Source organism: Pinus tabuliformis, chromosome 9 (genome assembly GCF_031772625.1).
Source record: "Pinus tabuliformis cultivar Carrire ecotype Pingquan chromosome 9, CPIR1, whole genome shotgun sequence".
Classification (NCBI taxonomy): domain Eukaryota; kingdom Viridiplantae; phylum Streptophyta; class Pinopsida; order Pinales; family Pinaceae; genus Pinus; species Pinus tabuliformis.
The window spans coordinates 1,905,469,286-1,905,541,374 of record NC_142307.1 but is presented as its reverse complement, the minus strand read 5'-3'; the positions used below and the strand labels follow the sequence as shown (position 1 = coordinate 1,905,541,374).

Genomic DNA, 72,089 nt, shown 5'->3' with positions numbered 1-72,089 from the left:
ATCCCACTCTCCTTTTTAAGGCAAGTGCTTGGGTAGATGATCCTCCATAATAATTTAGAGGTGCTACAAATTTGACAGAGCCTCTTGGGCGAGGGTTTCTACTAAATGTACCATTCTCTTTGTTGTCCATCTTAACTAGAAGGGGGTGCTTTTAGGGACAAATGGATGGTCCAACAGGAAAGTAGAGGAGTGTAGGATATCGTCAAAGTGGCATGCATATATTTTGATGGAAAATACAATCCCATGCAACCTTTGATGGCGTGACTTGACTGACATTTGGGAGATGTTGCAACTTTTTAAATAAGATTTGACTAACAATTCCAAGAAACATGGAGATTCTCTTAAGATAACCATCCGTTTGAATCTTTATCTCATAAATCTCTCCATGCATACAAAATCATCATTGTCATCTCTTTTCTTGCAAAAGAAAGAAGTAAACCAACTTGTCCTATCTACAATGATAACTTCCCAAACGATCTTACAGTGGAATCCCACTTGCTTTGGGCAACACCAATGTCCCAGTGCAATTGTTTGGAAACTAATTGCAAAGTTTACTAGGTCCTTTTGATAACACCTTTCCTCGATAGTAAATTGGTCTTCTTTCCTCTCAACACTAAATCACACTCCAACAATATAGTGTACAACCAAATCTAAAGGTATATGACCTACGAATAAAGAAAATATGGCTACAACGATGGTATGGCATGTATGGACTTATGTTATCTTGTTGGTCCCTTCATAAATCTACTCTATTTTTCCTTCAATGCATTGTTGCCTCTTCTAATTCTCTTTCATTCTTCTCATTTGAAATTGACTTTTCCTATATTTTCATCTTTATTCTTTCAAAAAAAAATCGCAAAGGGGTTTGTTTCAGGGAACTTAATCTCAAAAACATAAGCCTTTCTCAATTTTATTCTAATGGCTTCATGGTTAAAATGTATTACAATGATTCAAAGTTGCTCACGGCTTTCTCCATAGGTCGATAATATGAACCTCAAACATAGATGTTTGGAATCTATCACATGGAAATCAGTCACAAACACTGCTCGCATCAAATAGGATTTCACACGCACTGAGAAAACACATGATATCATGTGTCCATTAAAAATGTTGTTGTCTCTATACATAGAATTAGAATCAATGATAAGGGTATGCCTATTTAAACCAAATCAAATGAATAAATCATCCATGGATAGAAGAACATGGGTCTTTGATTGCTGCTTTGATCCATTGGGTTTTACTTTCAACATCTAGCCTTTCACGAGCTCTAGCAAAGGAATAATTATAATTTCATGTCAAAAATATGTATCAATCAACTTGCAGTTGGATAGAAGTCCACTAAAACTTCAAGAAGCTACTCTTGAAAACATCCATGACAATAGTAAACTCCATTTTTGGACAAAAAATTTTCTCTATAATTTTTTGTTGCAACATCGTGTCTATAGTTTTGTCTGGTACACATAAAAAAAAGGAAGCATGTGATTTGCTTGTTGGAAGGAGTGCATAGGGCCTTCAAATGAATTCACTGCACTGTAAATAGAGGATGCTAGTGTGGAGATATAACATGTCCACCAATCTATGACATCCCCATTGAGGGACCCATGGAATTGCTCTAAATGGTTGTTGATTTGAATTAAGATCCCCATGACCAATATTGTAGTGTCGCAACACCGAGATGAGAATCTTGGCTTACAACAACAAGAAGGGGATGTTGAGAAACCAACATAGAGTAGAACATGGCTAGGTTCCATGAAGGAGTTTTGGCATGGAGGAAGTTTACTTCGACGTTGAAGTCATGGCTAAGGAAGTCAACAAAGTCACGACGTGAATTAGTTGGGGCAATCTGTGTAGTCAGGACCTAGATTAGTCAGGGGAGTCACAGAGGAGAAAATTGGGAACCAACATGACACCCTAGAGACCTGACTTGGAGTGGGATCCACATAGTCGATCCCCTCGATGCACTAGACCCCTGAAGAGATACCAACCTCTAATCTCGTCCAACTAGCTGACCTGATAGATAGTTGCATGAATATGCTTATTTCTTAATGTTTTTAGCATTTTTTAGAAATATAAATAAAGGACCGATTATGGAAAGCAAGGATGGCTATGAAAAGTTAATTTCCTAGAAGATTCATAAACAAACTAGGGTTGAATTCTAAAATATCCATTAAGTGTAGGATTGGTGGGAGTTACATCCATATATGTAATCTAGTTGTCAAATTTGAATGGAAATTGTTGTGCGGATGGAACTTGACAACCAATGCAACTCATCCCAATACACAATGATATTACCACTATGGATCATCACTACAACTCTCGTCAAAATCTCAGTTGCTACGACAAATGAGAATAATAATCATTGCAATGGCATGGGTGGAGCTCTAGTCGTGGCAGAAAGGGAAAGAATTCCAATGTACAGTGTTATATCATGAATTTCACTAGAAGAATGATGAACTTTGAACTGGTCTAATTCATGAATGATTTGAATGTATAAATGAATCTGAATCATTACTCATTTACATTAATGGTGATTCTCTCTTTCTCCATATATTAGTGTATATATAAGATTTTATATATGTACCCTTCACATACTCCTGTCCCATGTTTTGAAAAGTGAGATACCCATACCTACATCTGCACCCATGTACCTGTATCTTGGCATCTTAGTTATATTTGTACGTGATATAGTGTGTGAGGTAGGTTCAAAAGCTTAGTCATAGTATTGTATATTTAGTGTCAATCCTATGATCCACAATTGGGATACTAAAATTCTGATATTGTGAAGATGTTATTTTTCAATAATATATAACATGAATATTTTTTATGAGGAACTTGTTTTTCTCTTGTAGGAAGCCTCCTAGATGAAAATTTTGGAAAATTGAAATACATTGTTTATGGATATTAAATTTACATCTTATGTATATTTATTGATCTTAGAGAAACATACTAAGAAATTAATGATGCATTATATTTATTGAATTTTTAAGTACATGTTCTTGATGTGCCTCTCTTGAGCAGATTTTCATTGATGTCCTTTCATAATTAGGAGTTCTAGGTTCAAAATGAGGAGTTTGTGGAAATGTATGAACACAAATTCTATGATGTTGGATATGAGATCCATAAACTTGGATGCATCAATAATAGTGGGGGTGTGACTTAATTTTTTCTATGACCTTCACAATTTATATATCATACTCTATAATCACTTTATAAGAAAATTAAAGTTGTTTCACATAATTCTCATTCGATTGACAACCTTATGAACAAAGAACATGAAATAACCATTTTTTAATGTTTTTTAATTTGGATTTTAGTTATTGTAACATTTTATTTTTTTAATTAAAATATATTGCATGTTTTCTTTTGTTTATGTTATTTATCTATTCTATATTTTTAAAATATTTTTAAGGAGACGATATGATCCTCTTTCACACAACCATATACTACAAACAACCACTTGTTATTGATAGTCTATTACAAACAATCACCTATTATTAGTCTAGCTTTGTTGATAGTTTATTACAAGCAACCACATGTTATTGGAACATAAGAGGCCACAACTCACTATCCAAAAAAGACACTCTACTTTCCTTTTACAACATGTACACTTTTTATTCTCTTCGGTGTTTCCTTCCCTCACTGTAGGTTTTCAAAACCAGAAGGAGGGCCTTTCGAACTACTGATGTTTTGTTGTTGGGTTTGCTTGTCCTTCAACTCTGTTTTCATTGCTGGACCATCATATCCTTCCCCATATATTTCAAATATTATTGTATATATATTAGAAGGGTCAAAAAACCCCAAAACACTATTGGCGTGCCTTTGCACTTTTGGTGCAAATGCTAGTTTACTTTTTGTGTCCATTTATTATAAATTTAGATTATATTATTTTATTTTATAATTTTTTAAATTAGACTTGGTATCAAACTTATGATAAAATTGAAAGTATATATATATAGAGAGAGAGGGGGGTTATACTGGGTGTAAAACTTATTAAAAAGTTTAAATGTATGTTTTATAAAGTAAAGGGTATATAGTTTACTTTATAATTTTCGCAAGTTGGACTTGATGTCAAACTTTCCATGAAATTTAAAAGTATATGTTTTACTTTAGTTTTTAAGGTTGTACTTGATGTAAAACTTATTATAAAGTATAAGTGTATGTTTTATATAGTAAAGATTTAATTTAATAGATTATTTAGTTTTTTTAATTTATTGTGGAATATATATATATATATATATAAAAGTTGTGTCAAACTTATTATGAAGTTTAAGTGAATGTTTTATTTAGTAAACAATTTAGTATAATATATTATATATTTTTTCTTAATTTTATATAAAAATTATTAATTTTTTCGTATTTTTAAATTAAGTCTTTTTTTTTTCTTCATATTTTACATCAAGTGAGGATTATTGGAAAATTGAATTTGTAGTATTTTTTTCCAATGATAATAACTTAAATTGATAAATATAATAATATAAAAACAATAAATATAATAATATAAATGTTATTTTAATGAAAATTTGTGTAATAATTTTTTAAGGATTTTAAAAAGTTTTTAGAGATGTAAACTTTAAAAAACATATTTAAATATAGAATCATATTATATAATATAAGAAATACTAACTAATGAAAGGCACTATTGCTCGCTCTTTTTTATTTTGGTCAATATTAATAGGTTGTGATTCTTGATTGCCCAAATCTATATCTTTAAGAATTTGATGCATTGATTTTTCTTATTTTTCTTCTTGGCATTATTTAAGGCAAAATTCATTGATGTTATAAAGCTAGAAGCCACAAAAATTTGGAACCCTTCTAAAGATTACAAACCATATTCCTCAGCATTAAGCATTCAACTTTTAGACCTAAATTTGCATTTTTTTGTTACACGAAGGTGTCCATTATCACTACTTTTTGAGAAATGCATTGACATTCAATTTTATGAAACTTTTTTTGTTAGTGAGAATATGAATGTTTTACTACCACTTATGAAGTCTTAATGCATTTGCAAAACCCCATGCATTCCTAAACCTCTCTATAATCCATATCACAAATCTCCCATAATTCCCCAAACATAGTAAACACAACAAACATTCAAAAGGTTACTCGTAAGAGGTGATTAGCAATATGATAAGTGGGAAGGTGCATGGTTGTTATCCCACCGAGTTATGAAACGAGGGCATGTGCCATTACACCCTCCATCGTTAATAGTGGGTGAAGGTTTTTTTGTACACAACATAATGGATTTTATTACACATAGTTCTCGCACCACTTCGTTTTCATGTACCGTGCAGGGGAGAATTATGGAGTTGGATCCCACATGAGGTTATGATGCAAGGTAATCCACTACAAATCAATTCTATTAATGATGATTTGTCTCTAGATTTTAGAGCCTCTTAGATGTATGATCCCAAAGAGTCCCTATTAACTCACTTACACTTGTTGTTAGCAAGGGGTAACATGTTATAAAGTGCGGGGTGGTTCTAGAGCTTGATATCGGGCTAAGTCATCTGCTTGGCAGTATAGTTACCACACTCCACCTAGCATTTAACACGAAATTTGGGAGATGGAGCAAGAGGTGGTGGGGGAGCATGGTTTTCTATCGCACTCGAAAGTTGTGACAGTTGTCGCTTCTTAGATCTGAAAACTAAGTAATTCGAGGGGCTGAGAGAACCAATATCTACATATGGTTGATTAATACTGGCAAATGAAATCCTTGCTGGCTAAGTGTTATTAGAGCACCACGATGCTAAAGACAATATCTTATTACAACTAGACGAGTTGCAACTTTATGTGAAGGAACCAGACATGCATCTATAAAGAATTGAAGCTCATTTATGCCCTCCATAAAGCTCGGGACACTCTGAGGTGGAGTCATCTGACTCAACATAATTCTCATGCAATTTTCTTGGTTTAGCTACCTTTTAATTTTTCCCATGGTTGTAACTATAAGCATGTTGGATGGTTAAAACTTGTTATTTTTAAACCCAACCGTATTATTAATATTTTTGGATTTATGAAGTAAGAATTTTGAAAAATAAGAACTTAATGCACTGTCATTGATCTAGTTTACCAAGTGGTAGACCAGGCCATGCATAGATTGCCTAGACTTATAACTTTTTGGAAGAATGAATATAATTTTATTTTACAAAAAAACAAAAAAAACAAAAAAAACAAAAAACAAACACTCAAAAGGGAGCCATAGAAGAAACAAATATAAAAGGACAAACTAGACCTTTCCAAACATGAGAAAAAAAACAAGGTCATAATTGTCTCTCTTTGTTAGCTTAAGGAACCCTTTATGAAAAGTCATACTTCCCTAAAAAGCTCCTTCAACACCCAAACTTGAAAATTCAAATCATCCCTTAGAAGAAGTTTAACTTAAACAAAAGGATGAGGAATCCAAATCCCTGGCTACTAGAGTTGTGAACTAGGTGTAAAAACCCAAGCTATCAGACACAAAGATCCATTCTAGAGTCTATAAATAAAGCACCAAACCAAGATTGGAACTATAAAGATCTGCTTCAAAATAACCTCACAAACACTAGAGAACCTCAAGAAAGCTCTAATGAGAAGGCTTACCAAAATATCCAACAAAGTTGTAAATGAAAACCACCAAAGTTTCATCAGTGGTCACTTTAGTGCTTCCCCATGAGCCATAATTCCACCTTCCTTCTACATTAAGACTCCCAAAGATTCAAATTGTCGATGTCGCATTAAGGGTGGCATGTGTGGGGATCCATGTACATTGAATCTTGCCTCTTGCTAAATAGAATATGATTACTTTGTTGAGTTGACATATGTGTCTTAGAGAACGTGGAACACAACTACATGCATATGTTGACATTAATCATGAATCTAGAAAATGGTTTAGGAAAAATATTCCCATTTTCCTTAATGTTCCTTTGTTTAATCTAAAGGCCATCTTGGTAAGAGTGTGGCATATCCATTTAGTATCCTTAAAACATGAAAACCTTAATATCCTTAGACTTGAAAATTTATTTTTTTATTATAAATATAAGATAAATCAACTTACTCTTAGATAAAAGTTTTTTGTTATTATTAATTAAATTGATGATTATAGATAAATCCAAAGTAATTTTTTTCCTATGTTAACTACATTTATAAGTAATAATTAAAAAAAATCATATTATGAAATAATTCTTTTTAAACTCCATTCATGAATGTCACTGGAAGAATGATGAACTTTGAACTGATCTAATTCTGAATGATTTGAAGGTATAAATGAATGTGAATCATTACTCATTTACATTAATGGTGATTCTCTCTTTCTCCATATATTAGTATATATAAGATTTTATATATGTACCTTTCACATACTCCTGTCCCATGTTTTGAAAAGTGAGATACCCATACCTACACCTGCACCCATGTACCTGTATCTTGGCATCTTAGGTATCTTTGTATCTTTGTACATTATACAATGTGTGAGGTAGGTTCAAAAACTCATTCATAGTATTGTATATTGTGTAAATTCTGTGATCCACAATTGGGATACTAAAATTTTGATAATGGGAAGATGTTATTTTTCAACAATATATAACATGAATATTTTTTATGAGGAACTTGTTTTTCTCTTGTTGGAAGCCTCCTTGATGAAAATTTTGGAAAATTCAAATACATTGTTTATGTATATTAAATTTACATCTTATGTAGATTTATTGATCTTAAATAAACATACTAAGAAATTAATCATGCATTATATTTATTGAATTTTTAAGTACATGTTCTTGATGTGCCTCTCTTGAGCTGATTTTCATTGATATCCGTTCATAATTAGGAGTTCTAGGTTCATAATGAGGGGTGTGTGGAAATGTATGAACACAAATTCTATGATGTTGGATATGAGATCCATAAACTTGGATGCATCAATAATAGTGGGGATGGTAACTTATTTTTTTCTATGACTTTCACAATTTATATATTATACTCTATAATCACTTTATAAGAACTCTGAATTTGTTTCACATAATTCTCGTTCGATTGACAACCTTATGAATAAAGAACATGAAATAACCGTTTTTAATGTTTTATAATTTGGATTTTAGTTGCTGTAACATTTTACTTTGTTATAGTAAAATATGTTGCATGTTTTCATTTGTTTATGTTATTTATCTATTCTATATTTTAAAATATTTTTAAGGAGACGATATGATCCTCTTTCACACAACCATATACTACAAACAACCACTTGTTATCGATAGTCTATTACAAACAGTCACCTATTATTAGTCTAGCTTTGTTGATAATTTATTACAAGCAAGCACATGTTATTGGAACATAACATGGCACAACTCACTATCCAAAAAAGACACTCTACTTTTCTTTTACAACATATGCACTTTCTATTCTCTTCGGTGTTTCCTTCCCTCATTGCAGGTTTCAAACCGGAGGGGGGGGGGGGGGTCGGGGGCGCTCTCGAACCACTGATATTTTTGTTGTTGGGCTTGCTTGTCCTTCAACTCCATTTTCATTGATGAACCATCATATCCTTCCCCCTATATTTCAAATATTATTGTATATATATTTGAAAGGTCAAAAAAACCCCAAAACACTATCTGCTTGCCCTTGCAGTTTTGGTGCAAATGCTAGTTTACTCTTTGTGTCTATTTTTATTATAAATTTAGATTATATTATCTTATTTTATAATTTCTTAAATTAGACTTGGTGTCAAACTTATGATAAAAAATTTGAAGTGTATATATATAAAGGTTATACACGTTGTAAAACTTATTAAGAAGTTTAAAGGTATGTTTTATAAAGTAAAGGGTATATAATTTACTTCATTTTTTAAGGTTGTATTGATGTAAAAACTCATTATAAAATAATTGTATGTTTTACATAATAAATATTTAATTTAATATATTATTTAGTTTTTTTAATTTATTATATATATAATATATATATATATTTATTTATTTATTTATTAGTTGTGTAAAACTTATTATGAAGTTTAAGCGAATGTTTTATTTAGAGTTTATTTAGTAAACGATTTAGTATGATATACTATATATTTTTTTCTTAATTTTATATAAGAATTATTATTCGTTTCCCATTTTTAAGTTAAGTCAAATTAAATATATATATATATATATATATATTATATATATATTTCATATTTTACATCAAGTGAGGATTATTGGAAAATTGAATTTGTAGTATTTTTTTCCAATGATAATAACTTAAATTGATAAATATAATAATATAAAATTAATAAATATAATAATATAATTTTTTTTATAATATAAAATTAATAAATATAATAATATCATTTTTTTTTAATGAAAACAAATATAATTATTAAGTAATTTGTGTAATAATTTTTTTTAAGGATTTTAAAAAGTCTTTATAGATGTAAACTTTAAAATACATATTTAAATATAGAATCATATTATATAATATAAGAAATACTAACTAATGAATTATTTTGGTCAATATTAATAGCTGTGATTCTTAATTACCCAAATCTATATTTTCAAGAATTAGATGCATTGGTTTTTTTTTTTTTTTTTTTTCTTTAGCATTGTCTAAGGCAAAATTTATTGACGTTATAAAGCTAGAAGCTGCAAAAATTGGGAACTCTTCTAAAGATTTCAAACCATATTCCTCAACATTAAGCATTCAACTTCTAGACCTAAATTTGCATTTTTTGTTACATGAAGGTGTCCATTGTCACTACTTTTTGATAAATGCATTGACACTCAAGTTTATGAGACTTTTTTGTTAGTGAGAATATGAACGTTTTGTTACCACTTATGAAGTCTTCATGCATTTGCAAAACCCTATGCATTCCTAAATATCTCTATAATCCATATCACAAATCTCCCATAATTCCCCAAACATAGTATACACAACAAACATTCAAAAGGTTCCTCGTAAGGGGTGATTAACAATATGACATGTGGGAAGGTGCATGGTCATTATCTCATCGAGTTATGACAAGAGGGCATGTGCCATTACACCCTCCATCGTTAATAGTGGATGAAGGTCTTTTTGTACACAACATAATGGATTTTATTACACACAGTTCTCGCACCACTTCGTTTTCCTGTACCATGCAGGGGAGAATTATGGAGTTGGATCCCACATGAGGTTATGGTGCAAGGAAATCCATTACAAATCAGTTCTATTAATGATTATTTGTCTTCGGATTTTAGAGCCTCCTAGATGTATGATCCCAAAGAGTCCCTATCAACTCACTTACACTTGTTTTCAGCAAGGGGTAACATGCTATAAAGTGCAGGGTGCTTCTAGAGCTTGATATCGGACTAAGTCATCTGCTTGACAGTATAGTTACCACACTCCACCTGGCATCCAACACAAAATTTGGGAGATGGAGCAAGAGGTGGTGGGGGAGCATGGTTTTGTATCAGACTCGAAATTTGTGATAGTTGTCGCTTCTTAGATCCCAAAAATAGGTAATTCGAGGGGCCGAGAGAACCAATATCTACATATGGTTGATTAATACTGGCAAATGAAATGCTTGCTGACTAAGGTGTTATTAGAGCACCACAATGTTAAAGACAATATCTTATTACAACTAGACGAGTTGCAACTTTATGTGAAGGAAACAAACAAGCATCTAGAAAGAATTGAAGCTCATTTATGCCCTCCCCAAAGCCCAGGACACTTTGAGGTAGAGCCATCTGACTCATCATAATTCTCATGCAATTTTTTAGTTTAGCTACCTTTTATTTTTTCCCATGGTTTTAAGTATAAGAATGTTAGATGGTTTAAACTTGTTTTTTTTGTAAGCTTGGTAGGACTACATCTTCATCATGTCCAACTTCTCAACCTTGATCGGGGGGATAGCACAAGATTTGAACCCAAGACTTCTGGTTCGATGAGACTTCATTTCCATGACCATTGCCAATTAAGCTACCCCAAGCGAACAAAACGTGTTATTTTTAGACCCAGTTGTACTATTAACTTTTTTTGGATTTATGAAGTAAGACTTTTGAAAAACAAGAGCTTAGTGCACTGTCATTGGTCTAGTTTCCCAAGTGGAAGACCAGGCCATGCATAGACTGCCTAGACATAACTTTTTTGAAGAATGAATATAATTTTATTTTACAAAAAAAGGAAAAAAAAACGAACACTCAAAAGGGAGCCATAGAAGAAACAAATATAAAAGGACGAATTAGACCTTTCCAAACATGAGAAAAACCAAGTCATAATGGTCTCTCTCTATTAGATTAAGGACCCCTTTATGAAAAGTCATACTTCCCTAAAAAGCTCCTTCAATACCCAATCTTGAAAATTCAAAGCATCCCTTAGATGAAGTTTAACTTAAATAAAAAGGATGATAAATCCAAATCCCTGGCTACTAGAGTTGTGAACTAGGTGTAAAAACCCAAGCTATCAAACACAAAGATCCATTCTAGAGCCTATAAATAAAGCACCAAACCAAGATTGGAACTATAAAGATCTTCTTCAAAATAACCTCACAAACACTAGAGAACCCCAAGAAAGCTCTAATGAGAAGGCTTGCCAAAATATCCAACAAAGTTGCAAACAAAAACCACCAAAGTTTCATGAGTGGTCACTTCAGCGTTTCCCATGAACTATAATTCCACCTTCCTCCTACATTAAGACTCCCAAAGATTCAAATCGTTGATGTCACATTAAGGGTGGCATATGTGGGGATGCCATGTACATTAAATCTTGCCTCTTGCTAAATAAAATATTTATTGATAAATATGATTACTCTGTTGAATTGACATATGTATCTTAGAGAATGTAGAACATAGTTACATGCCTATGTTGACATTAATCATGAATCTAGAAAATAATTTAGGAAAATATCTGTAAGGTGGAGATATATGGTACATGTGAAGGTATGCTTGTAATGTTTTTCGTTCAAATTATTAAAGTGTAAACTATGTTATAGTAGAAGCATACACAACACATAGCCAACCCTTTGTGACGTTTATGCAAAGTCTGGAACGATGCTATCATAGTAATTTATACGTGAATATCAAAAAAGTTATCATCGGAACTCACTAGAACCATGGCTTGGCTCTCACAACAGCTGAAAGGAACTAATGGCAACCAAATCTAGGGCAGATAAAGTGTATTGGTCATGGCAACCAAATCTACGGCAGATAAAGTGTGTGGGGCATAGGTATAGGAAGAATTTGCTCTCAAATCCCACTGCTTATTGGTTATTTTTGCAAATTATTGGCTATTTTAAATTAAACTTGGTGTCAAACTTATGATAAAAAAAAATTGAAGTATATATATAAATATAGGTTATTCTCGGTTTAAAACTTATTAAGAAGTTTAAAGGTATGTTTTATAAAGTAAAAGGTATATAGTTTAGTTTTTTAAGGTTGTACTTGATGTCAAACTTATTATAAAGTATAAGTGTATGTTTTATATAGTAAAGATTTAATTTAATAGATTATTTAGTTTTCTTAATTTATTATGGAATTTATTTTTATATATATATATAGTTGTGTCAAATTTATGATAAAAAAATTGAAGTATATATATAGGTTATTTTCGGTGTAAAACTTATTAAGAAGTTTAAAGATATGTTTTATAAAGTAAAAGGTATATAGTTTACTTTAGTTTTTTAAGGTTGTACTCGATGTCAAACTTATTATAAAGTATAAGTGTATGTTTTATATAGTAAAGATTTAATTTAATAGATTATTTAGTTTTCTTAATTTATTATGAAATTTAATTAATATATATATATATAGTTGTGTCAAACTTGTTATGAAATTCAAGTGAATGTTTTATTTTAGATTTTATTTAGTAAACGATTTAGTATGATATATTATATATTTTTTCTTAATTTTATATAAGAATTATTATTCTTTTCTTATCTTTAAGTTAAGTTAAAATTAAATATTACTTTTTTCATATTTTACATCAAGTGAGGATTATTCCAAAATTGAATTTGTAGTATTTTTTTCCAATAATAATAACTTAAATTGATAAATATAATAATATAAAATTAATAAATATAATAATATAATTTTTTTTATGAAAACAAATATAATTATTAAATAATTTGTGTAATAATTTTTTTAAGGATTTTAAAAAGTCTTTATAGATGTAAACTTTAAAAAACATATTTAAATATAGAATTATATTATATAATATAAGAAATACTAACTAATGAATTATTTAGGTCAATAGTAATAGGTTGTGATTTTTAATTTCCAAATTTATATTTTCAAGAATTAGATGCATTGGTTTTTTATGATTTTTCTTCCTTGGCATTGTTTAAGGCAAAATTTATTGACATTATAAAGCTAGAAGTTGCAAAAATTTGGAACCTTTCTAAAGATTACAAACCATATTCCTCAACATTAAGCATTCAACTTCTAGATCTAAATTTGCATTTTTTGTTACATGAAGGTGTCCATTATCACTACTTTTTAAGAAATGCATTGACATTCAATTTCATAAAGCTTTTATATTAGTGAGAATATGAATGTTTTTCTACCACTTATGAAGTCTTCATGCATTTTCAAAATCCCATGCATTCCTAAATCTCTCTATAATCCATATCACAAATCTCCTATAAATCCCCAAACATATACACAACAAACATTCAAAAGGTTCCTCGTAAGGGGTGATTAACAATATGACAGGTGGGAAGGTGCATGGTCCTTATCCCACCGAGTTATGATAGGAGGGCATGTGCCATTACACCCTCCATCGTTTTCTTGTACTGTGCAAGGCATAATTATGGAGTTTGATCCCACATGAGGTTATGGTGCAAGGAAATCCACTACAAATCAGTTCTATAATGATGATTTGTCTCTGGATTTTAGAGCCTCCTAGATGTATGATCCAAAAGAGTCCCTATCAACTCACTTACACTTGTTGTCAGCAAGGGGTAACATGCTATAAAGTGCAGGGTGTTTCTAGAACATGATATCAGACTAAGTCATCTGCTTGACAGTATAGTTACCACATTCCACCTAGCAACCAACACGAAATTTGGGAGATGGAGCAAGAGGTGGTGGGGGAGCATCGTTTTCTATTAGACTCGAAAGTCGTGATAGTTGTCGCTTCTTAGGTCACAAAAATAGGTAATTCGAGGGGCCGAGAGAACCAATATCTACATATGGTTAATTAACACTAGAAAATGAAATGCTTTCTGACTAAGGTGTTATTAGAGCACCACGATGTTAAAGACAATATCTTATTACAACTAGACGAGTTGCAACTTTAGGTGAAGGAATCAAACAAGCATCTAGAAACAATTGGAGCTCATTTATGCCCTCCCCAAAGCCCAGGACACTTTGAGGTGGAGCCATTTGACTCAACATAATTCTCATGCAATTTTCTTAGTTTAGCTACCTTTTACTTTTTCCCATGGTTGTAAGTATAAGCATGTTAGATGGTTAAAACTTGTTTTTTTTTTGTAAGCTTGGTAGGACTACATCTTCATCATGTCCAACTTCTCAACCCTGATCAGGGGGATAGCACAAGATTTGAACCCAAGACTTTTGGTTTAGTGAGGCTTCATTTCCACGACCATTGCCAATTGAGCTACCCCAAGTGGACAAAACTTGTTATTTTTAGACCCAACTGTACAATTAATTTTGTTTAGATTTATGAAGTAAGACTTTTGAAAAACAAGAACTTAGTGCGTTGTCATTGGTCTAGTTTCCCAAGTGGCAGATCGGGCCATGCATAGACTGCCTAGACATAACTTTTTGGAAGAATGAATATAGTTTTATTTTACAAAAAAAGGGAAAAAAACAAACACTCAAAAGGAAGTCATAGAAGAAACAAATATAAAAGGACGAACTAGACCTTTCCAAACATGAGAAAAAAACAAGGTCATAATGGTCTCTCTTTGTTAGATTAAGGACCCCTTTATGAAAAGTCATACTTCCCTAAAAAGCTCCTTCAATACCCAAACTTGAAAATTCAAAGCATCCCTTAGAAGAAGTTTAACTTAAATAAAAAGGATGAGGAATCCAAATCCCTGGCTACGAGAGTTGTGAATTAGGTGTAAAAACCCAAGCTATCAGACACAAAGATCCATTCTAGAGCCATTAATGAGAAGGGTTACCAAAAGATCCATTAATGAGAAGGCTTAGCAAAATATCCAAAAAAGTTGTAAACAAAAACCACCAAAGTTTAATCAGTGGTCACTTCAGTGCTTCCCCATGAGCTATAATTCCGCCTTCCTCCTACATTAAGACTCCCAAAGATTCAAATCACCGATGTCGCATTAAGGGTGGCATGTGTGGGGATGCCGTGTACATTGAATCTCACCTCTTGCTAAATAGAACATGATTACTTTGTTGAGTTGACATATGTGCCTTAGAGAACATGGAACATGGCTATATGCATATGTTGACATTAATCATGAATCTGGTTTAGGAAAAATATTCCCCTTTTCCTAAATGTTCCTTTGTTTAATCTAAAGGCCATCTTGGTAAGAGTGTAGCTTACCCATTTAGTATCCTTAAAACATGGATAAACTTAATATCCTTAGACTTACAATTTTAGTTTTTTATTATAAATATAAGAGAACTCTGAAGTTGTTTCACATAATTCTCGTTCGATTGACAACCTTATGAACAAAGAACATGAAATAACTGTTTTTTAATGTTTTTTAATTTGGATTTTAGTTGTTGTAACATTTTACTTTGTTATAGTAAAATATATTGCATGTTTTCATTTTTTTTATGTTATTTATATATTTTACATTTTAAAAATATTTTTAAGGAGACGATATGATCCTCTTTCACACAACCATATACTACAAACAACCACTTGTTATTGATGGTCTATTACAAACAATCACCTATTATTAGTCTATTACAAGCAACCGCATGTTATTGGAACATAACATGCCACAACTCACTATCCGAAAAATACACTCTACTTTACTTTTACAACATATACACTTTCTATTCTCTTCGGTGTTTCCTTCCCTCACTGCAGGTTTTCAAAACCGGGGTGGGCACTCTCAAACCACTGATGTTTTTGTTGTTGGGCTTGCTTCAACTCAATATTCATTATCGAACCATCATATCCTTCCCCTTATATTTCAAATATTATTGTATATATATTTGAAGGGTCAAAAAAAATCCAAAACACTATCTGCATGCCTTTGCACTTTGGGTGCAAATGCTAATTTACTTTTTGTGTCTATTTTTATTATAAATTTAGATTAGATTATTTTATTTTATAATTTTTTAAATTAAACTTGGTGTCAAACTTATGATAATTTTCTTTGTTATATATATATATATATATAGGTTATACTCGGTGTAAAACTTATTAAGAATTTTAAAGATATGTTTTATAAAGAAAAGGGTATATAGTTTACTTTTAGTTTTTTAAGGTTGTTCTTGATGTCAAACTTATTATAAAGTATAAGTGTATGTTTTATATAGTAAAGATTTAATTTAATAGATTATTTAGTTTTCTTAATTTATTATGGAATTATATATATATATATATAGTTGTGTCAAACTTATTATGAAGTTTAAGTGAATGTTTTATTTAGATTTTATTTAGTAAACAATTTAGTATGATATATTATACATTTTTCTTAATTTTATATAAGAATTATTATTATTTTCATATCTTTAAGTTAAAATTAAATATTATTTTTTTCATATTTTACATCCAGTGAGGATTATTCCAAAATTGGATTTGTAGTATTTTTTTCCAATAATAATAACTTAAATTGATAAATATAATAATATAAAATTAAAAAATATAATAATATAAAATGTTTTTTTTAATGAAAACAAATATAATTATTAAGTAATTTGTGTAATATTTTTTTAAAGATTTTAAAAAGTCTTTATAGATGTAATCTTTAAAAAACATATTTAAATATAGAATCATATTATATAATATAAGAAATACTAACTAATGAATTATTTTGGTCAACATTAATAGGTTGTGATTTTTAATTACCCAAATTTATATTTTCAAGAATTAGATGCATTGGTTTTTTATGATTTTTCTTCCTTGGCATTGTTTAAGGCAAAATTTATTGACGTTATAAAGCTAGAAGCTGCAAAAGTTTGGAACCTTTCTAAAGATTACAAACCATATTCCTCAACATTAAGTATTCAACTTCTAGACCTAAATTTGCATTTTTTGTTACATGAAGGTGTCCATTATCACTACTTTTTGAGAAATGCATTGACACTCGAGTTTATGAAACTTTTTTGTTAGTGAGAATATGAACGTTTTTCTACCAGTTATGAAGTCTTCATGCATTTTCAAAACCCCATGCATTCCTAAATCTCTCTATAATCCATATCACAAATCTCCCATAATTCCCCAAACATAGTATACGCAACAAACATTCAAAGGTTCCTCATAAGGGGTGATTAACAATATGATAAGTGGGAAGGTGCATGGTCGTTATCCCATTGAGTTATGATAGGAGGGCATGTGCCATTACACCCTCCATCGTTAATAGTGGGTGAAGGTCTTTTTGTACACAACATAATGGATTTTATTACAAATAGTTCTCGGACCACTTCGATTTCCTGTACCGTGCAGGGGATAATTATGGAGTTTGATCCCACATGAGGTTATGGTGCAATGAAATCCACTACAAATCAGTTCTATTAATGACGATTTGTCTCTGGATTTTAGAGCCTCCTAGATGTATGATCCCAAAGAGTCCCTATCAACTCACTTACACTTATTTTCAGCAAGGGGTAACATGCTATAAAGTGCGGGGTGCTTCTAGAGCTTGATATTGGACTAGATCATCTGCTTGACAATATAGTTACCACACTCCACCTGGCATCCAACACGAAATTTGGGAGATGGAGCAAGAGGTGGTGGGGGAGCCTGGTTTTCTATTAGACTCGAAAGTCGTGATAGTTGTCGCTTCTTAGATCCCAAAAATAGGTAATTCGAGGGGCCGAGAGAACCAATATCTACATATGGTTGATTAATACTGGCAAATGAAATGCTTGCTGACTAAGGTGTTATTAGAGCACCACAATGTTAAAGACAATATCTTATTACAACTAGACGAGTTGCAACTTTAGGTGAGGGAATCAAACAAGCATCTAGAAAGAATTGAAGTTCATTTATGCCCTCCCCAAAGCTGTGGACACTCTGAGGTGGAGCCATCTAACTCAACATAATTCTCATGCAATTTTCTTAGTTTAGCTACCTTTTATTTTTTCCCATGGTTGTAAGTATAAGAATGTTAGATGGTTTAAACTTGTTTTTTTTGTAAGCTTGGTAGGACTACATCTTCATCATGTCCAACTTCTCAACCCTGATCGGGGGGATAGCACAAGATTTGAACCCAAGACTTCTGGTTCGATGAGACTTCATTTCCACAACCATTGCCAATTGAGCCGCCCCAAGCAGACAAAACATGTTATTTTTAGACCTAGCTGTACTATTAATTTTTTTTGGATTTATGAAGTAAGACTTTTGAAAAATAAGAACTTAGTGCACTGTCATTGGTCTAGTTTCCCAAGTGGCAGACTAGGCCATGCATAAACTACCTAGACATAACTTTTTGGAAGAATGAATATAATTTTATTTTACAAAAAAGGAAAAAAAACGAACACTCAAAAGGGAGCCATAGAAGAAACAAATATAAAAGGACGAACTAGAACTTTCCAAACATGAGAAAAAAACAAGGTCATAATGGTCTCTCTCCGTTAGCTTAAGGACCCCTTTATGAAAAGTCATACTTCCCTAAAAAGCTCCTTTAATACCCAAACTTGAAAATTCAAAGCATCTCTTAGAAGAAGTTTAGCTTAAATAAAAAGGATGAGAAATCCAAACCCCTGGCTACTAGAGTTGTGAACTAGGTGTAAAAACCCAAGCTATCAGACACAAAGATCCATTCTAGAGCCTATAAATAAAGCGCCAAACCAAGATAAAGATCTGCTTGAAAATAACCTCACAAACACTAGAGAACCCCAAGAAAGCTCTAATAAGAAGGCTTACCAAAATATCCAACAAAGTTGCAAACAAAAACCACCAAAGTTACATGAGTGGTCACTTTAGTGTTTCCCATGAGCTATAATTCCACCTTCCTCCTACATTAAGACTCCCAACGATTCAAATCGTCGATGCCACATTAAGGGTGGCATGTGTGGGGATGCCATATACATTGAATCTTGCCTCTGGCTAAATAAAATATGATTACTTTGTTGAATTGACATATGTGTCTTAGAGAATGTAAAACATAGTTACATGCATATGTTGACATTAATCATGAATCTAGAAAATAATTTAGGAAAATTCTTTAATATTTCTTTGCTTAATCTAAAAGCCATATTTGTAAGGGTGTAACTTGCCCATTTAGTATCCTTAAAACATGGAAAAACTTAATATCTTTGAACTTACAAATTTAATTCTTTATTATAACTCAGACAATTCAACTTACTCTTATATAAAAGTTTTTTATTATCGTTCAAATTAAATTAATAATTATAAATAAATCCAAAATAAAATTCAATAATTCTTTTTAACTATATTTATAAATAATAATTAAAAAAGCACATATCTTTTTCTAATAATTCTTTTTAAACTCCATTCATAATTCAGCGCCTCTCTCCTTTGGAAGCAAGGATGGTCCCTACCCTACTACAACAGCCACATCTATAACTCAACTTTATTCGATTACTCTAAACTTTAATATATTTCTAACGATCATATCAAGTATGTGTGGTATTTTTTTAAGGTACGTGGTCTAGTAACAGAAAAAGAAAGGAATCTCAATATGTTTTATCCACAAATATGGAAAAGCCATAGTTAATAATTCAACCAAATTTTTAATTTGGCACCGGTTATCTTTATACATTATTTTTAGGCACGGCACACACACATTTTCAGCTTTTTCATTTTTGAGGGTCCATTTCACAATCATCTAACATTAATGATAAATTAAATGATGTAACATTAATGAAAAATTAAATGCATCTCACATTTAGAAAATGCAATGTTACTTTAAAATTCCGTGACACCCTTATCCGGGAAAAAATTAAAATGATATTTTAAAGTGTCTGCGCCAACTTTAGCGTTATCGCCGGATTTGGGGGGAATCAAATATTGTTTTGTTATCTGGACAGATTGAGCGCAGTACACAATAAATATTTATTTTATTTTATTCAATGGAGATATATTAGTACTAGATTATTGTAGAGATAAATATGGTGTCATTAGCTGGACCATTATTCATTATATATTTTTATTTTATTTTATGTTTATGTCCGGAATGTGGAAGCCAGCTAGCCAGTCAGTCGGCCCCCGAGGCTTATCTGTAGCTCCCAATGATGTGGTCCGTAATGATTTGTCATGAATCCCTTTTAGAAAACTATGAAAATAATTGCCAGCCACTTGTTGCTACCGACTGTCACATGACCAGAGGGTGGAAGCCCACGGCATGCGCTTCCCGGGCCCACCCATGTTATGGTGCTACTGCTGGCGGCCTTTTTCCATGAATTCTTTGTGGAGAAGCCAGCATTTGTCTGAACGTTAACCATCGCCTACGGTAATACGGGGCCGTCGCTGTCATTTGATGTGACACGTCGTGGATTGTCAAATAACTTTGGCTCATAAAGATTTTAAACGTTGGGCGGTTCTCGTGATGGCGGTGGGACCGTTTCCTTGTGTCAGGGGAGTCTCTAAGTTAATTAGTGTCGGAAGCATGGTTTTTTCTTTTAATTAATCTTCGGGATCGCTTAATTAAACAATTAATCTCAGGACGAATGTCGGAATTAATGTTGTAATTGGGGTTTAAGGCATGGACTCTGATCATCAGTTTCAGAGTATTAAATGTTTTCTTGTTTTTTTTCAAATGTTAGAGTGCGCATGGGTGGAATCAAAGCATTATATAAGGTTGGTGAGCACTTTTATTCATTCGCGAATTTTTTATTATTATTAAATAATAGAGGTTTTGTTTGTTTGTTTTTTAAGTGGTAAAAGTATTATAGAATTATAAGTTTGAGTTTTGTGTATGTGAATATAATATAAGTTTGAGTTTTGTGTATGTGAATATAATATAAGTTTTTTAGATATTAAATTTAAAAAATATATTTTAAATAATACAGAATCACAATTACTTTCAAAATAATATTGTTAAATTTTAATGAAAAAAGCCAAAACATCTCATAATTACATTGCACCACATTTTTGTATAATAATTTTCATTTTGTCTATTATTTAAATATTATGGAGATTAAGTATTATATATAGTAGGCTGTTTGTATGAATTTAATGAACTTTGATATTCATCAAGTTTTAATTAATAAAGTATATTTAATGATCGTAATTTGTTTACTCAATCTTAATTAATAGAGAGTATTTTTATTGATTATGATTTATATTATTTGAATAAAAATTATTATTTCAAAATATTTTAAAAATGTCATATTGGGATGACTAACTTACCACTAATTTAATAATAATATTTTTAATAATTTACTATGTATTTAACAAGTGAAAAATTTATCATAATTTAGTTGTCAAATCAATAGTGGGGATGACTATTACTCTTTGCTATCTTCAAATACAAGTGAGAAAATTTATCATAATTTTAGTTGTCAAATCAGTAGTGGGGATAACTATCACTGTTTGCTATTTTCAAATGCAAATTGAGTCATCATTGTTATTCAAGGAAATCATCACGGTTATGCAAGGAATTATTTGCTAGTGGTTTTTAAGGGCACACACTTTCACTCTTGCCATATGCCTTTCCTTTATGTCCTAGAAAAATGAACTCTTATCCAAATAAAATCAATTTTAGAGCATACTTCAATCCAACTCACCATATATATGTATGTGTAGAAAAATATGATTACATTTTCAATTAAACTATTATTTTAATGTTTTAAGAATCAAGTGATAAAATTACTTATATTTAATGGTTAAATGAGAACAAATATTAAGTGTTTATTTATTAAATTTAATGTTTAATTTGAACAAGCCATATAACTTTTTGCTCTTTGGAATTTTTTTAATGTTTTAAGAATCAATGATAAAATTACTTATATTTGATGGTTAAATAAGAACAAATATTGAGTGTTTTTTTATTAAATTTAATGTTTAATTTGAACCAGCCATATAACTTTTTGCTCCTTTTTGCTCTTTGGAATTTTTATTATGAAAGAATAAAATTTTGAGAAAAATTGTAATTTTAAATATATTGTAATTTTTTATATATTTAAAATGAGTACATTTACAAACTTGAAAAATTAGAGCATTTAAATTATAAAGATTTTACCATTCAAACTTAAAATTTCAATAACTTTTTGCTTGAGTATTGATTAAAAAAAAAGAAATAAAAAACGTAAGAGTTTATAATTATTCAAACAACTTGACAACAAAATATTGGGCTAAAAATTTGCTTGAGTATTGATTAAAAATAAAAGAAATAAAAAACGTAAGAGTTTATAATTATTCAAACAACTTGACAACAAAATATTGGGCTAAAAATTTTTCCTCTATGATGAGGAGACCCGTGTTTTGACGGTATCCATTTTTGACAAGTGCTTTGTTTTTTGTTTAAGTTTACAGCCGTAAAGGAACTAAATGCAGGGAAAACAGAGACAGTCTCAGCATTCTAAAGGAATATGCTCTGGCTTAAGGCTGTAATTTTTTGTAAAACAGTCATGATAGTCTCACAGGATGACAAGTGATGCTACAGCATTTGCAATGTAAATTTTTTATCAATTTAATAAAAAGTTTTGTTTTTTTTCAGTGGAAAAAAAAAATATTGGGCTAAAAATGTGTTTTTATATATATTTTAAAATGAGCCACTTTGCATTGCATTAAGTAAGTCTAATGAGCAAGAGATAAACCAAATTTTTTAATTTAGATTTTGTCTAACTAAAACATCGTCTTCTAAATACAAATATGTGTATAATTAAAAACATTTAATGATGATTTTAAATTTAATGATGTACACTCAAATTGCAAAATATTAATGCTCTGTAATGTAGCAGAGTACTTGGATGGATGCAGGTAAAGACTATTTGCGGAAAAACAGTGTCACTGAGTTGAACGTTGGGACTTGGTGGAAGAATCCAGAGAGAGACGTTGGGAATGGACGGTATCAAGAAAAGGTGTAAGTAGATGCAAAGGACACGGGAAAATTAGGTTTAGTAAAATATGGGTCCCACTGCCTGACCGACCATGCCTGCCTGGCCATCTCCTATTTGTCACGTCTGCCCGTCGTTTAATCAGCGCGCAATCCTTATTAAGTAGCGGGATCTGCTCACTTTTGCCATCACACATTCATTCATTCTGCATTTGCTGCTCTGCACTATTTTAGCTTTGTTTCGACTGAGTTCAGACAGTCTCAGAATCCTCTGGTTCTTTGTGTTGAAATGGAAGGAAAAGAAGAAGACGTTAAGCTCGGGGCGAACAAGTATTCCGAGAGGCAGCCGCTGGGGACTTCGGCACAGACGAGGGAAAAGGATTACAAGGAGCCTGGTCCCGCGCCACTGTTCGAACCCGGGGAGTTGGCGTCATGGTCCTTCTGGAGGGCGGGTATTGCGGAGTTCATGGCGACTTTCTTGTTTCTTTACATCACGATCCTCACGGTCATGGGTGTCAAGAGGGCCGACAATGTTTGCACTGGATCTGTTGGAATTCAGGGGATTGCATGGGCCTTTGGGGGAATGATCTTCTGTCTCGTCTATTGCACAGCCGGTATTTCAGGTAATAATTACTCTTTTCTGGCTTTTAGCTTGCCCGAAAAGTTCCCGGGGAGCTTAAGGTTCTGTCACTGAGGGTTTTAACAGCATAGTATTTGTGTTACAGGTGGTCACATTAACCCAGCAGTGACCTTTGGGCTGTTCTTGGCCAGAAAGCTGTCTCTGCCCCGGGCTGTGTTCTACATGATATGTCAGTGCTTGGGAGCCATCTGTGGCGCTGGTGTTGTGAAGGGCTTCATGGAAGGCGAGTACCAAGCGGACGGTGGAGGTGCTAACTCTGTGGCTCATGGCTACACCAAGGGAGATGGCTTGGGTGCTGAGATTGTGGGAACCTTCGTTCTGGTCTACACCGTTTTCTCTGCTACCGATGCCAAACGAAGCGCCCGGGATTCTCACGTTCCTGTAAGTAGTAGGCTTAGTTTTCTTAATAAGCGATCCATATGAAAAGACCCTTTTCTTTAAAATAAGCAAAGATGCACTCTATTACTTGCCCTGTATATGCACAGTTGGATATCTGTGTAATCATGTCAGCACCTATCACTGTATTTTTTGCTCTGCATATGCACAGTTGGATATCTGTGTAAACATGTCCGCACCTATCACTGTATTTCTTGCCCTGTATATGCACAGTTGGATATCTGTGTAAACATGTCAGCACCTATCACTGTATTTCTTGCCTGGTATATGCACAGTTGGATATCTGTGTAAACATGTCAGCACCTATCACTGTATTTCTTGCCTGGTATATGCACAGTTGGATATCTGTGTAAACATGTCAGCACCTATGTAAAGAGAGAAGACGCTATACTAGATCAGCTTACAGTGATACTTATTTGAGTGTTTTTCTTAGGCTAGAAACTATTGCAATAATACTCTTACCACATCATAGCTTGTCTTGAAAGCTCAACATGTCAGTAGGCATGGGGTTTGGGAATAGGTAAGAAACCTGCTTTTCTCCACTGGGCTTGAAGGCAAGAGAGTTGGTTCAAGCCTATACTCTATGATACATTAAAGCTAAAACTTGTCTTAGAGATTAACATGTCAGTTGGGGAATTTGGGATTTGAACTTAGGTGAGTAGGATACCCATTATTCTGGCAAACTACCTGATATAATTCTGATTAAGACACTGTAATAATGTATGTACTTTAGTGTTACAGATTTAGTTTTCTAAATAGATGATCAATATGTAGTTACAGGGTGTAGCTTAATTGTCTATTACTTTGTTATAAAGTAATATGTAAAACTTTGAAATTCAAAGTTCAAATCTTAATTGGTTAAAGAAAATGGATGATCAATATTTATAGTTTATATTGTTTGGATATATACCGATATACATCCAAAACTCTGTGTCTTTTCGGGTTAAACCAGAATAAATGCTTTGCCGCTCTGGTACATATAGACCATAAGCATCTAACTGACTTTTCAATTTGTTTTTTGCAGCTGCTAGCACCACTTCCAATAGGGTTTGCAGTTTTTCTGGTTCACCTTGCCACAATTCCCATCACTGGAACTGGCATCAACCCTGCCCGAAGCTTGGGAGCTGCCATCATCTACAACAAGTCTCATGTTTGGGATGACCATGTGAGTATGAATTGTTACAGATTTCGTAGCTGTTTGTATTTTTGAGTTTAGATTTCTGTCAAAGTTTTGATTTTTCTCTCAGATTCAGACGTTTGGAACCAGCCAGTGTAATTCAATCTTCAGGTTAAGGATAATAGAATGATAAGAAATGTATTATTTTCTCATTTTCTGATTCTTGTTTTTCAATCTTCGACAGTGGATTTTCTGGGTCGGTCCATTCTTGGGCGCTGGCTTGGCAGCTATTTACCACCAGATGATCATTCGTGCCATTCCCTTCAAAACTCGCTCCTAGAAACAGCCCAGCCTAGCCCAGCATATTGGAGAGGGGGCTTAAACTTTAAGGCTGAGAGGTCTGTTAACGCATGTGTATTGTCGTCTGATAAATGGTTTTACAGGATGGATGATATCCATATATTATGTTTTAAGTGTGATTTAGGCCAGCGGAAGCCACTGGCAGATTCTGCTCTCGTGGGCTTCAGTGGAGTGTATTATTCCTGCCACTGTAAAATAATGGACTCTTTGCTTGTTGCACTCAGTGGGTCTGTCTGTAAATTTCGTCATTATCTTCTTTTTTAATGGAAGTTATAGCCAGTGTGGTTGAATATTGTTGGACTCTATGATTTGATCTTATCTGATAAATAATGATGGTTCGCTGTATAACGACAAAGGATGAACCCAACCCACCCCACGGTCTGAGCCGGACCTCACTTTATCGCCAGTGAACGGACTGTATTCAAGACGACGTACCAACCATAAGATAGGGCGAATATTATTTTTTATAAAATTAAGAGTTATAGAGATAGTTGATGATTGATTTTGTGGTATGTGAATGAGATTTTGCTCAAAATTATAGATTCTTCTGATATTATTAATTAAAAAATTATTGTTTATGAATATATTTTTGTTTTATAACATTGAATGCTAAAAAATTATTGTTTATTAATATATTTTTGTTTTACAACATTGAATGCTAATTTAATAGGTAAATTTCATTTCATTTTTTGGCAAGTTAAATAACAAGTGATAATTTATATATATATTGTAACTTCCATAATTATATTGCGAATATTTTAGCTATAAAAAGGATAAAGATATTGAATATCCAGCTGTGATAAAAGTGAAGAAGGAAATTTGGTTGGATGAGGAAAGTGGAAATTTGGTCAGGTGAAATTTTCATTCCAAAAGGGAAAAGGGATAAAGTGTTCTGAGCATAATATATTAAATTGTTTGTACTTTTTAATAAGCTTATTAACATTTTTTTCAAAGGTTAAATAATTAATATTTATTTTGTGAATTATTTAAATAAATTATAATATTATTATAGAAATATTATAATATTCCAATGTTATAGAGAAGATTGATGATTGATTCTGTGTTATTTGAATGTCTCTTTGCTCAAACTTATAGATTCTTCTGATACTATTGATTAAAAAGTTTATAAATATATTTTTGCTCTAACAATGTGTTTACAATATTAAGTTATTTTTAGATTCAATATTTCTCATTAAATTTAATTTCAAATGCAGTTGTTTTTAACGCTATTTTTTAAAAGTCTTTTCGACGGGTTTTTTCGGTAGAAATCTTGCAGGAATTTATTGGAATCGCAAGTTTGATAGCTAGTTTCTGCACAATGAAAACGTCCCAGGGGTTTTCCAGGGTGCTGAATCCAAATATACAGTTTAAAAACCATTTTCAGTGCAACAAATCAAGATTTAATCTCAATTTTTTCCGCCGGAATCTCTAAAAAATCGCATTATAAACAACTCCATTTCAAATTATGTAAATTAAAGTGATAATAATAATTTTATTATATGAAGTTATTATAAAATATTAAATAATTAATATTATTTTTGAATTATAATTATATAATAAATAAATTATAATATTATAATATATATATATATATATTTTTTTTTAAATTATAATACTTTAATATTTTATTTTAAAAATTCCAAAGTCCTTTTTCATAGTTTCAATTAAAAAATAATTTGAATTAAATCATGAATTTAACTAGTTTCTCAAATAAAAATAAAATAAAATATTTTTTAATAAATGGCTTAGAAAAACTACTTTATAAATAATATCTGAAATTTTAAAATCAATGTAGAAATTTCTTAGACTTTAAAAATTCCCATGTGCACAACGGATAAACTTGAAATGAATAAAATTTTATGTATCGTAAATATAAGTACAAGGTTATTCTAATTTGGAAATAAGAATTCCATCTTTTAATAATGTTTTTCCTACATCTAAAAAGACTACCTTGCAAGAAAATCTACCTTATGAAATATCCGATATTTTAGAATTACTTAATCTTTAAATATTCCCTTGTACACAATGCATAAGCTATAAAGTAGAAAGTTCTCAGTCTTTTAAATATTCCTTTGTTCCCGACGCATAAGCTAGAACGAAACTCGGAATGAATTAACTTAGCTATAAATTAGAAAGTTACTAGTCTTTTAAATATTTTTTTGTTCACAATGCATAATCTAAAACAGAAACTTGAATAGAAATTTGAAATGAATTAACTTATGTATTGTATTATAAGTATAAAGGTTAATTAAATTTGGAAATAGGTTAGAGAGAGTTGATCTATGTAATGAATATTAGGAGACTAGTTTTTATGTATATACATAGATATATTTTATCCTTTGTGGTCAACGTGTTTTTTAAATATTTTTTTTTTAAGAATTTTCCATGTTAGTGTTATATTTCATTTTTTTTATAAGATTTTTTCATGTAAAGGTCATATTCCATTGTGAATGCTTAAGGTCAAGACAAGGAGGAAATAGTGAGAATGAAAGTTTAAGGCTTCAAACATTTGGTAGGTGTCATATTTTATTGTGAATGTTCAAGGTCGAGGGAAGGAGGAAATAGTGAGAATAAAAGTTTAAGGCTTCATACATTTGGTAGTAGGTGGTTATATCTCATGACTCATGCACCCATCCACATTCAATAATTATTAAGTTCAAGTAGTGAAAACTAATTTTTGATGATGGAGAAGGTGAAGAAAATTTTGGTAGGATGTTAATCTTGGGCAGAAGTGGGTAAGTTCGTTCAAAAGAGATTGGAATTTTTACCCTCACTCCTGTTGACTACCATGATTGGATGCCAAATAAGTAGTGATTTTCTTGACTTGCTATAAATTTAGGCTTTGAATAAGTTTCGACTTCAAGTCTCTAGATTTTACGTGGTGCATTGTGCTTTGTTTGGTATTAACAATGATTACTCCCATGAGAGTTTTCATCTTTACATCAAACATTTCTTGCAATTGTGAGACTCCTTATGTTTAGCAGCGCCTCTTATCAATTCAAGCAGGTTGGTAGCCTAGTTTTTTGAACTTCTATATGAGGGTAGGACATGTCTTGCTTTTATGCTTATAGTTATTAATGGGTGTGTTACTCTTTGGATGGAAATCTGAAGTTTTTGGATCTTTTGGCATGTGGCTCGAAATGGATTCAAATATGCTCCCTAAGTTTTTGTAAGAACTTTATCCTAGGGTTTTTTAACATATTTGTTTCTGATGAATTTAAATGCAATAAGAGGCAATAGTTTAATTTTTTACAAGACTTTTAGACAAATAAAATTTTACCATTTATATTCTAATTTTTATAACTTGTGGAGGACATTTCATTTTAATAAATTTATCTGAGTAATCTATAAAAAAAAATACATGTACCGGTCGCTGGTGGAGATGCGTTTGAGTTGCTGCTCTTGTTGAATACTTCTCTTGACCGACCCAATTGGATTTAGCTCTCAACGAACTAGGAAATAATTTCTAGCCCAAGAAATTTCCACAGGTTCACTAGCTCTTCGAGCCCAAGTCCAACCAGATGTAGTGTGTGTTCAAGATGAATGATCCAGACCAAGATGAACAATATTTCCCTCCTCTTAACAACTCAAGAAACTTCTACAGGTACTTAAAGTCACAACAAATCTAAAATCACAACCAACTCCACAATCATAAGCAAGACCTAACAATTTTCGCTCTTTTTCTCCCTTCCCCCTTCCATTTTTATACCTTCCTTCTCTTATCCATCCCAACCACTTCTCATTATAATGTCATTAATTTCTCATTCATTCTTACAATGGACTTATTTTCTCTCAAATAAAGTTGGGAGTGCATTTGAAAATGTAACATGAATATAAAATTGGGAAATTAATGGGAGAAGACCATGTCTTCTCCCAAATAAATCTGAAAATACATTGGGGAATGTGAGATGAATATATATATATATATAATTAAATGGAGATGACTGTGTTTTCTCCAAATAAATGTGAGGGTACATTGGGGAATGTAAGATAAATACATATATTGATAATTAGGTGAAGAACACTATGTCTTCTCTCAAGTAAATATGAGGGTATATTGGGTAATGTGGGATGTAATTAAATGGAGAGGATTATGTCTTCTCCCTAGTAAATGTGAGGGTACATTGAGAAATGTGAGATGAATATATATATTATTTGAAATAATGGAAGGAGACCATATTCTACCTAAGATTCAATTTGAGAAGGTAAGTTGGGAATTTGAATAATAGAAATCATGAATTTTATATTAGACTAATATTTCTCAATATTTTCAGATAATGTAAATATTAATAAAATTTGCAGGATAAGATTTAAGTGGAGCATTACATACATTTATCCTTAAAAAAAACTTCGTCCCGAAGTCAGAATAAAAAGGTTCGAGTTCGAAAGCATAGCAAACTAGAGGGAGTTATAGCAGTGAAATTTGATAAGTCAGACAATGACATAGCTTCCCATCAATGGAATAGTAGAATCGACTTTCCCCAATGGAATGGTAGATCTTGGTTATTATACGGTTCTTTCCAATTTATAGTTAAGTTCTCATCCATGCATATATATAACCACAAAAGATATAGATACATGATCTTAAACATCATGTTTATTAAGCCTAGTGTCCACGTGTCAATTTTTGTTGTTCATATTGGAAATAAATCTTACATCAGATAAATCATAATTTCACTAAGTCATTGATTAGATAAATCATATCTATATAACCATATACGATGCAACAATAACTCTGACAAGTCATGCACTAGATAAATTGTAACAAAGTAAGTCATACATTTGGTCATACATCCAACATTTCCATCATCAATACCAAATCCATCAGAATTAGGGTCAACGCCTTAACACGGACCACACTACAACGCTAATTGGACTTGCCATTGAATAATCCAATCAGGTTGTCTTGCCACCTGTCATTTGCATTTTACTCTTGTCATAAGAGTGCATATCAAGTAGATACCAATGTAATAGAACAATGTATATCGTACCTTTCCTCATTGGTCATCTCAACCTTCCCCAATGGAATAGTAGATCCTAGGTATCATACGGTTCTTTCCAATCTGTGGTTTAGTTCTCATCCATGCGTATATATAACCACAAAATAGATATAGATACATGATCTTAAACATTATGTTTATTAAGTTCAGTGTCCACATGTCAATTTTTGTTGTTCATACTAGAAATAAATCTTACATCAGAGAAATCATAATTTCACTAAGTCATTGATTAGATAAATCATATCCATATAACCCTATACGATGCAACAATAACTCTGACAAGTCATGCACTAGATAAATTGTAATCAAGTAAGTCATACATTTGGTCATACATCCAACATTTCCATCATCTAAACCAAATCTATCAATTGATTTTCACGTATCAAACCAAATATATTTAATGTTCATAAATAACAACATGGAACTGCAAAATAGAATTTTAATGTAGGTGGCTATCTACGTTAAAATGGGCATCATAAATGCTCATGTAACATCCTTGTGGAACCTTTCAATAACAATTAGAGTTGAAATAGATTCAACTGTCCGTCATGGAAAATAGCATTTGAACCCGGATATGCTATAATGTGGTACCAAAACCAAAATAATGGCGAGCAATGGATTAGTGCACTATCAATTCCACTAGAAGGTGCTAGTATAAGTTTTATGCATATAATTTCTTTAAAACCTTAGTTAATATAAAAGTCCCATTCTTCCAATTTGATGGTTTTTCATCTTCCAAACCCATTTAGTTAATCTTGAAAATAAAAGACTCAAAACTTCAAAAACTGTTTCCAACATGATTTCATACTTTATTTTTTTTGTAAATTAAGAGAAATGTCCTTTAAATGCTAAAAGGTTCAAATTTATTATATATTTAATCATTGTTTATTAGTATTAAAACAATTTCTTGATATACATTGCAGCGCACAATATGACCAGCCAAACGAGAAATAATTAAATGGATGGAATAATTGCCCTTGCCCTGTTGCTATTAGTACTTCCCTTCTAAATGGAACCACATCTCTAAAGATGCCTACTCCTTTCACAAGTGGCCAGTGACCACAAAAGTTGCGAAGAAAGTTGAAGGTCCTTTGATCCAAAACTAGAGACACATTATTTTTCACGGCATTTTTTATTCAACACTAGAATAAGGGTAAAAGTGTATTCTAATATTTTCATTGGTCTTTCATTAATTAAATAAGCTTTCATTCTAAAATCTCAATTTCTCTACGAATTGATCTTCTTATTTAATTTAAGATAATTAAAAACAATTATCACAATAAGCCTCACATAGTCCATGGTATTCAATTTATGTTTCCACTAGAAGATTCCACCACTCATAGAATAATCATTAACGTGACATATAGGGTATTTCAACACATCCTAATCTGAATTCTTACGCTTCATAGTCTTTTACTTTTGAGAATTGTTATTATGACTCCCTCTATGAATAATGACAAATATACTACCTGAAAGATAATCCTACTATCCGAATTACATTTCTACCAACATTCTACATTGAAGGGACAACTAATTATAATTGGAGCAATTGGTAGTCATGGATGAATTGGAAGGGTAGGTATGATTGTGAAGACGCAAAAGATATCTGTATTGAAAAATCACGAGCAATCAACTCATCTACTCGAACTCGAAAGATTTCAACTGTGGAATTGGTTCATAAATGCACATAAAAGCATCAGATATGGTATTTCAATGGTTGCTATTCCGGCTAACAGAAACCCAAGTGGAAACCATGGTTATGAGAAAGAAACAATAACCAATAATACATTGTGCCAAGAGAGGAGATTTGGAAAAGGCACTGAACACCCTGCATTTTATGGATCGTTTAGGCGTTCGTGCAGATTCAAGTATTTATGTGCATCTCCTGTAGGGTTGTGTGAAGACGAAGGCACTTGCAGAGGGCAGGAAAGTCCATGCTCACATGATAAAAACCGGATTCGAGCCTAATAGATATCTAGAGAACAGGCTTGTCAACATGTATGCAAAATGTGGTGTTTTGGTTGATGCATGCAAACTGTTTGAGAAAAATACTCAACGAGATATCGTCTCATGGAATGCCATAATTGCGGAATATGTTCAACATGGGTTTAGAGAAGAAGCTCTGAAGCTTTTGTATGAAATGGAAGAGATGGGCATGAGGCCAAACCCATTTACTTTTGCCGTTATACTCGGAGCATGTTCTGGATTGGCAGCGCTGGAAGAGGGTAAACAGGTTCATGCACGTATAAGTAAGATTGGGCTTGAATCTGATGTGTTTTTGGGGAATACACTTGTTGATGTTTATGCAAAATGTGGAAGTTTAGAGGATGCATGCCAAGTGTTTGACAGAATGTGCTACCCAAATGTCGTTTCAAGGAGTGCAATGATTGCAGGCTATGCTCGGAAGGGGTATTGCTTGGAGTCTTTTCAGTGCTTTAAACAGATGCAATGCGTAGGTATTAATGGTAACAAGTTCACTCACACCAGCCTTCTTAGCGCGCGTGCGAATTCTTGAGCTTTGAGACAAGGTGGGCAGATCCATTGCCATGTCATTAAAAGAGGATTTGAACCATATATGTCTGTAGGGAATGATTTGATTACAATGTATGCTAAATGCGGGAGCCTGGATATTGCACGTGAAGTGTTTGATGAGATGCCAGTGCAAGGTTTTTTATCATGGAATGCTATTGTAGCAGGTTATTCACTTAATGGGGATGGTGAAGCAGCTTTGGAACTTTTTTTTGCCAAGGGAAATCTCCAGATATGAAGCCGAATGAGTTCACCTTTAGTAGTGTTCTTAGGGCATGTACTAGCCTTAACACACTAGGACTGGGAAAGCAGGTTCATGCCCACATTTTTAGAACAAGATTCGATCGAGATAAATTTGTGGCTAGTTCCCTTGTTGATATGTATCTGAAATGTGGAAAATTAGAAGATGCACATCATGTCTTTGTGAAAATAAGTAAAAAGACACTGTCTTGTGGACAACAATGATTGGGGGATATGCTCAGCATGGGTATGGTAAGGAAGCTGTCCAACTTTTCCGAAAGATGCAAGAGGAAGACATGAAACCTAACTATATTACATTTGTGGGTGTCCTTTCTGCATGCAACCATGTGGGCCTTGTGGAAGAAGCTCGTTACTACTTTGATTCCATGAGTGCTAATTATAATGGCATCCCCAGAATGGAACACTATGCCTACATGGTTGACCTCCTTGGCCATGCTGGCCATCTTGACGAGGCAAAGGACTTTATCAATAAAATGTCCGCAAAGCTTAGAGCTTTGGTATTTTGGGTGCCTTGGGAATTTATGGCAACATGGAGGTAGGGAAACGTGTCACAGAATGTCTTCTTGAGTTGGAGCCACAAGACTCTGGAACATACGTGTTATTATCAAATATTTATTTGCAGCTGGAAGATGGGTTGATGTAGCAAAGGTGAGGAAATTGATGAAAGAGAGGGGAGTGAAAAAGGAGCCAGGACACAGTTGGATTGAGGTCAAGAACCATGTCCATGTGTTTGTTGCAGAAGATAAGTCACATCCACAAACATAAGATATTTACGCAATGGTAGACAGATTAAGTAGTCAAATGAAAGTTGCAGGGTATGTTCCTGACACGAACTTTGTGCTACATGATGTGGAGCAGGAGCAGAAGGAACACTCTCTATTCCACCACAGTGAGAAGTTGGCCATTGCTTTTGGTCTGATCAACACACATCCAGGTACTCCTATCAGAACTTTTAAAAACCTTCGTGTCTGTGGTGATTGTCATACAACATCTAAGTTCATAACTCAGATTGCTGGGCAAGAGATTATTGTAAGGGATTCAAATCGATTCCATCATTTCAAGGATGCCCTGTGTATTTGTGGGGACTATTGGTGACTGTTAGTAGAATGTCCAATAATGTGAGAATGCATATCGTTCTCTTGGTGGGCAAAAACGGGGCACACTTATGTTTCAAGTCAACAATTGTCTGAATGAAATGGAAATCATAACTGAGTAGCTTCCTGGAGTAATTCGAAGAGTTCTTAAACTGTGATGAATAAATGGAGCAGCACACAGATTATCTGGAGAGGTTTGGCATCTCCAAAAACATGTGACCTATATGACTCTGCTTCTTTTATGGATTACACTGAAAGAAGTAGGAGACATTTTAAACTAGTTTCTGATCCTAGTAGCAGCTCTATGCAAGATAGGATTACTCCTGAACCAGAACCTTCAACGAGTTTCGAGAATATGTTGAGCCTTGAAATTCGAACCCGGGCCGTTCGAACCAGAACCATAATCTGGCGGCTTAGACCAACTCGGTCATCACACCTCCTCGTTTGAAGACAAGGGTTTGGTAAGCTTTGTAGAGAAACCCTTGGAGGATGTGAAGACCTTTAAGGGGCTCTCATTCTGTCATGTGATAAAGAACATGGCAGCCAAAATCATGAAAACATTGAATCTCTTTACTAGAATGGAAGACAGATAGAATTGGAATTGACAGTGTTTTGATGGACATCCCATATATAACACTAATAATAAGTGCTTTAGGGCTAAAGATTCGAAATTTGTCTATCAGACAGTCAAAGAATATGGAGATATGCCATGCACTATTTTGCATTGATAAGCATCCATACATCTTCAGTTGTCTTGGGTACATAATAGTCTAGTCTATAACAATAATCCAAATTTTAATTACCCTTAATCTCAAAATTCTAGTATATGATTATCGTATTTTAGATATATGATAATAAAATTTAAATATCAAATTGATTATTCTTATATAACTAAATCTACTACTACTCTTTTACTACATATGCTGCCAGAGCAATCTCAGTTCTGTTGGCACAGTCTTGGATACATAAGAGTCTAGTCTATGATAGTGATCGAAATTTTAACTACCTGTTTATCTCAAAATTCTGGTATAAGATATAAAATAATATTTAAATATAAAATTAATATTCCCTTATGGTATAATTTTATGTATGCAGCAGACTCGTGGTGATTAAATTTGCCAATGATTGATAATCAACAAATTTTAAAAATTTCCAAAAAAGAATCACCAAATATGGTGAGTAAACATTTCAGGGCAAAGCAACCTAGGGAGAAGGGAGACATGTCATTTTCCCTTGCAACTCCTTCACTCTTTATATACGTCTTAAAACTTAAAAGATATGCAACCATTAAAAGGAAGACAAATGCAAGGCACCCATGACAATAAGATTGCCAGTTTAAACACCTTGAGGATCAAAGTGTAATATCATCATGTCTTGCATATTTGACTCTTGTTGGGTCCTTGTGCTTCTTATGAATACCTTGGATCATCATTATACTAATCTTGAAAATATTTATATGTAGCAAGCATAGTTTCACTCAATTTCTCCAGTGATATTTTTAAGATTACAAAATCAAAACCAAGCATAAGAATCAAGAATTATAAACAAATCAAGTTTAGAGCATTAGAATAAAAAATACGATTGGAATCAACAAATAGCTATATGACCAGTTCAACCTGCTCAGAAAAGGAATCAATGAAAATTCTGATCTTTAACTGCCTGCCCCAAAAACGAAAAATCAAATAGCAATACTAGATGGACCTATCAAGACTAGAACTAGAAAAACTCTGTATCTTTATTGCCCCTAAAAGAAATGAAATGTGTGAAGATAAACGACCTTCACAATGAGCTTGAATCTACGTCCCAGGGACCTGTTTTACAGCTATAGGGTCTCACAGGTTTTTCTGATAGTGCTAAAAGTTTGTCTAACCATTGCTCCAAGAGTCCAAACATTTTATCTTGCACATGCTCCTAAAAGTTTTTAACCTGTCCTAGGAAACTTGTCTTCATGAACTATCGATTTCACATGTTCCTGGGACTTCAAACTCTATACAGAATTCATAGAAAACATAACTAGGGATGTTGCTTCATCAATGAATTCTATGTGGGGGACCAAGATAAAACATGATCATTACAAGAAGAAAAGAAGAAAAGATTGGCTATAAAAACTGATGGGATAACATAATAATTCAGGATAATATCATAAACAAGATAGATGGACCATTAGAGCAGCTGCAACAAAACTCTTTGAGATGTCATCTAACACGTACCGTCTTACCTTCTATTTTCCATTGAAAGGAAATTCTATCAGATCTTTGGTAATCCTATGGTTGTTATCAATTGGTTTAATGATTTGCAGTGCTATTACATTCACACATTGTTCCCCATCCTTGAGGAGGCTCTTTTGCTTAAACAAGGTTTTAATCAGATTATTTGTCGCCATATTTACAGGGAGGAAGACTCTCTCTCTCAAGCAGGTTCTTCACAGGCTTTGGGAGTCTGGAAAATCAGTCAACAGGTAGACAACACCTCCACAAGCTTCTATCACACAGAACCTTCATTGAAGGGCTACAGGTGGATGATTCAGCAACAACTCAAGAATGATAGTTTTTCCCCAGTTTCTTACAGTTTTGTCAAGTTTTTTTTTTTTTTTTTTTTACAGCTATGTGATATGTAATATCTGGAGTATGTATGAATCTGTATTTTGATATATAGTCTCGATGAAGCTGAAAGCTATAATTTATTTTTTTGTTCAGATGGTATCTCTTGCTGTTGTCAGAGAGATATGATGGACTCAGTGACTGTTTATGCTTATATCTTAGCATGCCATAAGCACATGTATATGTAATTTTGTTATCTTTATGAAATTACAACTTTTTTCAGAAAGAAAAAGAAACACGTACAACCATACACCAATATCAACATAAATTTTATAAAAATTCATGGTAAATTCGTTAAGTAAAACCAACATTAGGTATCTTAAAATATATGTACTAGGCTCAGTAACAACAATAGTTTGTCCTTAAAAAAATGGTCAACTTAAAATGATGAAAACGATTACTGAAGGCACCTAAAGTTTTATGCAACAATGAGTTGAAAGAGAATCACATAACCAAGTAAACGATGGTATTATTAGAGATCAATTATGCAAGGTCCAAGAAAAAGGTACTCACACGCAATGTTATCAGAACAGACAGACCAGACCAGAACCAACCCATCCAGACTAGTTCACTCCCCATGGAACAAGACCAATTGGCTGATTACATCCCAAACCAAATTTCAGTCATGTTCCATCCTAGAGCAGACCTTGTCCAATCCTCATCAACTAGTTGTTACCAGCTCTTCAACCAAGTTTTCCAGCCTGTTCTGGCATAATTCTGGTCCGACCCTCGGCCAGTTCTGTTTCCAATAACTTTGCTCACATGTAATGAAAGTTGAAATGAGCCAAGGGATGCACCAAGTCAAAGAAAGCCCAGAAAATAACTTATCCACATTATATCAAAGAAAATATTAGAAATATAAGCTAAATTTGGAAAAAAATAATAATAAAATATAATCAGTAAAAATCTGAAAATATCAGCAAAATATTGTAAAATAATGTCATTATCATGAATCATGATACATAAAGGAAATATTATCATCGTGTTGAAAATCTCGTGATGTTGCCAATAATTATCACATTGATGCAACAACTAAATATATGCAAGTGAGACTCTAAAGAATGTGTAAAGGCACTCAATGTTCTAGAATTATAGTTCCCCAAATTACACAGAGTAATGAAATAAAATTCCCGTAATATGCAACCCTTCTTTATTTGAATCAGAAAATGATGCACATGTAGCCAATGTTAAGATGAGGCAGTACTGTAACCACTTAAGGGGTTACTAACATATAACGCATTAGGAGATAAATTTCTTGATTACTTGATATATATGTTATAGCTAGTGTGACTAGTTGACTTCTTTAGAATTATGTAAGCCAATAGGATATAAATTTCTTGGCTTCTTGACATATATGTTATAGTGTGTCACCCGCACAGATTTCAAATACACTTATCCCAATAGGATATAAATTTCTTGGTTTCTTGACATATATGGTATAGATTTTGACCAGCAAAGATTCCAAAGACACTTATCCCTTCCCCTGCAATTAGCTAATTTCAAAACCCTGATGTAAATTGTCAATAAAGAACAACATTTTTACAATGAATAATCCATGAGTTCACTGTGGATTCAGCCTACATCGCCACGAAGTCTAGCACAAACAACAAATGTGTATGTTGAAACATCGATACTGTATATTCAAAGTAAGCTTGGAAAAATCAACTATTGAATATGTCAATTATGCCAACAAAGCACCACTACATACAAGGAGGCAACACATTTCCCGTGTATTGGGAATATATTTGTTTCAAATTTAATATGGTTCTGAAATGTTTATGTGTCAATGTTTCTAAAGGCTCTCAAAACATATTTGTACAAATTGATTTTTAATGCTTTCCTCCTTGGAATTTGACTTGACATTTTTCAATATCAAAAGGTATCCCTAACCACACAATCTGCCATTAACCACTCTTCTGTGTCTCAAAAGTTTAGTTCCTCAACCATGTAAGTTAACCTAAGAGAAAGCAGTATGTTCAAGTATATCGATTATGTCATGATATAGTCCACGCTTGGTATGATGTCAAAAGTCTTCACGGACAAACGCAAAAAATAAAACCATTTTGTTCATGCAGTTCGAATATGAAGCTTAACTCTAATCAATACCAAACATTTGACAACGCCCACGTGAAATTAAATGAGCATGCTTAGATTTTTTTTTTTTTTTTTTTGTATCAACAAAGGCCAAGCTTTGGCTTTTGAACATCTAACCGTTCTTCAATGGTTTGCAGTATATCACATTAAAATGTGTGCAAGCAAGTTAGAATTATGATACTAGAGAATAGGCCCCATCCATAACAGTTTTTCCAGCTTAATCAGCTGTGCGTATTGCACAAAAGACAGCTGGGGAAGAAAGAATGGCCTACTGGCAATGACTACGCTACACCTTCCTACTCATAGTACTGAGAATTGCACCGTGCGAAATGAACTCGCAACTAAATGTTTAATAACAAAAACCCACATTAGGGTTTTAGAATATCCCCACGTGTTGACTTCCAGGGACTCAAAATACACCTTAAAACCCATTCAGATGCACACGGTGGTAACAATGTGCGAGCAAATGACGATTTACACGGCATTAGACGAGCAACTGAAGCCCAAACCAGGCATATAATAAAAAAAATAGCCAGAAATTAATAACACCATACATGCATTAAAAGTTTATTTCACAAGCCCGCGATTAAAGCTTAACAACTACAAGGTCGGAGGTTCAAGCCCTCCTTCTAGCGATATTTGGAGTTTAGTGGGCTTTGAGTCCAGACTTTGAATCAAAGCTCTAATACCATGTGTAAGAACCCTATCCTAGGGTCTTCTAACATATTTATTTCTGATGAATTTAAATGTAATAAGAGGCAATAGTTTACTTTCTTACAAGACTTTTAAACAAATAAAATTTTACCATTTACATTCTAATTCTTATAACTTGTGGAGAACATTTCATTTCAATAAATTTCCCTGAGTAATCTATAGAGAAATACCTGTATCGGTGGCTGGTGGAGCTGCCTTTGAGTTGATGCTCCTGTTGAACGCTCCTCTTGATTGACCCAACTGGATTTACCTCCCAGCCAACTAGGAAGTAATTCCTAGCTGAGGAAACCTCCACAGGTTCCCTAGCCCTTCGAGCCCAAGTCCAACCAGATGTTGTGTGTGTGTCCAAGATGAATGATCTAGACCAAGATGAACAATATTTCCCTCCTCTCAACAACCCAAGAAACTTCCATAGGTTCCTAAGGTCTCCAAAATCACAACAAATCCTAAAATCACAACCAACCCCACAATCATAAGCAAGATCCAACATTTTTCCCCCATTTTCTCCCTTCCCCCTTCCCTTTTTATAACCCCCCCTCTTCTACATCTCAACCACCTCTCATTAATGTCATTAACTTCTCATCCATCCTTACAGTTGACTTATCTTCTCCCAAGTAAAGCTGGGAGTACATTTGAAAATATGACATGAATATAAAATTGGGAATTTAATGGGAGAGGACCATGTCTTCTCCCAAGTAAATCTAAAAGTACATTTGGGAATGTGAGATGAATATATATATATATATATATATAGATATAGATATAGATATAGATATAGATATAGATAATTAAATGGAGAGGACTATGTCTTCTCCCAAGTAAACGTGAGGGTACATTGGGGAATGTGAGATGTAATTAAATGGAGAGGACCATGTCTTATCCCTAGTAAATGTGAGGGTAAATTGGGAAATGTGAGATGAATATATATATTATTTGAAATAATGGAAGGAGACCATATCCTACCTAAGATTCAATTTGAGAAGGTAAGTTGGGAATTTGAATAATAGAAATCATGAATTTTATATTAAACCAATATTTCTCAATATTTTCAGATAATGTAAACATTGATAAAATATGCAGGATAAGATTTAAGTGGGGCATTACAGTGTTCAAAAGCTAGTAAGATCATCCAAAAGATCAAAACAATCGCATGCCAAGAGCCCTTATAATAGCTAAAAAAACACTATCGGGGGCAAAAACCAGAGAAAACTGTGAAAAGACAAAGTATTGTAGGCATGAGCAATGAATGCACAGTAGTTGTCAGATCTGGCTGATCAACGGTCTAGATCTCATCGGCAGATCACAATCGGCGGATATCGGTGCAGAATATAGGAACTGATGATGGCGATCGACAGAGTCAACGTGGACCGTTGATCAAGCGCGCAGATCAATGACCCACATTGCATCACAGGTTCGCTATCGGAGATTACAAAGAGCGCTTGCAAATGGCCCAGGGCATGAGCGACATGCGATTGCGATCAGATCGCATCGCTATATCACATTGGAGCAACACCATGGAGTGGGGCCTATGCACATGTATATGTGCGATGCGATTAGCTGGACCTGATGGCTGTATAAATATTATTGCATAGACTTTGAGATCTGTCAAACACCATTTTTAATGTATTTCACAGTTTTCATTTATTAAACAAAAGGCGAAGGATGAAGTGCCGATGCGATAAGCCGGACCTGAAAGGGTTCCTTAAAGCCATTGTATACTATTTCAGACCCGCCATACGCCATTTTTACATTATTGTCACGATTTTTTAACAAATTTGAAAATACAAAGGGAAGCCTCGGAACAGGCCATCAACGACTTGCGATAGCGATTGAGGGTGGACCCGATAGAGGAATAAACCATGTTTAAGGACTTTTGAAGTCTAGAATGAATAGATCTTGGAGGGATTTCATAGTGTTGCAACGTTTTTCTGTGTAAAACTGAAAACAATCATTTGGTATTTGAAAGGATGTCAAAAGTCTGAAGACCCATTCCTTTACAAAATAGAGGCCGGGAGACAGATGGTCGAAAAGGGAAAAGGGCCATAGCACGATGTAGCCAGGAACATAAGCGATCATGGAGCATCGTTAGCACGAGTGAGTTCCCTGACAACGCAACAAATTACTAGAATGCGGTTACTCTACTGTTAGAAAAGAAACCTACAAGCTCATGCGTGCCTAGTCATGGCATCAAACAGTTAAAAAGATAGAGGGGATAGATTAAGACCCCTCGAGCCTCAGAAGGCTTGAGAGCATTGTAAAAGGCTTATAAATATTTGAAAGTTCAGAGTAACAAGGGTTCAAATTTTGGAGACTGTGGAGACTCTACTCCTCTAGCTTCTCATCTTCATTCCAGCAATATAAGCTTCTTTTGTTGTTACATGTTCAATTCCCATTTTCTCTTCTGTTCTATGCTTGCACTTGAATAGGTTATTCATGTTTTCTTCTGTGTCTAATGCCAGATAACTGTCATCTTATCTCTGCATTAATAAATTAGATTTGCAAGCTTCATTTGCTTTTTGTAGCTAGCCATTCATATGTGTTTATGTATGGATCCGTTGGTACAGCCAGTGATCTCCATTTATCCATTGAATCTATAAACTATTGAGCATTAGTGGTCTAAAGCCTTGTAAAGCTGAGGTGTTCATGCATGTTTTAAGTGAAAATAGAGTTGAAACAATCATTTGACTTGATCCAAACTATCATTCATTCCAATAGTTCAGAGAACAATATTGAAGATTATATGTTACTAGGCATCTCCAAGCTACAACCTAGGAGAGCTTCCTGGAGTGATAACATAATTGGCATCGTTGCCGGGGAGAGGAAACTGAAGCTCAGCTTCCCTGGGAGATGACACAGATCCAACTTTGATGATAGACAAAGTCTGGGCACTTTTTTGGTTGTAATAATCTATCTGACGACTCTACTAGAGGACAAACCTCTTGGCAACTCCACTTCATAGTTCTGTCTCGGTTTGTGAGGCGTACTCAAAGAAATCCTTAGAAGCCACAAGCTGACCCAGTATCTGACCTTGAAAAAATCATCAAAGAAAGAAAGGCATTGCAGAAAGGAGCATCAGGTTCAGGTAGCTCTAAACAATATTCTATATCTCTTCAAGAAAATCTTGTAATAGAACAAATACATGTTGAGTATATCATCTAATACTAGCAGTGAAGAAAAAATCTCAAAGATTCATAAAGCTCCTTTCCTTAGGTTCTCCTTTTGTTGTATGCCCAAAGGAAACCTCACCTCTTATCCATCAAACTCCTCTAGTCCTATCAGTCACCCCTCAACCCTCTGTCATTCAGACTTCCAATACCCTTATAGCCACCACAACTATGGCAGGTCCACAAGCACCTACCAATATGGAAAGAATCATAGCTGCTAGGTATGGGCCTCTAGTACTGCCCGCTCTGTTGAATGCCATGCATACTGGAGAATATCAGAAGTATAGGCCTAAGTTCACTAGGACTGAAGGTGTTACAGCTGAAGAACATCTTGAATCATTCTATAGCTATGTTAATAACTTGGACATTAGTGAAGATGATTTGTGGATGAGAGTCTTTGTCCAAAGCCTAGATGGAGAGGCTAGAAAATGGTTCAAAGAACTGACCCCAAGGTCTATAGTAGATATCGAGGCTTTAGATGATGCATTCCTAAATCATTAGGGGGATAAGAAGGATCTACTCTACTACCACACCGAGTTTGGGAACTTAAAAAGGGAAAATGGTGAGTTGTTGTCTGATTTCAATAAGAGATTTAACTGCATGTACAAAAAGATACCAGCTGAAGTAAAACCCACGACTACCCCTGCTAAACTCACCTATGCCAGTGCCTTTGATTCTGACTTCTGTCTACTATTGAGGGAGAGGCAATGTGCTACTTTGGCTGATATGTAGGATGCAGCTTTGGAAGTAGAATTAAAAATCATGGTTGCAGAGAAGCTCAAGTGAAATGTTGATAGAAGGAGATAGAGGGGCGAATCTTCATCATCTTCAGATCCCAAGATAGATAAAATGACCAAGATGATAGAGTCTTTAGCCTTTGAAATCTCCAAATTAAGGTTGAGTAGCACCTTGGGAAAGGAAGAGTTACTAATACCTTTGCTCCTAGAAATCTAGGTCCAAATCCATATAGAAGAGCTAATGAGAAGTTGCAGATTTTGCAAAGAAGCAAAGATGCCAATGAAGACCAAAGGGTGAAGACCCCTCTCCAAAATGTAGTCATGGAAGAAGAACAATTTGAAGAAGATGATGAGATCCATTGTCTGGAAGACAAAGGCAATGCCTCCTTTTTTATCTCAATTGCCTATGAAAAGTCATTATTCAATGACCAGATCAACCAAGAATGGGATGGTGAAGCTATTTTGCAAACTGAAGATTAGCACAGATATAATATGAGGTCGAAGATGAATAATTCCAAGGAAACTCTTGTTCAAAGAGCTGCTGTCCTTGCATTACAACAAGCTAATAAGCAGAAGCGATTGACAGTTGATCCCATCAACCTCAAAGCTCCAGCCCACGAGGTACGAGGCCTTGACAAGTCTCCTTCTCCTTTCAATTTTCAATCAGAAATTCAGAAGTTAATAATACATATACCTTTGATCGAACTAGTGAAGAATGAGTCCTTCAAAATATCCATCCTCGAGGCCCTTGAGCCTAAAGCCATCCAAGCTTCCACTAACTATGTAAATCTGCAAGATGAAAAACCAGCTGTTATTCTCAGCCCAATGATTGAAAATTGTGAAGACAACTCCCCATCATTCTATGTCTCACTGACTATTCATGACAAAATCCTTCATAATTGCCTTTTGGACACTAGAGCCAGCCATAATCTAATTCCCAAGGTTATCATGGATGAGTTGGGTCTTGACATTACCAAGCCTTATCATGACTTGTTTTCTTTTGACTCTAGAAAAGTGAACTGTTTGGGATTAATCAAAGTCCTAGCCATCACCTTGTCTCAGCTTCCCATGAAGAGCATGATGATGGATATTGTGGTAGCAGATGTACCCCCCAATTTTGGCATGTTTCTTTCCAGAGGCTGGATCAAGAGATTAGGTGGAACATTGCAAAATGATCTGTCCTATGCGACTGTCCCAGTTTTTGGAGGTGAGAATAAGAGATTATATAGAGAGGCTCAGTTGGCTGATATAATCAGCGATGAGAAGAATCATCCCATCTATGCGATCGAAACTGATTTTGGAGCCTGTGTTCTTCAGATTGAAGAATCCCAGTTGGCCTCCATGCAGCTTAAAAAACAGTTTCCAGATCGCAGAGAAAGAAGGCCCACAGATTTGGGACATGTTCTTTGATGGGGTTTGCTCTAAGGAAGCTGCAGGGGCAGGTGTAGTTCTTGTGTCCCCCACACAGGAATGCATTCATTTATATTTCAAATTAACTTTTCAAGTCACAAATAACATAGCAGAGTACGAAGCCTTGATATTGGGCTTAAACACTGCTAAATAAATGGGCATCAAAGGTCTGAAAGTGTTTAGAGATGCAGACCTTATCATTCTGCGGATTAACAAAGCTTTCCAAGCAAAGATTCCAAGGCTGAAAGAATACGGAGATGAGGTATGGAAGCTTAAGGACTTTTTTAATATTTTCAGCGTTTCTTACATCCCAAGAATGAAGAACCAGCTCATTGATTCCCTTATTGTGTCTGCTAGCATGTTTATTCCTCCTTTGCCTCCTAAATTGACTTATGAAGTTCAGGTGAAATACATACCATCTCTGTCTGACAATGTCAAATACTGTAAAGTTTTTGAAGATGATGATGAAATTAATAGGTTTTTACAAGTCATTGATGAATTTTCTGAAATGCACATTGACCAAGAAAACGAAACCATGGAATAATGCAACCAGTCCAAGATAAAGGACGAGATTGGTAAAGGTAGCATTGTTCAGTTGCCTAGCAACCATATACCCAAATGATTGGTGCCCCTAGAGAAGCTGTTTGATCATAATGATGTACCTTATAAGCCTGCCAAAAAAGAAAATGAGTCTGCTGTTCATAAACATAATGCAGGGAGTCCAACCCATCTGAAGCATATAAATTTGTCCACTCACTTGTCTTCTGCCCAGAATTCTGAGTATTGCACCCTCATGAAGCAATTTGTTGATATTTTTGCTTGGGAATACAATGATCTTAAAACCTATGACACAAACATCATTCAGCATAAGATTCCACTGGAAAAGAACACCATCCCTTTTAAGCAAAAATTAAGACCTATCAGCCCTCTCTTATTGCCTTTGATTGAGAAGGAAATCAAGAAACTGTTGGATGCCAAGATCATAGTTCCCCTGAGGTATTTAAAGTGGATAGCTAACCTTGTGGTAGTAAGAAAGAATAATGGAGAAATCAGACTTTGTGTTGACGTCAAGAATATGAAAAAATGCTCTAAAAAAGACAACTACCCCCTGCCTAAGACGGAACACTTGCTGCAAAAGGTTTTAGGGGCTAGAGTCATGTCTTTCTTAGATGGATTTTCAGGGTACAATCAGATTTCTGTACATCTAGAAGACCATGAAAACACTACCTTCACTACTCCTTGGGGCATTTTCATGTACTCCAAGATGCTTTTTGGATTGATGAATGCTGGGGTTACTTTTCAGAGGGCCATGGACATATCCTTTGTGGGAGAGAAGGACAAGTTTGTCCTTATTTACCTTGAGTACATAACAATCTTTTCCAGCACTCACAAGGACCATACACAGCATTTGAAGAAGGTCTTTCTAAAGTGCAGACAGTTTGGAATTTCGGTTAACCCAAAGAAGTCATAGTTTTCTCTAGAAGAAGCCAAACTTCTGGGACATATTGATTTTGATGAAAGTGTGAAGATTGATCTAGCAAGATTTCAAGCAATTCAGACATTGTCTATCCCAAGATCAAAAAGGGACATTAAATCTTTCCTAGGTAAGATCAACTTTGTCAGGAGGTTTATTCCAAACTTTGCAGAACTAGTGAAGCACATCACTTCCATGCTGAAGAAAGGATCAGAAATAAAATGGACAGACGCTGCAAGAAGCTCTTTTGAGGCCATCAAACACGCTATCATGGAAGCTCCCACTCTAATCAACCCAGATTACACCAAGGAGTTTTATATCTTCACTTTTTCCTCTTATGATACACTTGCAGCAGTTCTATTGCAGAAAAATGATGAAGGTGTAAAGCACCTTGTGGCCTTTTTCAGCAAAAATCTGAGGGATGTTGAACTAAGGTATGACCTTAATGAAAAACAAGCTTATGCTCTCATAAATCTTTAAAGGCATTCATAATTTACATCCTGCATTCCAAAGTGATCGTATATGTACCTTCGGCCTTAGTAAAAGATGTTCTAACTTAGCCAGATATTGATGGAAAGAGAGCTAAATGGATTGCAAATTTCATAGAGTTCAACATAGAGGTGAAGCCCACCAAGATTGTCAAAGGCCAGGGCTTGGCTAAACTTATGGCTGATGAAAATTGCATTTTGTTAGACATCAATTGCATGGGTTCAAATTTGGGTGATGAGCAGACAGAGGAAGCCGTAGAAGAGAAAAAGCAGAATCAGTCTTTGGTTGAAAATCTAGCCACCTGTGAATGGTATTCTAGCATAGTTCATTTTTTGCAGAAGCTAGAAGTCCCTCTAGGGCTTAGCTCAAGTCAAGCCTGAGCCATTAAGCTCAGATTAGCCAAATTCTGCATTAATGAAAATCTGCTTTATTGGAAAGATCCATCAGGAATCCTCTTGAGATGTCTAGATAAAGGATAATCTGTGGAAGTCATGCACCAGTTCCATTCTAACATCTATGGAGGGCATCATTATTGGAAAACCACAGCCCACAAAATCCTGAGAGCTGGGTATTATTGGCCTACTTTGTTCTATGATGTGTTTTCTTTTGTGAAATCTTGTGACAAATGTCAGAGGTTTGCAAGAAGACAGCAGTTGAAATCTCTGCCCTTGAAGCCAGTAAACGTCAATGGTCCCTTCCAACAGTGGGGCTTGGACTTAGTAGGTGAGATTAATCCACATTCCAGTGGCCAGCACAAATGGATCTTGGTAGCCACTGATTATTTCACCAAATGGATTGAGGCCATACCCACTAAAAATGTTAATCATCAGGTTATCATAAAGTTCTTGAATGAGAATATTTTCACTAGATTTGGTTGCCCAATCAAACTAGTCATTGATAATGCAACAACTTTCAGGGCAAAAGAATTGGTGGACATGTGTGAATCTATGGGCATTCAATTGGTGCATTCTACCTCATATTATCCTCAAGGCAATGGCCTGGCAGAATCATCTAACAAGAGTCTTGTAAGGATAACCAAAAAACTGTTGGAGGACAACAAAAAGCGCTGGGATTCCAAGTTGAAGTTTGCACTGTGGGCTGACAGAGTTACCAACAAGAAGTCCATAGGAAATTCTCCATTTAAGCTAGTTTATGGTGCTAACGCTATTTTTTCTCTCCAGCTAATTCTCCCTGTGGCTAAATTCTTTCAAGAAGAATACGATGAAACAGATAACATGGTAAGGAGAATGAATAACCTCGTTGAATTACAATAGATCAGAGAGCAGCTGGTTGAGAAGTCAAAATTTCATCAGAATAAAATCAAAGAAACCTTTGGCAGGAAGGCAAAAGTGGGAAATTTTCAAGTTGGTGATTGGGTTCTCAAATGGGATGCACTGAAGGAAAAGAAAGGTTATCATGGTAAGTTTGACTCCTTATGGACAGGCCCGTTTTTTATCACTCAAATTCAGGAGAACAATACCTTTATTCTGCATACTCTGGAAGGAGAAGATGTTTTTGGTAGCCCAATCAATGGGCAGTTCTTGAAACTTTATTTTATTTAAGGCTTTAAAGCCTTGATATTGTAAATATGTTTTTCAGTTTTTATTTTGATACAAAATAAACTCCATGCCCAATGGAACACTATGAGATAGATTTGATTTTGGTTTTACAGGAAAGACATTAGTCTACAGTTCTTGAAACCTCATAGGGAGGCTTTCATCCCTAGAAGGAGCCAGTGTTAGCCTTGTAGGAATGTGGCCCGAAATGGATCCGAATATGCTCTCTAAGTCTTCAAAAGCTAGTAAGATCATCCAAAAGATCAAAACAATTGCATGCCAAGAGCCCTTAGAATGGCTGAAAAAACACTATTGGGAGGCAAAACCCAGAGAAAACTGTGAAAAAACAGAGTATTGTAGGCGTGTGCAATGAATGCACAGTAGCCGTCAGATCTGGCCGATCAACGGTCCAGATCTGATCGGCAGATCGCAATCGGCACAAAAAATTGACGGATTTTGGCACAGACTATATGGAACTGGCGATGACGATCGACAAAGTCAACGTGGACCATCGATCAAGCGCGCAGATCAACGGCCCACGTTGCATCATAGGTTCGCTATCGGAGATTACAAAGAGCGCTTGCAAATGGCCCAGGGCATGAGCGACATGTGATTGCGATCAGATTGCATTGCTATATCGCATCGGAGAAACACCATGGTGTGGGGCCTATGCACATGTATATGTGTGGTGCGATTAGCCAGACTCGATGGCAGTATAAATATTATTGCATATACTTTGAGATCTGTCAAACATCATTTTTAATGTATTTTCGCAGTTTTCATTTATTAAACGAAAGGCGAAGGATGAAGCACCGATGCGATCAGTCATGCCCAAAAGGGTTCCTTAAAGCCATTGTAAACTATTTTAGATCCGCCATAGGTCATTTTTACGTTATTTTCACGGTTTTTTAACGAATTTCAAAATACAAAGGGAAGCATGGGAACAAGCCATTAGCGACTTGCGATAGCGATTGAGGGCGGACCCGATAGAGGAATAAACCGTGTTTAAGGACTTTTGAAGTCCAAAATGAACAGAGCTTGGTGGGATTTCACAGTGTTGCAACGTTTTTCTGTGTAAAACAGAAAACAATCATTTGGTATTCGAAAGGATGTCAAAAGCCCGAAGACCCATTCCTTTACAAAACAGAGTCTGGGAGACAGATGGCCAGAAAGGGAAAAAGGGCCACAACACGATGCAGCCCGCAACAGAAGCGATCATGGAGCATCGCTAGCACGAGCGAGCTCCCTGACAGCGTAGCGAATTACCAGAATGCAGTTACTCTGCTGTTAGAAAAGAAACCTCCAAGCTCATGCGTGCCTAGTCATGGCATCAAATAGTTAAAAAGACAGAGGGGATAGATTAAGACCTCTCGAGCCTCAGAAGGCTCGAGAGCATTGTAAAAGGCCTATAAATATTTGAAAGTTCAGAGTAACAAGGGTTCAACTTTTGGAGACTGTGGAGACTCTACTCCTCTAGCTTCTCATCTTCATTCCAACAATATAAGCTTCTTTTGTTGTTACATGTTCAATTCCCATTTTCTCTTCTGTTCTATGCTTGCACTTGAATAGGTTATTCATGTTTTCTTCTGTGTCTAATGCTAGATAACTATCATCTTATCTCTGCATTGATAAATTAGATTTGCAAGATTCATTTGCTTTCTATAACTATCCATTCATATGTGTTTATGTATGCATTTGCTGGTACAATCAGTGTTCTCCATTTATCCATTGAATCTATAAACTATTGAGCATTAGTCGTCTAAAGCTTTGTAAAGCTGAGGTGTTCATACATGTCTTGAATGAAAATGGAGTTGAAATAGTCATCTGACTTGATCCAAACCATCATTCATTCCAATAGTTCAGAGAACAATATTGAAGATTATATGTTACCAGGCATCTCCGAACTACAATCTAGGAGAGCTTCCTGGAGTGATAACAGGGCAAATTCTAGCTTTATTCTCAAGCCTAAGCAAATTTTGTTGATATAAGGTGTAGGCACTTTTATTCTTTTATTCTCATTTCTCTTGGTTTTCTTGAAGTGTTTGCTTTAGTTCATGTCAGTTGCTTTTGTTTATTGGCACCTCCTTTATGGCCTTTTGAATCTATTAGAACCCTTATTGATTGCAATTAAGTGGTGTGGCTTTAGGTTGTCTATGTTTGTAGTTTTACTATATTGGCTCCTATCCCTTTCCACTCTATACCACGCGTTCAAGCTCTTTTTGGTTTAAGGGGTCGATGGGGCTCTAGGCATCCTCATTATTTGAGAACTCAATTAGGTGTAGAGCGCTCAATTGTGTGTCCTATGTAGCTACTAACCCTCTAGAGATTCATAGGAAATCAATAAGGCTAAGAAGGAAGCAAGGTTGGAACACAAGGTTAAATCAATGTTAATGTTTGGGAAGATGTTGGTAGCTGGATACAAGAAATTGGAAACACATGCACTAGACATGTTAGATACATGTAGATTGTAGACCTCTTTTGGTAACTCAAAAACGTTATGGGGAAGGTGCTCGTGGAAGGGTTGAAAGCTTCAAAATGTGTCAAACATCCTTTGTCAAAGTGCTTTCCATCATCCTTAATGTGTTTGGACATCATCTCTAAAGTGTTGGAGAAGCATCATATCATCCCTCAAGGGATCTATACTGTATTTGTAGGAAACATCTAGCACATACTCAAGGAATGAAGTATCAACATCATGGATACAAGAACTAAGAGCATCAAGGCCAACCATATTCAATGTCAAAGCAACCCTCAAAGTAATTCACATGGAAGTATCATCTTCAAATGTCCTAGTAACTTATGATTGTATAAAAGTTACCAAATTTATGTACGGTAGGGTTATCACATGACCTTAATAGGTGCTTCCAACCTTGATGTGAGGAACAATTCCTAGGTTGACTCTTTCCAATGTTAGGGGCAGGTGATAGGCATTTTGGTTTGGATTTTACTTCATGAAAGGTGTCACAATATTATACTAGGTTGAGTAAAACCAATGTCCACGAGTGTCTTTGTAGTGGGACTACTTAGCTTATTTAGTTACCTTCACTCACTTTCATTTTTCCAAGCCCCCTTATTTATATTTTTCTTTCTTTGATTTGGTTTGTTTAATAAGCTTTATTGATTTATCATTTAATAATGATGTTAAAATACCTCTTTAATGATGGTCAATTTATTGTTTCATAGGGTTATAGGATGCTCTATGAGAGTGTGACAACCCATTGGCCATCCCAGGACGTGGGAGGATTACCTGTCTAAGTCAATCTCTAAGATTTGTTATGAGATGGGGTTAGCCAAAAATTCGTTTTTGCAATTATGGAATTTAATTCTGACATTTCCACTATGATCAACTCACCAAGATCTTTCTAGTGATATAAAATTTATTTTAATATCAGTCTAGATCAAAATTTATACCTGTTAGAAAATTTTGGCCTATAAAAGAGGCCATGTCATCATGTTACCCACGTGCCTTCCACTATGCTCGCATGACCCTAATAGGTCACCACTGTAGGGCCCATAATGCTAAATCTATTTCAAGTTGGCATGTCTACTCTGCCACGTTCTCAACCACAACAAGTAACAATTTGCCAAAAAATGAGTAGAGAACAGTCTCTTGGTAGGTAGGGTTCCATCGTCGGAACCATGACTGGATCGACCAATGCCTTCTCAGCATCATCTACCAGGGCATTGAAGTGTTTAGTGGTGGAAATCTCTTGGTGGGCAGGGTTCCACGATGGGAACCATGGTCAGATTGCCCCAACCTTCCATTTGCCATATTGTTTATAAATTAACCAACACATGAAGCTTGATGGTGGTGGCAGTCTCCTAGTGGACAGGGTTCCATGGCAGGGACCATGGTCGGATCGACCAACTCCTTGTTACTCACCCATTAGCAAGGTTATCCAAGCACCAATGATCTCGATTGTGGGTGGTGGCTTGGTGGGCAGGGTTCCACAATGGGAACCATTACCTGATCAATGAACTCCTCATTGCCTTCCCATCAACAAGGTTAACAAAGTGCTAAGGATCTCGAAAGTGGGTGGTGGCTCTGTGGGTAGGGTACTATAGCAGGAACCATGGCTAGATTGTCTAGTTTTTCATTCCATGCCTATTAGCAAGGTTAACAAAGCGCTAAGGATCTCGACAGTGAGTGGTGGCCTGGTGAGACCACAGCCAAGTTAAGATGTGATTGTCATCTAGTGGGGAATGACCAATCTTGTCCAACTCCCAGATTAACATTATCCGAGGTGTCTATAACTTGGACTCTAAATTCTAGTGGATGAAATTAACAAAAGAGGCGATTCTAAAACACATGTCTCTTGTAAGTGAAGGCCCAAGGGCATGCCCATTGAACCTAAAAACGTTGTTCCATGAGTGATAATGATTAGGGAGTCTCAAGGTAAGACTCACTCAGGATTAAGTGAAAGGTGAAGTCCCAAGGAAAAATTCATATAAAGGTAAGGATTACAAGAGAAACATATGATGCAATTCCAACTCTGTCATCCCCTGGAAAGCTAGTTAAGCATCTTCAGAGGCTTATATTAATTCGTCACAAAAACATATAATTGCACAACAACACAAGCCTAACCATTATCACAAGCTAACCACACACATTATGAGTCCATTGAATCCACTGTTTCCTTCATTTAATTCCATTATTGTCAAGTAATATAAAGAGAGAACATAATGTATGGGTTAGCACATTATTTCCAATCTAGTAATTATTAACACCACCCATGTGATTATTCGATTATAGTGTGCAAGGCGTTTTTAAATCATGAATAGGGAAAAAAATCCATAGTTCAAATATCCAAAGTTAGTAATAATGCATAGAGAGTCATAGATATCCTAACAAAGCAGTTGTAAGTCCTTTGAGTAAATGTCTCATTGTCGGCTTTAGACATACCAGTGAAAAAAGAAAGGGAAATGATGTGCAATGTTAATATCTCATCCATAAACACAATATTAGACATCATTTTCCAATCACCCATTAGAACCATAAACATACATGATAGATGCAAATCATAAATATGGGAGAAATCCTTGTAGTTCAAGCATACAATCTATATTCATAAACACAAAATACCACTTATAAATTGTTAGCATAACAATGAGTTTTAGGTATTCATTCATGAACCTACGAGATTATGCATTGATCTTAAGAAGAAAAAGGAATATCATAGTCCATAGTTCAACATGCATGAACAAGCATACTTATTTGAGTATGTTTAATGATCACTGAAAATTGAAGGAAAGACTTCTACACTCCACCCAACCATAGGCCAACTATATCGCAAATTTCTTACAACTGACCACCTCTGAGCTAGATCCATAGTCTAACGGGTTGCTTGCTTAAGGTTTTCACATTAAAGGCTTGGCTAGACACTTAAGATTTGGATTCCACTGTCCTAGTGGTTTAACCACTGCTCTTTGGCAGTAAGCACCGGAACGACCCACTCACTTCTTTGAGATTTTTCATATGGGTTTACTAGTGATTCAAATCAGACCTAGGCTCAACAATCAGGGCCAAAACCTAACCTCTTCTACTATCTTGCTCCAATCTCTCCTCATGCTTTACAACCTGCAACTAGGGGATTCTTTACTCTTCTTAGGGATATTGTCGAATCCTCTCCCTTCTCTCCTTTTGTCCTCCCTTCAACAACGTTCTTCTTCCTTCCCCAATGTTTTCCATCATTCTCGCTACTCCATTGCACCTCTCCTCTCCGTCCCCACTTTTTTTCTTCTTCTTCCCTGTCGAATATGCTCCTCTGCATGAGCCTCCTTCTTCCTAAGGAAACCATCTTCTCCCTTAATTTGCAAGGGAGATGGGATGGGTGTGGTCCTTTTTCCACACCATCCAATCCCATTAACTTCATCTGTCTAATTGCTGGTCTACGGAACACAATAAGTTTCTCCCAACCTTAGCTCGCCAAATTCTTGTTAGGGGATTTGATTGCCCTGCCATTGGTGGCTCGACTTTCAGTCATGAATGTTATAGACATTTTTGTGCCTCGCGTCAAGGAGCATGGAATGTCAATAATTACAGGGATCCTCAGTCCCTAAACATGTTGTTCTTACCCCTAAAAGAACAAGGTCATCAAACAACAGCATTTCCAATCAGTTCTCCACCTGAAAACACTTCAAAACAGGCTTATTTTGGATCATGTCAGCTGCTCCACTGAGCTTCTGCGCTGGAATGCAACTGTCCCTCTTTGTACCTGCGCTGGAAGTCAAAAGTAATGAAGGCTACCTGCGCTGGGCGAGATTGGCCAAGTGGCACAGTCATCCTGCAAGGTGTCAACTGCCCAGGAAGCTTCCAAACTGACACTTGGTTCATAAGATTCGCCCTGTGATGAGTAAGAGGTACTTGATCACCATGTGTAACCAAGGATCTCCAAGTGGACTCAAGAACTGAAGATTAACTGAAGAGGGAGAGGACACAAGGCAGCTTCATGTCAGTCTCAAGCTGACTCATCCTCTCTTCTTCTCTCCTATATATAGAGCTCTTCTATGAGGTCTAAGGAGGCTGGAATTTTGTGTTAAGCAAGGAGGTGTTGTTGGATTACAGTTAGAGCTATTGGGTGATTGTTTTACTAGAGGTGAAGAGGAGAGTTATTGCTGCTGGGGAGGTGCTGCTGGATTGGAGCCATCATTGGTTGTAACCTTCTCAGAACCCTGTTACTTTCTATCAATAAAGTTTTGCATGTTCTCCTATATACTTGTATTACATAGATGTTTTGTGTTTACATGTATATTTGATGCACCCTAATCCATGCTTCAGTTATGAGTACATGTATCTTGTAGTTTGCTCTCTTGTTTTGTGCAGGATTTGTGTGTAGCTGGACCGGCTAAGAGAGCAAGAAGCTGGGAACGAGATACAAAGAGAGAAGGACAAGGATCAACTAAGCGAAAGACACCAGGTTGGTTGACCTTCTTTTCATTCTCTCTGTATTTTCATAAAGTGGAACATCAAAACTTTACTTTCAGTTGTTGCTAAAGACTGTCACCTTTAGAGTAGGGATAGGGTCATCCGCATCGGATACTTTTGCCTCGCGTCAAGGAGCATGGAATGTCAATAATTACAGGGATCCTCAGTCCCTAAACATGTTGTTCTTACCCCTAAAAGAACAAGGTCATCAAACAACAGCATCTCCAATCAGTTCTCCACCTGAAAACACTTCAAAACAGGCTTATTTTGGATCATGTCAGCTGCTCCACTGAGCTTCTGCGCTGGAATGCAACTGTCCCTCTTTGTACCTGCGCTGGAAGTCAAAAGTAATGAAGGCTACCTGTGCTGGGCGAGATTGGCCAAGTGGCACAGTCATCCTGCAAGGTGTCAACTGCCCAGGAAGCTTCCAAACTGACACTTGGTTCATAAGATTCGCCCTGTGATGAGTAAGAGGTACTTGATCACCATGTGTAACCAAGGATCTCCAAGTGGACTCAAGAACTGAAGATTAACTGAAGAGGGAGAGGACACAAGGCAGCTTCATGTCAGTCTCAAGCTGACTCATCCTCTCTTCTTCTCTCCTATATATAGAGCTCTTCTATGAGGTCTAAGGAGGCTGGAATTTTGTGTTAAGCAAGGAGGTGTTGTTGGATTACAGTTAGAGCTATTGGGTGATTGTTTTACTAGAGGTGAAGAGGAGAGTTCTTGCTGCTGGGGAGGTGCTGCTGGATTGGAGCCATCATTGGTTGTAACCTTCTCAGAACCCTGTTACTTTCTATCAATAAAGTTTTGCATGTTCTCCTATATACTTGTATTACATAGATGTTTTGTGTTTACATGTATATTTGATGCACCCTAATCCATGCTTCAGTTATGAGTACATGTATCTTGTAGTTTGCTCTCTTGTTTTGTGCAGGATCTGTGTGTAGCTGGACCGGCTAAGAGAGCAAGAAGCTGGGAACGAGATACAAAGAGAGAAGGACAAGGATCAACTAAGCGAAAGACACCAGGTTGGTTGACCTTCTTTTCATTCTCTCTGTATTTTCATAAAGTGGAACATCAAAACTTTACTTTCAGTTGTTGCTAAAGACTGTCACCTTTAGAGTAGGGATAGGGTCATCCGCATCGGATACTTTTGCCTCGCGTCAAGGAGCATGGAATGTCAATAATTACAGGGATCCTCAGTCCCTAAACATGTTGTTCTTACCCCTAAAAGAACAAGGTCATCAAACAACAGCATTTCCAATCAGTTCTCCACCTGAAAACACTTCAAAACAGGCTTATTTTGGATCATGTCAGCTGCTCCACTGAGCTTCTGCGCTGGAATGCAACTTTCCCTCTTTGTACCTGCGCTGGAAGTCAAAAGTAATGAAGGCTACCTGTGCTGGGCGAGATTGGCCAAGTGGCACAGTCATCCTGCAAGGTGTCAACTGCCCAGGAAGCTTCCAAACTGACACTTGGTTCATAAGATTCGCCCTGTGATGAGTAAGAGGTACTTGATCACCATGTGTAACCAAGGATCTCCAAGTGGACTCAAGAACTGAAGATTAACTGAAGAGGGAGAGGACACAAGGCAGCTTCATGTCAGTCTCAAGCTGACTCATCCTCTCTTCTTCTCTCCTATATATAGAGCTCTTCTATGAGGTCTAAGGAGGCTGGAATTTTGTGTTAAGCAAGGGGGTGCTGTTGGATTACAGTTAGAGCTATTGGGTGATTGTTTTACTAGAGGTGAAGAGGAGAGTTCTTGCTGCTGGGGAGGTGCTGCTGGATTGGAGCCATCATTGGTTGTAACCTTCTCAGAACCCTGTTACTTTCTATCAATAAAGTTTTGCATGTTCTCCTATATACTTGTATTACATAGATGTTTTGTGTTTACATGTATATTTGATGCACCCTAATCCATGCTTCAGTTATGAGTACATGTATCTTGTAGTTTGCTCTCTTGTTTTGTGCAGGATCTGTGTGTAGCTGGACCGGCTAAGAGAGCAAGAAGCTGGGAACGAGATACAAAGAGAGAAGGAAAAGGATCAACTAAGCGAAAGACACCAGGTTGGTTGACCTTCTTTTCATTCTCTCTGTATTTTCATAAAGTGGAACATCAAAACTTTACTTTCAGTTGTTGCTAAAGACTGTCACCTTTAGAGTAGGGATAGGGTCATCCACATCGGATACTTTTGCCTCGCGTCAAGGAGCATGGAATGTCAATAATTACAGGGATCCTCAGTCCCTAAACATGTTGTTCTTACCCCTAAAAGAACAAGGTCATCAAACAACAGCATTTCCAATCAGTTCTCCACCTGAAAACACTTCAAAACAGGCTTATTTTGGATCATGTCAGCTGCTCCACTGAGCTTCTGCGCTGGAATGCAACTGTCCCTCTTTGTACCTGCGCTGGAAGTCAAAAGTAATGAAGGCTACCTGCGCTGGGCGAGATTGGCCAAGTGGCACAGTCATCCTGCAAGGTGTCAACTGCCCAGGAAGCTTCCAAACTGACACTTGGTTCATAAGATTCGCCCTGTGATGAGTAAGAGGTACTTGATCACCATGTGTAACCAAGGATCTCCAAGTGGACTCAAGAACTGAAGATTAACTGAAGAGGGAGAGGACACAAGGCAGCTTCATGTCAGTCTCAAGCTGACTCATCCTCTCTTCTTCTCTCCTATATATAGAGCTCTTCTATGAGGTCTAAGGAGGCTGGAATTTTGTGTTAAGCAAGGAGGTGCTGTTGGATTACAGTTAGAGCTATTGGGTGATTGTTTTACTAGAGGTGAAGAGGAGAGTTCTTGCTGCTGGGGAGGTGCCGCTGGATTGGAGCCATCATTGGTTGTAACCTTCTCAGAACCCTGTTACTTTCTATCAATAAAGTTTTGCATGTTCTCCTATATACTTGTATTACATAGATGTTTTGTGTTTACATGTATATTTGATGCACCCTAATCCATGCTTCAGTTATGAGTACATGTATCTTGTAGTTTGCTCTCTTGTTTTGTGCAGGATCTGTGTGTAGCTGGACCGGCTAAGAGAGCAAGAAGCTGGGAACGAGATACAAAGAGAGAAGGACAAGGATCAACTAAGCGAAAGACACCAGGTTGGTTGACCTTCTTTTCATTCTCTCTGTATTTTCATAAAGTGGAACATCAAAACTTTACTTTCAGTTGTTGCTAAAGACTGTCACCTTTAGAGTAGGGATAGGGTCATCCGCATCGGATACTTTTCCCCACAACAATGAATGTTATTTTAAGGCACGCAAGCTAGCAAGCAAGCTTCCCTTACGTTGTAGATCTATAAGGTAATCCTTCCTTAAGTCGCTAGTTAATGAATTTTAAAATCATGGTCAGTGTATCAACCAACCATGGCTCTCCACGTTGGAAATACAATTATAATCTAATATTACATAAATTGAGGTTGAAGTAAGGGATATTACAAACCCCACCCCCTTAAAGGAACATAGTTTTCAGTGTTCTATAAGCAGAGAATAGAAACAAACAACTGAGGTTTACAATTACAACTCTTAATCAATGACATTTTCCATGTCCCAAGTTGCCATTTCAAGCAATGTCATTCATTATACATGGTCTAGTTGTTGAGTCATGGAAAAGGTATGCATATTTTATCTATTTCATCATCCTTTTCCTTTATTTATATCCCTTTTATATCCTAAAATGTTAATATATCAAAGGATTATGGTAAGAATGAGGAAATCATCGGTAATTACAATTTTAGCTGATCGTATCCTTCTTTATGCAGGAAAAAGACGAAAAGGGACAACCGCTGTTCCCAACCAAGGAACAACGAGGAAGCAAAAAGATAAGGAAGGGCGCAGTGGTTACATATATGTTCAAAACAAAATCATACAGGATTAGCGCAAGGAGGGAAAATGTCTGAGCTTAGAAATTGGTGCGAATCCTCGATCCTGAGGGATCGCTTCTACTAGTTATCTTTTTACCTCGTTCCCATTATAAAAAGGGAACAAGTGTAACCAGAAGAGAGAGAATTACTATTGAGAAATTTTTACGTTTAACATTGACTCTCGCTGTTGAGCAGGGCACGAACTTGTTGTAATACTTATGCAATGATTAATATATAAACCAGTTGTTGTTCCTTCGTAATCTCCTGAAGTAATCCGGCAGTGTTCACTAGAGGCTAAGGGCTCGGCCCTGGTGGATTTTCTTGTTGTTCCTGTATTATGCATTTATGATTCTTGCAGTATGATGGTTTGATTGAATTTCTACTTTTTTCAATTATATCTCTTTGCTATTTACTGCTTTCCAATCTCAACGAAATTGTTCTGTTCATATATTTTGCAAGTAATATCGTTGATACAATTTATTGTTATTTCAGATCTAGTTATTTAGTTAAGAATTCTGTTTAGAGATCATATACTATAAAGAGCATTGACTACTGCTGTCGAAGCTCTCAGATTGAGAACATCTGCCACTTATATTAAGAATTGTGTTTGATGGAATGAATCAGTTAAAAGAGGAACGAGTTATTGTTACTGTATTCTTGACTGATGATTGTTGTTACTTTGATGAATATCTGATTTAGTTTCATTATAGGATTGAGTTTTCTTTTAATTGCTATTAGAATTTACTTGTTTCATCCATTTACTCTTGTGTTTGAAAGGACTATACTGCAATTTAGAAGCACTACTCTCTTAGTTAAATAGCCGTCACATACTGTGTACAGTCTTGACATAGAAAGAATTACCTGGATTGATAATTAATGTGAAGATAATTAGGAGTTAAAAAGGCACCCTTTATCACTCAACATTTTGGCATCGTTGCTGGGGAGAGTGTAGCCATTTCTGAGGAGTAGTGTACATCTGATGATTATTGTTGAAGAAGAATTGGGTTTTGAAAACGGAAGGTAAGAACCTACGTAACGAGCAAGTAAAGTGCTTGCTCCCCTGCCCACTTTTCAACACAATTACAGTGATATGAAATAGGTATCTGCTTCTTGTCTATTGGGAGAGAATTGGGTATTAAAATCGAAAGGTAAGAACCTGTGTACGGAGCACGTAAAATCCCTGCTCCCCTGTCCGCTTTCCAACAGAATTGTCAAAAAACTTAGGGTAGAGGTAAATATTTGAATTGTGTGTATGACTAAGAAGAAAAACCCTGAAAATAATCCAATTCCCCTACCCAAACCCGATAGATCTAAGGGACCAGTGACCCTTGGACAGTCAAATTTCATAGACGACATCATAAAGAAAGCCGAATCTCAGCCATTAGTAGGTCCTAAAAAAGTTTCTTCCAGAAAACCTACTAATTCTCTTCAGGCCACAAGCTCACCATCTGTAGCCTTTGCTGAGGTCCATAACAAAATAGAAGAGATTGAGTAGAATTTTCAAGAAATTGAAAATTCTCGCCTAATTTCTTTACAAGAAGGGAATTCTAGTAATCTCCACGAAGGAGGAGGAGAAACAAGGGAAACAGAGGAGCCAAGATCCCCTGAGGTAATAATTCAACTAGAAACACACAACATCCTAGATAGAGGGCTTACTGTTAAGTTCATTCAAGAAGAAGTAGGGGAAATAGAGGAGCCAAGATCCCCCCAGGTAGTAGTTCAGCAAGGAACACTCATTATCCCAGACCAGGGGAGTGTTGTTAAACTCATTCCCACCCCTTCTAGTCATCCTAGGAATAACTCTCTAGAGATCCTAGAAGGGTATTGGCACATATTTGATCAAATGGCCAGCAACCCACAAGAACCTCATACCTCCACCCTACAGTATCCCATCGTTGACACACTAGTCAACACACCTATGAAAGCCATCCCTCTCCAAAATATTCCTACCTTTCAGGGGCTGAAATCAGAGGATCCAGACACATTCCTATTTGAGTTTGATGTTTTGTGTCGGAGGTATGATTATACCACCGATCCTCAAAAACTAAAATTGTTTCCCTCTACATTGAAAGGAGCAGCCTTGTGATGGTTTATGGGATTAGGTGGAGGCACAATAAACGATTGGGAACAAATGAAAACTGCTTTCCTAAAAAATTATCAGGACTATTGCAGATCTAGGGAATTGAAAGACAAAATATTCCAAATGGTAACAAGACCAGGTGAAACATTAGAAGAATATGTGGAACGATTTCAATATAACCTCCAGTGGTTTCCCTATGAAACTCTGCCTTTACCTGATAATGTGATGAAAACTACACTAATTAAAGGGATGAAAGGACAATGGGTAGAAACATTAAATATTATAGGGAAAGGTGATATATATCAGGAGAATTTTGCTGACATCATTAATTTGTGTATCAGGTGTTCAAGAGGCAGCACAAGATTGAAGCCAACGGAACGCGACATGATCATAAGGGATAACAAAATCTCTGGTGGAGGTATAACTCGCACAGAAATTGGCAATCTGCTATAGGACTTCAAAACTAATATTCTAGGGACTCTAACAATGCAATTGTACATTATGCAAGCCAAACAAAACTAGGCAGAAGCAGAACAAAACTTGATGATATTCTGTCCTAGATGCAGAAAGAAGCATAGTCACAAAGAATGCCTGTTGGATATGGTGCAAACCTTCACCATATGTATGAAAGATCACGCTACAGAAAGCTGCCCATCACTCCCAGGGCTAAAAGCAGTTTATAAGGAGGCAGAAGAAGATACATAACCAATCTACCTGCTAAATCAGCGTCACCAATGACAACCACAACAAACAGGTATGCAGACTAATCCATCCTCTTTCTTTCAAATTCCGCAATATAGTTCACAACAATACCCGAGAACCATGTGGCAGAACCAACCATCTTTTTCTAATTGGTCACAACAGCCATCCCCTATGTCACCTTGGCCAAACCAATCGAATCAAAACAAAAATTGGCCAAATTCCTCTTACTTCCCATTGTTTTGGCAAAATAATGCATATCAATCCCAATGGCCACCCTCAACTTCACAGAATCAGAACTGGCAGTCAAGCTGGCAGAGACCTACAAATCAGCCAGCAGGAACAATCCCCCTACCTCAACCCACACTGCCAGCACCTTACACATTGCAACAAAACCCCCAGACCAACTTAAGACCACAGCTCCCAGCCCAACCCAACCTGAACCCCAACAACAAACTGGTTCAATCTGTGAAAATTATTGAAGGACCAGAGCCAGAAACTGAGTTAAGGGAGTGCAATGACCTTCAATTAAGATCTGGGCATATAATAGAATCAGAGGGGGATAAAAATGTTCAAATTGAAGATCCGTTACCTGTAGAACAAGCACCACAAGAAGAGAACATGGTTAGATAGAAAACTCATGATCAAGCAACCACCTCTTCTCCACCATTCCCAGAAAGACTAATCATACCTCGCCCAATTGAACATCCTGATTTTGATCTTCTGGGAGAATTGAAAAATTTGTGTATAAAAATACCACTCCTCCAGGCTATTCAAGACATCCCAATTTATGCAAAAACTATTAAGGAATTATGTATGAAAAATCCAAAGAGGAAAATAACAACAAATCCAACTGTCCATGTAGTCGATACCTTATTTGATTTACTATCAGGAAGAGAAGCACCTGTAAAATATGAGGACCCAAGAAATCCTATAGTCACGGTGCAAATAAATGGATGCTCCTTCCCCAATGCCTTAGTTGATTTAGGAGCAACAATCAATATTCTTACAACCACAACTTGTCAAAATCTTGGCATTACATCCTTGGACCCAACCACAACCTTGTTGGAATTGGATGACTGATGGGTAGTCAAACCAGAAGGCACATTACAAGATGTAATGGTGTATGTAGACTCTTGGGAATACCCTGCAGACTTTCTGATTATCAATCCTAGAAACCGACTTGATGTACATCCCTTAATTCTAGGTAGACGTTGGCTATCAACTGCAGATGCTTACATTAGCTGTTGAACAGGCATCATGACTATAGCAAGAGGAAGCAATGTAAATAATTTAGCCTTATATCCTCCAGCTTAGCCAAGTTTGACAATAATGAAAACTAGAAAACAACCTGTATCATATCTAACTGAAAACATTAGATCACTGCTAACCATAGAAGATGCTCTCGAATTTAAAGATCAAACAGAAGATGACATCATTAACACCTACATTAACCAACCAGATGTCGGATCCCATCTAAAATGTCACATGATCGAGGTAACATTTGATAGCGAAATAGAAGAAGATCCCCTAAAAGATATTAATGAGAAAACAATACCAACTACCTCTGTTTATAACAGCAAAACCATAGAAATTGAGCCAGGAAAAACTTTGAATATCAACAAAAACCTGACTGTTGACCAGGAGCAGAAGCTTGTTCAACTCCTAAGAAAATATAAAGAGGCCTTTGCATGGGATTACCTAGACATGAAAGGGATTGATCCCCAATTATGCATGCACCACATTTATACAGAGAAGGATACCAAGCCCATTCGACAACCTCAACGGAGGTTAAATCCTCATCTTAAAGATATTGTTAAAGCTGAACTACAAAAATTGCTAGATGTAAACTTTATCTACCCAATATCTGACAGCAAATGGGTCTCTCCATTAGTAGTGGTGCCAAAAAAGAATGGAAAGTGGCGTATATGTGTTGACTATAGAGAGCTTAATAAAGCAACCCAAAAAGACCATTTTCCCCTTCCGTTCATTGACTAGGTCTTGGACACTTTGGCAGGAAAAAAATTATTTTCTTTCCTAGATGGCTTCAGTGGATACAATCAAATTCAGATTGCCCCTGAAGATTAGGATAAGACTACCTTTACCTGCCCTTGGGGAACATTTTCTTACAGGGTCCTACCCTTTGGGATGTGCAATGGCCCTGCCACATTTTAGAGGGCTATACTCAACATTTTTTTAGATCTGATAAATGATGGGCTTGAGGTGTACAGGGATGAATTTACACCTTACCAAGATGACTTCGAGCCAGCATTAGAAACATTAGATAAAGTTCTACAAAGATGCATTACCACCAAACTCTATTTAAGTAATGAAAAATGCCACATGATGATGACCGAGAGCCTCATCTTGGGTCACTATATCTCAGTTGCTGGAATCCAAGTAGATCCAACAAAAATTTAGATAATTCTTTTAATACCTACCCCTACCACACAAACAGAGGTACACAGTTTTTTTGGATTTTCTGGTTATTATAGAAGGTTTATAAAGAATTTTCTTAGATTGCTACACCATTATATGCACTAACAGGCAATATTGATTTCGTTTGGACAGATAAATGTGACAGCTCTTTTGAATATTTAAAACGGATTGTATCAACAACCCCAGTATTAAGGGGCCCAAATTGGGATTTTCCATTTCATATTTCATCCGACGCTTTAGATACAACCATATGAGTAGTTCTCAACCAAGAAGAAGATACAAAGCCATATGAAATATACTATATTAGCAAAAATCTATCTCCTGATGAATTAAATTATACTGTTATTGAAAAATAATTTTTGGTTGTAGTCTATGCTATCAATAAATTCTAACATTATATAATAGGATACCATGTGGTTTTATACACTGATCACTCTGCTATTAAATATCTAGCCAATAAACTAGTTACAAATGGAAGAGTGACAAGATGGTTGATTCTTTTGCAGGAATTCGATATAACAATTAAAGATCGACCAGGAAAAGAAAATCCAGTAGTAGACTTCCTTTCACGAATGCCAAAGACAGATGACTCGGCAGCAGTAGAAGACCAGTTTCCAGATGAACATTTATTTGCTGTAACAGTGAAAACACCATGGTATGCGGATGTCACAAATTATTTGGCAGTGGGAAAATTACCCAAGCACCTGACGCCTAATGAAAGAAAACAAATAGTACAGCGCAACACGCGATTCTCTTGGATCGGGGGCTATTTATTTCATACAGGAGCTGATATGCACATTAGAAGATGCGTTAGGGAAGATGAAGTTTTCAACATTCTGAAAGCATGCCATGATGGGCCGTGCGGCAGACATTTTGTAGATCACAGGACTGGTCACAAAGTTTTACAGATGGGCTATTATTGGCCCACCATTTTTAAAGATGCCAAGAAGTTTGTCCAGGCATGTGATAGTTGCCAGAGAATGGGACACCCTGGGCAGTTTGATGAGATGCCCCTGCACCCGCAGATAGTCATTGAACCTTTTGAGCGATGGGCGTTAGACTTCATCAGTCCAATAAACCCATCCTATAATCAAAAGACATATATATTAGTTGCAACAAAGTATGTGACTAAATGGGTGGAGGCAGAGGCACTACCAAGGGCAACAGAGGATTCGGTAATCCACTTTCTTTTCCAACTATTCGTATGATATAGCTTGCTAGAGAGGTAATTACGGATGGAGGGCCACAATTCGTAGGCCATAAGTTCGCTGCAACATTAAAGAATTATCATATCACGCACAAGATCACAACTCCATACCACCCACAGGAAAATGGCTAGGTAGAAAGCACAAATAAAGTGATCGAGGCAATACTCACAAAGACAGTTGCATCATATAGACGTGACTGGGCCACCTGATTGCCAGAAGCCTTGTGGGCATACCGTACGACATGGAGAAATACCACGAGATATTCACCATACCAATTGGTGTTTTGCAAAGAACTTATCTTCCCAATTGAATTCGAAATCCAAACATTGAGGATAGCTCAGGAGGTAGGTTTGGACTTAAACAAGGCACAAATTAATAGGCTACATCAAATCAATGAATTGGATGAAATTTGGCTATCAGCTCTTCAGAACACTGCACTGATCCAACAAAAAAGAGCGAAATGGCATGATTCCCTTATTAAAAAGATCTTCCACGAAGGAGATTGGGCACTCCTGTATGATTCTAGGTTCCAGAATTTCCCTAGAAAACTCTAGACCAGATGGTTAGGACCTTATGAGATACAAACAATGCATGATAATGGCACCATCACATTAGCCACCATTTATAGGTCTGGATATTATTTTAAAGCGAATGGACATCGAGTACGACTTTATCACAAACCGCTTACCAGGGGGTCCTTTTACTAGCAGTTACGGGAAGATGCCACCATAAAAATTCTTGCCGAGGAGGACAACCCATCCTCAACATTGACCTAGTGAATAATTCATTTTGTCTTTGAATTTTGTCAATAAAATTTTCTTTCTGTTTTGCTTGAATTTACTTGTATAAATTGTAAATAAGCTCTTTTTTTTTCCTTTGTTGTTCCCTTGAAGGAACAACTTTTGTTCCCTCCAAAGAACAGCTGTCATTCCTTATAAGGAACGACAATTTTGTGTACAGAGTTTCATGTTGTTACCTTTAAGGAACAACTATCATTCCATTGAAGGAACAACAGTCTCCTGTATATTTGATTTTCATGCTATTCCCTTTAAGGAACAGATGTTGTTCCCTCCAGAGAACAACTGTCGTTCCCTTTAAGGAACAATAGTTCCGTGTGTGCTTGCTTTTGCTGCTCCATTTAAGGAACAACTGTTGTTCACTTTAAGGAATTGTTGTTGTTCCATTTAAGGAACAACAGTCTCCTGTATATTCGATTTTCGTGCTGTTCCATTTAAGGAATAGTTGTTGTTCCTCCTAAGGAATGACTGTCGTTCCTTTAAGGAACAATAGTTATGCGTGTACTTGTTTTTGTTGTTCCATGTAAGGAACAACTGTTGTTCCCTCTAAGGAACAACTGCCATTCCATCTAAGGAGCAAAAGTTCCTTGTATATTCGATTCCTGTGCTGGTCCATTTAAGGAACAGTTGTTGTTTCCTCTAAGGAACAATAGTCGTTCCCTCTAAGGAACAACACTTCTGTGTGTGTTTGTATTTTGTTGTTCCCTTTAAGGAACAATTGTTGTTCCCTCTAAGGAATAACAACTGTTCCCTCTAAGGAATAGCAACTGTTCCATCTAAGGAACAATAGTATTGTATGGATTTGCTTTTGTTGTTCCCTTTAAGGAACAGTTGTTGTTCCCTCTAAGGAACAACAATCGTTCCCTCTAAGGAACAATAGTTTTTTTGTGCGTTTGGTTTTTTGTTGTTCCCTTTAAGGAACAGTTGTTGTTCCCTCTAGAGAACAACAGTTTTGTGTGCGTTTGGTTTTCATTGTTCCCTTTAAGGAACAATTGATGTTTCCTTTAAGGAAAAATTGATGTTCCCTTTAAGGAACAACAACCGCTCCTTCTAAGGAACAACAGTTTCGTGTGCCTTTTCTTTTTGCTATTCCCTTTAAGGAATAGTTGTTGTCTCCTCTAAGGAACAACAACCGTTCCCTCTAAGGAACAACAGTTTCGTATGCGTTTGTTTTTTTTTTTGTTGTTCCCTCTAAAGAACAATAGTTTTGTTTGGGTTTGTTTTAATGTTGTTTCCTCTAAGGAACAACAATTTTGTTTGCGTATGTTTTTCCACTGTTCCATCTAAGGAACAACTACTATTCCCTTTAAGGAACAACAATTTCGTGTCCAATTATTTTTCTTTCTTTTCGTTGTTCCTTATAAGGAACAACTGTTGTTCCCTCTAAGGAACAACAATTTCGGTGTGCAGTTTTGTTTGTTTTTGTTGTTCCTCCTAAGGAACAACTACGGTTCCCTTTAAGGAACAACAATTTTGTGTGTTTTTCTTGTTGTTCCCTCCAAGGAACAACACTTTTTGTGAAAGGTTTTCTTTAGAAAATAAGCACCTTGTGAATATTATTTCACTCTCTATGATCCTCTATAAGGAAAGAATACAAACATATATATAAGGATACAAATTTGAAGGTTACTGGAACAAGCAAATCGAATATTATCATCTTTAATGAGATTGCTTTGTATTGATTAAAAAAGGGGCAGGACACAACCATCTATATCACTTTGTTGTCCTTATCTTCACTATAAACCAAATTGATTGATTATTTATACCATGCTAGTTCTTCCATAACCCCTATAATTCTCTCTGCTCAGTATCATTGAATAAGAGTAAGGGCATATTTTATTTTATTTTATTTTTACTTTTTTTTTTTCTATTGGGATGTTCAGACTTCTTCCACCATCCCTACTCTTAAGGAGTGTTGAGCCACCCTCTATATATAAATAGGAAGTGCTATCTAAAAGAAAATAAAAATTATATATATATACACACACACACACACACACACATGTTTACTAACAATTTCATGATTTGTTAGGGGGAGGATAGGGGGTCTCATCATGAGCCAACCTACCATGATCATAAGGAAGCAGCAAAGTGGCATTCCCACTATGGCCACCACACTAGGGATATGATCCAATGGATGCATCAGAAAAAATAAAGTCCTTGGAACAGGAGGTCTCATCATGAGCCGGCCTGCCCACTTTTCGCTCCTCCCCAGTGAATGGCATTGTGATTCATCTGGTCACCAAGCCAGCACAATGGCCTCCATTCTGACATCATAAGGCACTTTCCTAATTATACATAAAGGATCATGGTTCCAAAGGGTGAAAAAGAAACTCTGTCAAGGTTATAAACACCTGTGGGAAATAGAAGCTCTGCTGATGGTATTGGAGTCAAATTTTCAACATCAATAGTGATTATAACTCCCTTTCCTTATTCTTTATCTTTATTACAGAGAGATTATATCCCTAAGTTATTTTTTTTGAACCTTTATGCATGAGATATCTTTTAAAAATCAATCATAGTGTTTTAAGTGGAATAATGACCGCAAAGCATCTTGCCCACGTAAGATGTCCTTTCTCCCTTTTCAAATCATTCCACGACATCTCCACATTTATTCATAATTCTCGTTCTATGCATCAATTTCAGTACCCTGATATTTTTGTGATCCTATCATAAATATGTATACCTTGCCATTTTTACCACCCCTGTACGACGCCACCAGGGCATCATTCCTTCATTTAACTGGTCAAAGGTGACCTATCATTTTAAGGGGGGGAGAGGGTGACTCCCAAGGCACTCATGCATGTGTGTCAGTCCTTTATTTGGTTATACCAGACTATACGACATTCCATAATAGCAAGTCTTTGACGATATCTATGTTGAAAACGTATTATCTGATATTAACAACTTGTTGTTCCATTGTTGTGTTACCTGTCTATTGCGGTGTTAATTGAGATGACAGTGTGTAGAATTCAAGAAAAATGGGAGGAAGAACAATGCCTAGGGAGCCACTGATACTAGCTGTTTCCGATGCCGCTAGAGAAATTTTAGTTAGAGTCGGATGGGTTGCATATTTCACACGACTGCAACAACCAAATGAAGCCATTGCTATCGAATTCTTACAGAATTTACAAAATGAACATTCTATGATAAGAGGAAGGCAAATTACAGTGATAGATGTAGTAATAGCTGAAGTGTCTGGATTACCGGCAGTTGGACACATAAGGACTCATAAAAAATTGAGGTTGCAGGATGCTATTGCAGTCTTTTAGGATGAGGGACAGAACTTGATTGTCAAAGGCAAAGGAGTTCAACCTTCATCCCTTGGAGAACCATGGACAAAACTAGCCAGAATTGTTCAGAGCTATATCACATGCGACAGAAGAAAAGATGTGGTAAGGCCACGACACCTTAAATTATTAGTAGTTCTGAAGCAGAAATTTTCTATAAACTTGCCTGTGTATTTGAATTTCTTATTGCATGATGCTGCTCAAAGCATAAAAAAATCCTGGCATATAGAAACTGTCGTGAGTCATCATTACTTAATTAGGTTGATAGTAAGCTACAATCTTGCCCAACAGCAAACAAGTTGGGAAGAATTAGTGTTTACCATAGAAGGGGGGTTAGCTTTACCTGCTCCTAACCCTGTCCCAAAAAGGAAGAGAACTGCCAGCACATCAAACAGACCACAAAAATGCAGACACTCTGCCAAGACAAGCTTGGGAACAACTGAAAACCTCCAGGGTAGTAGCAACCAACCCTTAGAACTATCTAGTCCTGAAAATGAGAAACCTTTACAGCTGGAAGGATGGGATGACCGAGAGTCAGAACTTGAGGAAGAAACAGAGCACTCTAGTGATGAGGAGAGGAATGAAACAAAACTCCCCTTAACTCCCAACACAAGTCCCCCGCGAGACTTATTTGATATGGAATTGGCCCAGATTTTAGCCAATATGAATGAATTTATACAGCCCGAAAGCCCGCTCAACTTTAATGTTGAAGCAACACAAACAGAAGAAAATTCTGCCCATAATAAGAGCATATCAGAAAATGTAATCGGTAGAGAAGAATCAGGGGCAGAAGTCACTCAGGAAGGGGTGGACCAAACTAGTAATGCACCTCCAGAAGAACCCAGTCGAGTCGATTTAAATACATAGGATGAGGGACAAATAGGAGAAATAGGAACAAGTCAGGATAAGGACACAACTCTTGAAGATCAAAACCCAGAAAAGCAGCCAAGCTCTCTAAGAGTAGAAATGATTAGTGGAACAATTGGTCCTTCTGAAAAGAAGAAAAACAAAATTAAAAGGCTTAGAAAGGAACAACAGAGGCTGCAGAAATTAGTGAAAAAACTCAGGCAAAGGATAAGGATATTAACAACAGGGAAAGTTTCAAACAAAACCCTGGGAACATTAGATGTAGCCATTCAAACTGAATTTCATGATACAAAGGTCACTGGGACTCAAATTGAGCCCATATTCACTCCAATTATTAAGGAACAACACATCATTGTTGTAGAAGCAGCTGCCCAAACAAAGAGTATACATTTTTGTAACGCAGTTGTTCAAACGAAAGTGGTACCCTCCAACAACACGGCCACCCAGACAGAAGAATGGACTGTCCATAACAAAAGTACACAGACTATAAGCATTCAGTCCCATAATAAGAACACACAGACAATAAAAATCCACTCTCACAGCAAGAATACACAGACAGATATTCAAGCCGAAGACATTATGACAGGCAGCGACCCTAGTATAGCAAATCTTCAAGAAAATATGGCACAAGCTCGGTTTACCATAGAACACCTTGAGCTAGAAATAGTCCCATAGCAGAAATACCAGGAATTACAAAAGCAACTTCGGGACATGAACATCTCAGAAAGTGAGGCATTTGATAAATAAAAAAAGGTATAAGATAGGATTGAGAAAATAAAGCTCAGATTGGAAAAGGCCAAGAGTCAAATGGACATTATTTGCTCCTTATATACTAACATATTGGCATGTAGATCTCCTGCCAATAACTATGACCTATTTTTTATGGAAAGACATTTGCAATTAAAGATCAAAGCTGTCAAGGCTGGAAAACCGATAGAGATGAAAACAATTGATGATTTTATAAAATGTTATAAGCATCATGGGATAAAAATATAGAGGCTGCTATGTGAATTTTATTTACACAGTTTTATATTAGAAGAAGAAATAAAAAAGAACCTGAGTCCTTTTATAGGAGATGTGCAGTTCCAGGCTTTCATTTCATTCGCTGTTAATCAATTGAAATGGTTCAAGGCCCATAACACTTTCCAGAGGCAAGAAAATGGACTAGACCTGTGGGTCAAAGGTGAACCAAAGTACCCATTACAAATGCTAGCCAGACACAAAAGTCTGATGAA

General features: G+C 35.7%; 2 protein-coding genes and 1 pseudogene across 2 annotated transcripts; all 3 read left to right on the top strand.

Annotated features, from left to right (window-relative positions):
• Positions 1 to 23,222: 23,222 nt before the first annotated feature.
• Positions 23,223 to 25,862, top strand: LOC149156553 (putative aquaporin PIP1-4). Its single transcript, XM_089438281.1, has 4 exons — positions 23,223 to 23,667; positions 23,770 to 24,065; positions 25,105 to 25,245; positions 25,442 to 25,862. Exons 1-4 carry the CDS (start codon positions 23,334 to 23,336, stop codon positions 25,535 to 25,537), a joined length of 867 nt encoding a protein of 288 aa, XP_089294407.1. The 5' UTR covers positions 23,223 to 23,333; the 3' UTR covers positions 25,538 to 25,862.
• Positions 25,863 to 32,553: 6,691 nt separating this feature from the next.
• Positions 32,554 to 33,324, top strand: LOC149156552 (putative pentatricopeptide repeat-containing protein At3g13770, mitochondrial pseudogene; annotated as a pseudogene).
• An 800-nt stretch (positions 33,325 to 34,124) lies between these two features.
• LOC149156551 (pentatricopeptide repeat-containing protein DWY1, chloroplastic-like) lies at positions 34,125 to 34,442 on the top strand. Its single transcript, XM_089444786.1, has one exon. It carries the CDS (start codon positions 34,125 to 34,127, stop codon positions 34,440 to 34,442), a length of 318 nt encoding a protein of 105 aa, XP_089300912.1.
• Positions 34,443 to 72,089: the final 37,647 nt, after the last annotated feature.

Bases quoted from the DNA above. Each gene is read 5' to 3' on its own strand.
- LOC149156553 (XM_089438281.1), top strand. From the start codon at position 23,334: ATGGAAGGAAAAGAAGAAGACGTTAAGCTCGGGGCGAACAAGTATTCC. The intron at 23,668-23,769 runs GTAATAATTACT...TTTGTGTTACAG, and splicing joins TTGCACAGCCGGTATTTCAG to GTGGTCACATTAACCCAGCA. The intron at 25,246-25,441 runs GTGAGTATGAAT...AATCTTCGACAG, and splicing joins CTCATGTTTGGGATGACCAT to TGGATTTTCTGGGTCGGTCC.
- LOC149156551 (XM_089444786.1), top strand. From the start codon at position 34,125: ATGGTAGACAGATTAAGTAGTCAAATGAAAGTTGCAGGGTATGTTCCT.